Genomic DNA, 70,525 nt, shown 5'->3' with positions numbered 1-70,525 from the left:
AAGAAATAGTTCCTCTCCAAAAAAGATTACTAACTTAGGCCACCAGCATCCTCTGCTACAAGACATCTAACTTCAGCCCTACCATTAGTTTAGGGTTCTCTTAGAGATTCTACCTTCTGCCCTCCCCATGGGTCAGGTTTCTCTATCACTCTTCTCATTTCCCCTTCTGTGACACCCTATTTGTTCAATGTGGCCTCTATTCTTCTGACCAACTCCTCTTACTCCTCAAAAGGAATTTTGGAGATTAGTTGCTGTCTCTTACTGTTAGAACATTAAGGTCATTTAAAATAATCCAATAGATCAGATAATTCAGAGTACTGAGTAATCTCCCAATCCTAACCTTGCAAACCACTTCCTCCAACTCTTTCAAACTTCTTTTCAATGATTTTATAATGTCTATGTTTTTATGTTCTGGACCAACTCATAAAATCTAGATACCCTTTGCATCTCCACTTCTGTAATATGACAATGTGTTTTTTTCCATAAAAGTATTTTATTATTTTCCATTTACATGTAGAGATGGATTTCAACATTTATTTTTATAAGATTTCTACTTTCAAATTTTTCTATCTCCCTCCCCTCCCACCCCCCTCCTCAAGACAGCAAGTAATCTGATATAAGTTATATATGTACAATCACATTAAACATATTTCTGCGCTAGTCATGCTGTGAAAGAAGAATCAGAGCAAAAAGGAAAAACCTCAAAAAAAGAAAAACAACAACAAAAACAATAGAAATAGTATGGTTCAATCTGCATATAGATTCCACAGTGGTTTTTTTTTTCTTTCTGGATTTGGAGATCATTTTCCATCATGGAAACTATCTATGACAATGTATTTTAATCAAATAAGAACCTATCGGTTTGACAGACTGATCAAAAATGGTAGTACTCAACAAACCCATAATGCTTAAGTATTAAACATGAAATATCATATGCTACAATAAGGCAGTGCTGCGAGTGATACTTAGCAAAAAAAACCCTAGTAAAGCAAGTATGCAAATTGGTAATAATATGATAGCAAGAGCAACTTAATTCATAAACCAACAATTGGTAACTAGATACACATCTAATAAATCAAAAGCTACTGTGTATACATATTTTCATCAGAGCAATGCAACAATTAGTAGCACTGAAAATAGATACTTTGCATTTATAAGCAATTTATAAATGCATTTGATTGCTTGTTAGAAGACCACCAAATGAGGTACTTAAAAGGAAAAATGGAATATAAAGTAGCAAAACCAAAATTAAAGACAGAAACTGTCTCGAAAATTTCTGAGTCCAAGGAAGAAAATAAACAGCGAAGTTTTGAAGCCGTGGAAAATAGGTTTATTGAGAGAGGGTAACCTGTCTCACAATAAAGTTGGTCAGTCCGGAGTAGGACCTGAAAGACCCCGAGTTCTACAGGTCTCTAGAGGACTTTTATATCCCTATGTGGCTTAAATGCATATATACCTTACTATTTTAAGACATTAACACCTCCCATTTTATCTCTGTCACAAGGTCAAATGGTACAGTTCATTACATTCAGTTGAGATTCTGAAATTCTTACAGATGTTCCTTTAACTGTTAATGGACAGGGAGATCTTTGGTTTTTTTGGACATAAAGGTTAGTTATGTCTTTTCAGCTGATTGGTTGAACATCTAGGACATCAGCTTGAGGAGTCAATGTTCATATACATGACAATGTGTCCTGGTCAGGCATGATCTCAAATGACCTGATTGGTCTGCTTCAGCTTGAGGAATACTATCTTTAGAAATTGTGGTTAGGGACAGCTAGGTGGCGCAGTGGATAAAGCACCGGCCCTGCATTCAGGAGTACCTGAGTTCAAATCCGGCCTCAGACAGTTGACACTTACTAGCTGTGTGACCCTGGGCAAGTCACTTAACCCCCATTGCCCCACAAAAAAAAATTCTAAATTAGAAGTAATAGGTAAGGACAACCAAGTTTGTACAGGTAACCATCGAAGGTATCAGGAAAAAAAGATAAGCGGTTTTCCGTTAAGAGGTAGGAGGGTATATGCTTTCCCAACAGAGAGGTTGGAGAAGCAGCTAGATGTCATTAACCCAGGGAAATTTCTCTCACTGGCCCACTCACTGTCGACCTTGGGTGTTCCCCTTCTCGCTGAACCCCTCCCCTACGAGCAGTACAGGATGAACCGACCCGTCCCCAGTATGGGGACTCTGGGGATCTCATCCTCCTTTTCCCGGCCCGCTCCGCGCTCTGCGGACCAGACCCTTCAGAAGACAGGTCCAGCAGCTGCTCCTGCCTTTGAAGGCTTTCTGCGGCTTCCCACCAAATCCGAACCTGGAGAGCCCTTCTGTGCAACTTCCTTCCTCCTCCTGCCCCAGCTGTGGCCCCACCAACCGCCACTCCCTGTACCACAGTGGCTGGACAGAAGAAACATTCGGAGAGAGACCAGCTCTATTTAACTAATAAGGGGGAGAAGAAGAAGCACTCAGTACAGATCACTGAAAGGTCGAGAAGGGCAATGCGCATGTGCAATGTTCCTCACCCACCCAGCCCCACAAAAAACTACAGTTCGCGGACGACTTTTCCAAAGGAGGCACTCAATGGACGGATCCATAAAGACTTAGCCACATTTCTTTCTTTCTTTTTTTTTTTGGTGGGGCAATGAGGGTTAAGTGACTTGCCCAGGGTCACACAGCCAGTAAGTGTCAAGTATCTGAGGCTGGATTTGAACTCAGGTCCTCCTGAATTCGGGGCCAATGCTTTGTCCACTGCGCCACCTAGCTGCCCCTTAGCCACATTTCCTAATGGAATCAGTAGGAGTCCAGGATACAAGTCACGCCTTTCTAAGATTGACTCCACCCCATTCCCCTAACAACCAATCCGAGATCGGAGGCCGGGAGTTTACGGTAGACCCTTAAGTGTTCCGAGGTATGTGTATTAACAAGACGTGGCTGCATCCCACACGTCATCTGTCCGCGACCGGGGTGGTCTAGGCCGCGCCATCTTCGAACTTGGACTTCCGGTCGGGCTTCGGTGGTTGGTGAGTGTACGGCATCAGCCTCCGCGCGGCCCGAGGACAGCGCCTTTTGCTCCCCGCCTCCCCCTGGTAGCGGCGGAATGACGGCTCCCCTCCCTTGCTCCGCTTGCCAGGAATAACACCAGCCTTCCCCTCACCCTTCTCCCCACCTCCGCGGGCGCCGCCGCTCCCGCCCCCTGGTCCTTCAGTAATAACGCCGCCGCGGCGCGCGCATCCCCACCCTTCGCCCCGGGCGGCGCGTGCCCGGCCCTAGGGAGCCGCACCGTGCGGCCCTTGACCCCTGACCCATGACGTGTCTCCTCTCCCGTGGCCCGCGGGGGTCCGGTCAGGTCAGAGCGGTGCCTAGCGGGCCTGGCTCCTCCCTTGGTGCTTACCAGAACTAACGGGGCCCTGGGATCCATCACTTCCAACCCGCCCTTTTGACAAATGGGGTGACCGAAATCAGAGAAGGGACAAGACGTCACCCGATCTTAGATTGAGGCCTTCGAGGGCCCCAGGAAGTCATCTAGTCCAACTTCTTCGTTTTATAGAGGAGGAAAATAAGGCTCAGAAAGGGGAAGTGACTTTTTCCGGGACCCATAGCAAGTTTGCTGCTGGCCTGGCCTCTAACTTAACTTTCCTCAGTTTTAAGATGGGGTACTTTATAGTCCCAGTGTTCCCCATCAAATTCAACAAATCTGTCGGGCGTTTATGGAATGCCTGTGATGTAATAATAATAGCTGGCATGCATGTAGCGCGGAGAGCAATTTATAGATATTATTCTCACAATAACCTTGGGGAGTAGGTCCCCCCTTTTTACAGATGAATAAACTGGTTAGGTAACTTGGGGAGTCCGGTGAGGCTGATTCCAGGGCCCACGTTATATCCAATATACCACCAGCTGCATGGTGCTTGATACAAAGACAAAATAATTATGATAGCTAGCACTAACATAGTGCTTTACAAACATCACATTTGATCCTCACATCATCCCTGGGAGGTAGGTGCTCTTACTATCTCCATTTTACTGTTGAGAAAACTGGGACAAGCAGGTTAAGTGACTTGCCCAACGTCACACAGCTACTAAACTTCTAAAACCAGATTTGAAAATGTATTCCTGAGTTCAAACCCAACATTCTATCCACCATTGCCCCCGGGTACCTTGATGAAACAGTTCTTCCTCTCAAGAAGTTTACAATCATCTTGGGGAAGAGGGTATACAGGATGTATACATAAATGTAAAATAGGTCCCCAAAAAAAGACAAACTAAGTAGGAAAGTAATCAGGAAAGATTTTTTGAAGGAAGTCACACCTGAATTTTGGAGGAAGCTAGGGTTTCCAAAAGGCAAAATGAGGAAGGAGAGTATTCCAAGTATGCTAGACAACCTGTGCAGAGGCTTGAAGGTGGTACATGAATTGGCACATTCTGGCAACAGCAGGTAGCCTAGTTTGGCTAAAATGTACAGTTTACAAGGAGAAGTAATATAGAATCAGGCTGAAAGATAACCTGGAGCCAAATTGTGATGGTCTTTCATTTTGCAGGGCAATGAGGGTTAAGTGACTTGCCCAAGGTCACACAGTAGGTGTCAAGTGTCTGAGGCTGGACTTGAACTCAGGTTCTCCTGAATCCAGGGAAGGTGCTTTATCCACTGTGCCACCTAGCTGCTCCCTGTGATGGTCTTTTCAATGCCAAACATAGAATTCATTTTTATCCCTGAAGCAATGTTGTTGTTTGTCCTTCATTCTAAAAGAGGACTGTGACATCAGGGTGATGTCATCACTTGCAGTGAACTTGATTTAAGTAAGAGAGGGGCTGTGCAAGGTTACCAACCTCACTTTCTTCTCCAGGGCAATCTGGGTCCAGTTAGCAAGAGATACATTAGACGACTGGAGATGCAGTTGGGGTTAAGTGACTTGCCTAGGGTCACACAGGTTAGTGTCTGAGGTGAGATTTAAACTCAGATCCTCCTGATTCAGGGCCAGTGCTATATCCACTGCGCCACCTAGCTGCCCTGACGCAGTAGGGAAACCATAGAAGCTACTTAAACTAGGGAAGGTAATATTACACAATCGAATTTGTGCTTTATGGAATATCAGTTTGTGACTGTGGAGTATGGATTCAAGTGGGGGGGAAAGCCGGGGCACAGGGAAACCCAGTTAGGTTTTCCCATTGTCCCAGGTGAGGTGATGAGGGCCAGAACTAGGGTGGTTGTGACATGAGTGGAGAGCTGGCTGTGAGGGAGATGTCTATTTTGTATATATTTTTGGTTTACTTATCAATGTTATAGTTTCTCACAAGAATGTGTATTTCTTGAGCACAGGGACTGTCTCACTTTTGTCTTTGAATCCCCAGATCTTAGCACAATGCCTGGTGCATAGTAGGTGCTGTATTTCCTGGCTTGGGCCCCTTCCATGCCTGGCGGACAAGTACATGCTGAGTATAGGCACAAAAAGGTGCATGGGGTCCTCTGACACAAGTCAGTTAGTATTATAGGAATGAGCAGCCCAAATCCTTCCTCTTCACTATGAACTGGTAGCACTTTCATTCATAACCCTTAAATGCCCACATTATAGGTGGTAGTGTATTGACAAATCATAATAAAGCTAACATAAATGCTTTCCAAATCCAAGGCCTTCGTTGGCAATAGACACAGGGAGCAATGCCACACTATACCCTGCAGAATATATTCTGGAGTGAAATGTTATCTCACAAGGGTTTTCATAGCTAGATTCTAACTACTCTGTTAGTTCTTCCCTGAAAAACAGAACCTGTCCATTTCAGTCTACTGACTACGTGTGGTAAGCAAAGAAACTTGACTTGGGGTGGTGAGGAGGTGTGTAGAGGTAGAAGTTAGGGTATCAAAGCTAATAGCAGAGGCAATCAAGAAGTTGGCTCCTGTGGTTGACTTATACACATTTATATGGTATAGGTATAGCCTTGAGAGTAATGCTGATGGGATGCCCTAGGGGTCGGCTGTGTTACACTGGGAGAGGGCCAACCCCATGGCGAAACTACTGCGAGCAGAGTCTCCTAGAAAAGAAGTACCAGACCAACTTGTCCCTGAGGCCCCAACATTTGGGGGCTAAGACAACATGTGAGGATAATTCCATAATGATGCCTCCGGTCTTCTCTTGAACTTGAGTGATCCCTCCAGTAAACAAAGCACCAGATTTTCATCCAGAGCAGGAAATATCTCCAAACCAGAAGGACAAGGTATGGAGCCAGTCTCTCATTTCCTCACCTCAGGGTGAAGAACACAACTGAATTTAAGACCTTTTAAGACTTGGAAGATGGGTTGTGGTGGTTTTTTTCCTTCCTTTTTGTATCTTAGGGAATGTCTACCAAGATCAAGGCCTGAGCATGGATAGAGAGACTCTGAGACCTGGCTCCTTGCCCACAGCCTCTCCTCTTTTTCTGTAGATGTTCCTTCAGGAGTTCCAGGGATCTCTAAGATGAAGGCTCCAAGACTGGCAGGAAGAAAGGCGTTCGGACTCGAAGAGGCCCGAAGAAGGGTGGAGTGGGGGCTAAGGGCGACCACCCATCCACCTTACAGCCTGCCAACCCTCCGTCAGGGACCCTAGGACCTGCTCCTCTGGATCAATCTGCTCCTCCACCTACTACTATCCCTAAGAAGCGAGGCCGAAAGTCAAAAGCTGAGCTGCTGTTGATGAAATTGTCAAAGGGACTAGAGCAGCCTGAAAACCCACCTTCACAAAGTCCCTCTGATAACCCTGAGGCTGCACAGGGGCACGACCCCCGGCCGTCGGGCCTGCCAGAGTGTGAGAATTGTGGGGCTCCGTTGTGGGGGGGAATGATGGGGTATAGTAGGAGTAATTTGCCTGATGTAGGAACAAATAATAATAGCTAACACTTATGTAGCATTTACTATGGGCTAGAAACTATGCAAAGCACTTTACAATTATGATCTCATTTGAAATAGGCTATTTTTGGGTAACACTAGAAGACCAAAAGGAATTTGGGTACACTTCTGAGTTGGAGATGAGATCTTGGTTCTGTGTTAAGACTAAGAGTGGGAGTTTAAGGGTTGAGATTCCCTTTGTTCAGCAAGTACATGGGCTTACCTCCCTTCTTAGCTTCTTGTTCTTTATCTGTGGAGTAGGCAGTTCCTTTCTATAACTTCCATTCTAACTGCATTCCACTAATACTCTCCCATATCTTGATCTGCATGGGAACACAGTATAGACAGAACAGATTTCCCCTTAGCTCTGTTCCCATCTCTACCTTTTTCCCTTCCTCTTTTAACTTGTTTACCCTGTTGTGATCTCTGATTCTCTTCAATGGCCGCTGACCTAATTCTATTCCACAGGGCCCTTCTGTATCTTCAGGAATTAGCTGAAGAGCTCTCATCAGCATTACCTGCCCCAGTATCTTGTCCTGAGAACACTGAGATGGGTAACCCACCTAAACGGGGCCAGAGCCGTCGGCGAGCAGCCTGGCATGGAGAAGAGGAAGAAGATGCAGACTTTGTACTTCAGGCTGAGATAGAAGAAGGGGAGGAAGAAAGCGAAGGCCCGAGTGAGAGCTCATCTGACTTGGAGCTTACAGCACTTCGGGGGAGTGGCCTTCGTGGGGCTGGCCTCAGGGGTAACCTGAAAGGGCAACAGGAGGACTAAAGGGGATCAGAGTTGTTGTTGTCAGGATGCCCCAGGGGCCAGCAGGGTACCAGAAGGACGCTTTTACAAAAAATAATGAGGTTAAGTTAAAAAGCAAGGAGGTAGGACAAATAAATGACTGGGTGGTTGGCAGACAGGAAACTGGGTGGGCCCAATGGGAAAAAGATTTTACTAGGAAAGTTAAGGCATATGAAATATCTCCTTTTATCTTTCAGAAACAGAAACAACAATGCCGGGGACTGGCTCCCAATGGCTTCCCAATTCTATCATGGCCTCCTGTTTGGAAAAGCCCTCAACCTCACCAAGACCCTGTGAGACCTTGGGGATGGCAAGGGGGGCAGCACGTAGTTAAGGGGGTATTTTAGAATGGGAAGTTGAGAGATTTAAAATAGCCATGGTCCACGAAGAAGTGAAGAAAAGCTAACACTTCGTGAGGTTATAATGACAACAGTGACTGAAAGGCGAAGGCTCTGGACCTTGGTTCTTACCCTTTCTTCTCTTGGTAACTCTTTCTCTGTCCTCTTAGTCGAGAATCGAGCCCATTCACACTGGGAGTTTCCTGAATGGATCCCTTCAGCCTCGAAGTGGCACTTACTATCTGAAAGGTAAGCCTAAGTAGTGTCCTTTAAGCTAAGGAAGTCACAGGAATAAAAGGAAATGCTAGAAAACTCCAGAGGTAAAATGGGAGCTCTCAAAGATATGGGGAGATAATGAAGGCTCATTGTTCCTTTTATCTCCCTCTAGTGAAGCAGCTTCATATTTGCCTCAGGAGCTGAGGTCTCCTCTTTTCTCTGTGCAGCGGGAAGGTCTTCCTGAGGACAGCACTCTCTATAGGATAAATAGGTGAGAAGGGTTAGCTTTAGTCAGCTTCCATTTCTGCCCGTGGGGTGAGGACCGAAAAATAGCAAATAGATGACAATTTGTTCTCCTTTTCCACACCAGGGAAGGACTAGTCATTCTATTCCTAGGGGGCGTGTGGGTCCTGTGACCACAGAGGTCATATGTGGTTCCAAGGTTATAGGAGAGTGTGGTGGCTCAACACAAGTTAGGGTTTGTTCTTCTCTGTGCCTGGAACAACCAAACACTGAGTGCCTTGTAGTTCAGAGCTCTAGGAGCCAGGCCAGATCATCTAGGGCCATGGTAAGCTCAAGATTCATTATTGATGATGGGTTAGAACATGATTAGAATTGGGAAGTAGGAGAAATAAGGTGTTGGATGAATATGTGCATGTGCTTTAATTTTTTATTCTGTTAGACTTTCCTCATTTCCTAACTAATAACCCCAGTTTTATTGTTTGAATCAGAACTAACTTAGATCTCTCTCTTCCCTAACCCTTGCAATCCAGTTATGTCTTACCTAAGAACTCAAACTTATCTTCTTCTATAGGTTTAGTTCACTAGCGCCACATCCAGAGCGATGGGATGTGTCCTTCTTCACAGGGGGACCACTCTGGGCACTAGAATGGTGCCCAGTACCTGAAGGTGCTGTTGCTTCCCAGTATGTGCACTGTTCTGCAGCCCCAGCATGAATGAAACCCCATTCACTGAGCCGGCCTTATGAAGGCCCGGGCTTCTACAGCTTTGGAACCTTGGGACACTGCAGCAAGAAAGCTGGTGAGGTGGGGCTGGGAACCCTGCAAGAGGAGAGCAGGACTGGAATGGGGATAGACTGGATAGGGGGGACTGGGAAAGCTCCAGAAAACTCTGTTAGAAAGACTGGGGGAAGAAACCCTCCCATAAAAGACAAGTTTTGCTTCATTGAACGTGGTATATTGGCAAGAATACTTACTATTCATCTCCCTATTTCATCTTCTCCTTCCAGTCCAAACAATAAGGCCTTCCTTGCCTATGGGATTGCTTGTGATCATGGGTGCATCTGGGACCTCAAGTTCTGCCCTAGTGGAGCGCTGGGAGTTGCCCCAGCACTTCAAGAAAGGTACATTCTGAATTGGGGGGAGAAATGAGGATAGAATTTAGACTCCAAGTTTAGATCCAGAGGAGTCTAATTTAGATGTCTCCTGGAGGAGCCCTGAGAGGTCCCAGGGTTGGGTGGTAGTAGGCAGTAGAAGTGAAAGGGCAGCTTGTTTGAGAGAGTCTGGGTATCTGGATTCTTGGGGAGGGCCAACCAAGAAATAGATACTTTCTAAGAGGGCAATAAAGGCAGAAATGGTTATGGTAGGAGTCTGAAGATTTGGCTTTGCTCTGGCCTTATCCAATAGGCTCCTTTCCTGCCCCGACGGGTCTCCTGGCTCTGGCCTGTTCAGATGGGGAAGGTGCTACTGCTTAGTCTGCCCCACCCTGAGGAACTTCTGGCCCTTCAGCCTCAAGGTAAGGGCAATACTAAGTTTTTCAGGGCCCTCAGGGAGGTACCAGTCAAAGCACAGGGAACCATGGTTCTTGGTAAGGACTCACATACCCCCATTCTTCTTTATAACACTGTTCATCCAGCCTACACATACTGATGGATAGATAGATCTCTTGCTGTATATATGTTAACTGTCTTGGTAATCTGGCTGCACATGCTGTGTAAAATTGTAATCCTCTGTCCTACTTTCACATAGTCTTTCCTTCTCTCACTTCATGGCTAATCAGTTATATAAAGCGTCTTACTGAGAAAAGACAGCCTCAGAGTGACTTTCCTCTGTCATATACTGGCTTGTGTGACCCTGGACAAGTGTCACTTCTCAATGTCTCACTTAGCCCAGACTAAAATGGCAAAACAGTTGTCTGCATTGGTGGAAAGAGCCCTTACTAGTAATTCCCTAAGCTGAGGGGAATCATGGGTCTGGACCTAAAACAAACAAACAAAAAAGATTCTGTCAGGGTTGCTGCTGCTGATGGGATGCACTAGGCTCCTGTCCCACATTTTCTCTAGTTGTCCTGTTCCCCCTCAAACCTTGTGTACCCTTCTTCCTGTTCCTCTTTTGACATTTTACCCTCCTGTGAAAGGAGGTATAGGAAGGTAGAGGGAAGAAAGGGTGCCTAGGTCTCAGCTGAAGCAGCTACAAGAGAATAAGGGGGTAAAAAAATAGAAGCCATAGGTTATGGAAGGACTCCAAGGAGGCCCGTGTCTCTCATTCATTACTGTGTCCATCTCTTTCCTCACAGATGCCCTCAAGCCTCCTATCTATAAGGTGAGTAGGGAAAAAATCTGTTTCTTTCTAGCTGATACTCCATCTGACCTTTAACCTTCTTCAAATTGGTCTTCTTGCCAGCTGCTGCCTATTTTTTATATAACCTTCTTGCCCTCTTGACTAAAGCCTGCCCTGAGCCTCTTCTGAAATAGATGTTACTAAGTCCCACTCTTCTTTAACCTTACAGGTACAGTGTGTGGCCTCTCTTCAGGTGGGCTCAGTACAAGCAGGGGAACCCTCTGGAAATGTGGTCAGTGTTTTACCCCTTGCCTGGAGTGCCAACTCAGCCCCATCAGCATCTGGCAGCTGGGTTCTATGATGGTAAGTGGGCACAGAAGCAACTTTAAAAAAAAAATTAAATTCTATTTTATTTTCATATCTGCATTTTCCAACTCGAATTCCACCTTTTCCACCCCACCTCCCTGGCCAAAAAAAATTGTCCAAAAAACTATGTTTCAGTCTGTACTATGAGTCCATCCCCTCTCTTTTGGAAGGTGGGTAATATGTTTCATCTTGAGGCCTCTGGAATTGTGATTGGTCATTGGATTTGTCAACATTCCTAAGTCTTTCGAAGTTGTTTGTCTTTATAGTAATGGTGTTATTGTATAAATTATTCTCCTGGTTCTGCTCCCTTTATTCTGCATCAGTTCATCTGAGTCTTTCCGTATTTCTCTGAAACCATCCCCTTCATAATTTCTTATAACACAATAGTATTTTATCACATAAATATGGCATAACTTGTTCAGCCATTCCCAACTTGACAAGTACTCCATTAGTTTAAAATTCTCTGCCATCACAAAAAAAGAACTGCCATAACTCTTTTCGTACATATGGATCCTTTTCTGCTTTCTTTGATCTCTTTGGGGACAGTACTGCTAGGTAGTACTGCTAGCTACCAGTAGAGTGTATATACAGTTTAATAGCTTTTGGATCATAACTCCAAAAATTTTTTCCCGAATGGCTGGACTTTCACAGCTCCATCAACAATGCATGAATATACCTGTTTTCCCACAGCACTTCTAGCATTTGTCATTTTCCTTCTTTGCCAGCTTTGCCAGTTTGCTGGGTGTGTGGTAGAAGTTCAGAGTGGAACTGTGTTTTTGAGGATACAGGGCAGGTTGAATAGATGGTAGCTTTGGTGGGAAAGTTAAAAGTGGCTACTCAAGCTGTGTCACTTGTTCCTTTCTGACAGTGTTTGAAGCTAAGGGAAAGTGCCCAAGGGCCCTGGGATAGGAGACATTAGTGAAGGATGAGGTCATGGCCTGTTGTGTTCATAACTAGTATTTGTCTTTACCTTAGGCACAATAGCAATCTGGAACCTGCCTACTACATCACTGTTGCAGCGTGTTCGACTCCCAGATGGCTCCTTGAAACTCTATCCATTTCACTGCCTTCCAGCCCATGATCAGGCCGTGCGTTGCCTTCAGTGGTGCAAAGCAAATAGGTACAGAACAGGGGGAGCAAAGGAGATAAATGACAATCAATGGGATAGGTCAATACTTATGGGGCCTGTTGAGTAATGTCCTGTTTTTCAATCTTTTCATAGTAACTTTCTAGTCTCTGCTGGAAGTGACCGGAAGATAAAATTCTGGGACTTACGAAGACCCTATGAGCCTATCAACTGTATCAAACGTTTCTTAAGCACAGAGTTGGCATGGCTGCTCCCTTACAGTGGAGTTACTGTGGCCCAGGACAACTGCTATGCCTCGTATGTAGGGCAGGGAAAAAAGGAGTTGGGATTAGAGGGGCTGGGTCCAGTGGGTGGGGATGCCAGGGGTGCTGGGTGTTTTGGCCAGATGTGAGTGAGAGTCTGAGGACTGAATCTGATCTCAGGCTACATAAGGACTGACACCCGTCTCTCTCTCTCTCTCTCTCTCTCTCTCTCTCTCTCTCTCTCTCTCTCTCTCTCTCTCTCTAAGTTATGGGCTTTGTGGGATTCACTACATTGATGCTGGTTTCCTTGGTTTCAAGGCCTATTTCACAGCCCCTCGAAAAGGCACTGTCTGGGTGAGTTTTTCCTTATCCCTTTATTACTCTAAGTGGGGGTTCTTAACCTGGGGTCCATGACCTTGCTTTTAAAAATATTTTTGTAACTGTATTTAATTGATTTCCTTTATAAATACTGTGTATTTTTATTTTATGCATTTAAAAATATTATTCTGGATAGTTTTTCACTAAAACCTAAAAAGGGGCCCATGGCACAAAAAAAGTTTTAAGAATTCTTGCTCTTGAAAACAAGCAGCAGTCTGTGAGATGAAAGACGAGTATGTTGTATATGTAATACTCATTTAACCACTTAGGAAGACAAGGCTCTGATACCTATGTATTGTTGTAGAGTCTGTCGGGCTCAGACTGGCTTGGGGCAGTAGCTGCAGGGGATATGTCAGGGGAGCTCATTGCTGCTGTGCTGCCTGACATGGCCCTCAACCCGATGAATGTCAAACGTCCAGCTGAGCGCAGATTTGTGAGTATCTCAGTATCTGATAGAAATGCCATCCACTGGTTCCCCCAGACCATCCACCTTTCCAGCTTGTCTGAATAAATAATGTAAGCTTTCTTCCAGCTGGGGTTGGTTCAGTGGGAAAAGCACTGCATTTGGAGTTTAAAGCACTGGTTTAGTATTTGTGTGGCCCTGGGCAAGTCATTTATCTTTGGCATGATGTAGTAGGAATGTGCTGGATTGGGAGGCAGAAGACCTGGATTTGAATCCCAGCTTATTGTTGGGGCAAATCACTTAAGCTTTCTGGGCTTCATTTTCCTCAAGTGAGGGTCCAGCTCAAACCTATGACCTAAATGTATTTTTTTTCTCCATCTGCATTTTCTTGATCACTACACCTTTCCTACTCCAACCTAGAGTCTTACTAGAACTAGTATTTGGTTTTTTTCCTTTTTCCCCTCATCCTGTCTTGATAGCCCATATACAAGGCAGATCTGCTGCCCTACTGGGAGGGTTCTGAAAACCAAGATCACCATGCTGCCTCACCTTTGGTCCCTGGACCTCCCAAGGCCAGAACTTATGCTGAAACAGTTGAACATCACTACCTGGTCTTCAGAGACACAGACCTGGTATGTTGGGACCAGTGGGTAACCAAAGAATCAGGGAGAAGAAGGGATTTCTGTGTTGTAGGGAATAACTATGAGGCCCAAGAAGGCCCTTGGTATAAAGGCAGTAGCCTAAGACTTAAGTTGACACTGCTTCACTACAGCGTGGATTCCAAGATTTGCTTCAAAGGGAACCAGTGCTTCGAATGCAAGAAGGAGAGGGACGCTCTCAGCTGTGTCTGGATAGGCTACAGTTGGAGGCTGTTCACAAGGTATGTTCATAGGATCATCATTTTATAGATGAAGGAATTAGGAGATCATTTAATCCAAACTCCTCATTTTACAGATGAGAAAACAAACCAGGCTCAAAGGGGATTTCTCCTTTCCTCTCTCCCACCTCCTGCCACTCTTTTCTCTTTCTCACTCAACTTCACATGTACATTCTTCTGTCCAGTCCTCTGATTTCTTCTTATCTTATTCTTAGGGCCTATAGTCAGGATCAAGGACAAGTTAAGTGTTTTATATTAAATCTCCTGAATACTTTGGCCCATGGTGGTCTGTTCTATACTAATTTAGAAGCCTGTGTACATCATCTTTGTCTCTCACAGGTACGTTTCAGCCCAAACTTGGACTCTTATGGTTGGTTGGTTTCTGGAGGCCAGTTCAGGACTGGTGAGGGTACATTGTGTTCGTGGCCTTACCTCCCCTTGGGCCACCGGATGCAGCTTGAGAGCAGAGCCCCACTTCAACGCAATGTTCCAGCCACCCTCCCCACCTCAGGGGCCCAGCTTTCCCCCAACCAACTACCACCTGCTGCCCAACCCATAGGTTTGTTGAACATGGAGCCATGGGGATTCAGGATTCCTTGGTCCTGATGCTACTTAGTAGCTATATGACATTTAACAGCTCTGAGGCCAACAAAATGGAAACTTCCCCAAATTGCGAATCTACCCAAGTCTCACATCTTCAGAATGGTACAGTAGAATTTATAGTCAGAGGACCTCGGTTGGAATCCTGGTTCATCCAGTTATGGGCCTCAGTTTGCTCATCTATAAAATGAAGGAGTCGGATCAGACCATGTGTTCCTTCCAGCCCTAAATCTACAATCCTGTTAGGCTGTGAGGTACTGAATCCTCAGGACTCTACAGACTGATCCTGTTTCTCCATAATCATTGCCCCCCCCTGCTGGCAGGGGGTGTCCAGATGTAACTCTAGTCTCCTCAGCAAACGCCATAGAAGCAGCCCTATGCCAGGACATTGGGGTTGGGGGTCAAACTGCTCATATTGAGCCTGTTGTACTTGGAGGCAGAACTGAGTAAAGGTGCTGAGTGTTTTGGACACCATTTTGTGTGCTTGTGTTTTGGGAAGAAAGGAGTGGAGCAGCTACAGTAAGACTGCCAGGGGTCCTCCCCACAGCTGAACCTGCACCCAGAGCTGTGAGGAATGCAGTTCAAATATTTTATTGCACTGGAGCTTCTTTAGTGTCAAACCAATAGGACAAGCACATGGTTGGAAGACTCAGAAAGACCAAAACATTGCCACACATACTTTAGCTACATTGTATGGACTGTGGAATCCCCAGGGCTCAATTACAGAGGGTTACATAGAGATGAGGATACCCTATCCACCTTCAGAAATGCCAACATCCATGACCACAATTATACTCATAGCACAGAAACAGACAAATGACCCAAGGGGGCACCAAAAATATTAGAATTTCCTCAGGGGAGAAGGAGTAATAGAGATTCATCTGATCTGTTCTTTTCAACTATATGTTGGTTTCTTGGCTGGTTTTTCTTCTGCCTCCCTGCCACCATTTTGGTTGTGCCCAAAGAATTAAGAAAATGCAGGAGAAGAAAGTTTAAAGGTTCTTATGCCAAAGAATGGGAAGAAAATGTCACTACTTAATCTGGAGGCTAATATCTTGTGGAGACATCCATGGGGGCTTTTCTTTGCATGGCTTTTCTAACCAATCCTCTCTGAATACCCAAATTCCCAGCAAGCTAACCTATACCTTAATGTTCTTTCCAAAGGGAATTAGAACCCAGAGTCCCTCGAAATGGTCCCTTTTCTCTCCCTTTGCTGAAGGAAAGATAAAATTTTCATTATCAATAATCTACTGGCTTCGAAAGGCTTAAGAATTCTGATCAAATTATTGACCAATCATGACTTCAGAAAAATGATTTCATGTTTCCCGCCTCTTGGCAGATTCATGATAGATTAGAGCTGCATAGTGAAAAATACATTTTGGGGGCAGCTAGGTGGCACAGTGGATAAAGCACCAGCCCTGATTCAGGAGGACCTGAGTTCAAATCTGGCCTCAGACACTTGACACTTACTAGCTGTGTGACCTTGGGCAAGTCACTTAACCCTCATTGCCCCACCAAAAAAAGAAAAATACATTTTTACATATGGGCGACGTGTGAAATTTTCACCTGATGATTCTTATTTGTTACAAGGAAAGGCTTCCGTGGGATGGGAAGTTGTTAGTGATGTGGTGGAAAAAAAAAAGAAAGAAAACAGTAAGAAAAATATCTGCTGGCCCCCAGGTCATGCTTCTTTCTCAAGGAGTTTAATATCTGGCTCACCATTTTCCTCTACTCTCCATCTCCTATGCTAATACTAGGGGACCTAAACATACATGTTGGTACTCTATCCAACACCCTAACCAACCAAATCCTATTAACTCCTTCCCCTCAGCCACATGCAGGGATGGATGGTCACACCTTAGACCTCACCATGACCTACAAGTGTTTCATTTTGAGTGAAAATGAACATCCCTCCATAACCTTTCATTCCTTCTCTCCCTGTACACTTTACTTCTAACCCTAGTCAGTCTCATGACCTCCAATCCAATCTCCCTCCCTTACTACCTTCTCAGTCTATTATCCTTGTTTTGACTTCACTTCTCTCTCCTTTTTCAAATCTTAATCCTATAGTTAACTAGTTGAATTCCACATCGTCCTCTAGTTTTTAGTCCCTTGCTCCTTTTTTCCCAGCCCTGCTCATGTTTTGTTAAAACCCAATCCTGGATTACTTCTACCATTCACTGCTTCAGCTCATCTGCTGCTGAATAGAGCTAGAGAAATCGCACAATTGAGCTGCCTAGATCTACTACAAATTTACATAAACTCAACTGGGCCTTCATTGCAGTCGTGCTTTTGTGACTCTTTAATTGATTATCCCACTCCCTAGAACTTGTTTCCTTTTCTTCTCTCCTCAAACTTCCCATATTTTTCTCCTTATCTGCAACTCTGCTGAAGGCTTTAACTTATATTTTACTGAAAAAAAAGGGCAGTTTGCTGCAAGTTCTTCCCTTCATCTCAAAATTCCTTGTCATCCCTCATTCCCCACTCTCTTTTCCTTTAGTCTGATAATAAGCGGCTTTTCTCAATAATGCCAGCCCCTCTACATATACATGATTTCAGAATTCCTTCATTTTGTTCAGCAGACTGCCCCCTCAATCATTGTATAATCTTTTTTTTAAATGTATAAGGTATTTTATTTTTTCATTGTATAATCTTTAATCTCTCCTTCTCTACTGGTTTCTTCCTCTTGCCAAGGAATATATATGCCCATGTCTCACTTATCCTTAAAAAACCTTTACTAAACCCCTACTTTTGCCTCAAATTATCATATCATATATCTCTCTACCCTTTTCAGCCATATTCTATAACCACTGCTTCCACCTCCTCTCAAACCCTCGTGCAATCTGACTTTCAACTTATCACGACTACAACTGCTCTTTTCAAAGATACTAAAGCTGTCTAAAATGCCAGTTCTATGGCCTTTTTCAGTCCTCATCCCACACATATCTCCAGTATCTGACACTGTTACACTTCTCTTCCTAGATACCACCCTCTTTGGGTTTTTGACACTAGTTTGTCCTGGTTCTGCCTGACCACTTCTCAAACTCCTTCACTAATTCATCATACCCCGCCTCCCCACCAAGTCGTGGGTGTTTAATGGGAGCCTACCCATGGGAGAGAAGAAAACGATTTTTTGTTTTCTCCACTTCCTCATCTGAGCAGCTCTTAATTCTCGAGAGGCTGGGATGGAACTAGTCCTAGGAAACCTACTGGCTTGGCTGCAGTAAAGCAGCTGGGAAACTTGTTGCAGAAACCAGTCTACAGGTTACAGTTATCTCCCACACAAACCACTCCTCTCCAGTCTTCCTCCTGGCTTCCCAGATAGCTTTTCCCTTGAAGGGAGCTTTTTGTTCAGCTATGTCTGACTTTGTGGCCCCATTTGTGGTTTTCTTGGCAAAGATAACTGGAGTGGTTTGTGATTTCCTTCTCCAGCTCATTTTACAGATGAAGAATTGAGGCAACCAGGGTTAAGTGACACAGCTAGAAAGCATCTGAGGCCAGATATGAACTCAGGAAGATGTCTTCCTGGATTCAGGCCTGGTACTCGACTGCATCACCTAGCTGCCCTAGGAGAGCTTTACCTGAAGTAAGAAAAGGGGAATTAGGGGGAAGCTAGGTGGTGCAGTGGATAAAGCACCAGTCTTGGATTCAGGAGGACCCAAATTCAAATCCAGCCTCAGACACTTGACACTAGCTGTGTGACCCTGGGCAAATCACTTCTTAACCCTCATTGCACACCCCCCCTCCAAAAAAAAAAGAGGGATTGAATAGCTTCGTAGGACAAGAGGGTTCTTTCTTCCTTCCACCATCGTAGTTCATCTTCCCTTTGGAAAGTTGCTACCTCGAAGAAATCCAAGAGACTGCACTTGCCTCCCTGAGCGGGAGGAATAAGAGCTTAGTTTTTAGGTGGTCGGCACAGTCCTTCAAGGTCCATGAAAAGTAATTTGGACAGGTCTGCCGGATTCAAACTTGACTAGCTGGTGTGACCTATGGCAGGTCTGTTGCCCCTCTCTGGACCTAGGTTTCTTCTGCAAAATGAGGCTAAGGTTAACACCCCTAGTGATTTAGGACACGTTCATTCCCCACCGTGGCCTCATTTAGGTCTGAATTCGACCAGATGGCCTCTGACCTGATCCATTTCTGGGAGAGCCAAAACTGTCCTCCCCAGGCGATGCCCATCACGAAGGATACTTACGGGGCAGGTGCCCTCGACCCATCCCACTCCTCTAGAGGAGCAAAACACCGGGGGCTCCAGGGCGGAGCTTTCCCCCAAACGGATGGGGCGGGCCTTGCATCGGAAGTTGTGCGGGTGAGCAGGAAGCAGACTCCCGGAGAGCGGCTTTAACCGAGGTGAGTCTTTTGGTGCTGCGTTCCTCCGTTTCTCGGTGACGCGCCACGCGTACCCATGCGCATGACGTCCATCCCCATTGACCGCGAGGACGGTGAGTGTCAGTTTCCCTCCAGCCTCGATTCCTTTTCCCCTTATTTCCTCTGGAGGCTTTCTGTCCCGATAAAAGCTCTCGAGGCAGGCAGCCCAGCAGCGGGCTGCTCGGGGACCGAATCCCGCCTCTGCCTCGCTGTGTGACTTTAGGCAAATCGTTCAACCTCACTGGATCTCAGTTTCCCCATCTGTAAAGTGGAAGGGTTCGATTCCGTGAAATTTGTGGTTCCATCAGCCCCAAAGTCCAGTCCCATTTTAAGGGCCCTCCTAGCTCTAAGAGTTAAGGGGCTTATTCCCTCCCGCAGGAATCTGGAGAGAAGGTGTCAGTTTCAAGTCTGGTCCCATCACTAAATGGGCAGGCAGGCCCCTCACTTTCTCGTCTTCCAAAGCCTAGAAGGCACACATTATGCATGTTTACTGATTGACCCCTTCCCGAGTGATCACATCCCCCAGGCCCCAGCAGACCCTGGGAGGCACAGCTGTTTTCCCTGCCCTCAGGCTCCCAGGAGGACCCTCCTCTAGCGCATGTGAGGATTCCAGAAGAGGAGGATTTCGTGGTGGGGGCTCAGGAGCCTGTGGTCACAAAGGAGGAGGGTGTGGAGGTGATGACACAGAAAGCATCTTGCTTCCATAAAAAGAATACTGGATTTGGAGTCAGGACCCAAGCTCAAATTCCAGCTCTCCAGCTTGCTGGCTGGGCAAGTCACTCTCTGGGCCTTTACTTTCTCATCCATAAAATGAAAGGGAGGGGCAGCTAGGTGTAGAAGTGGATAGAACACTGGCCCTGAAGTCAGGAGGACCTGAGTTCAAATCCGACCTCAGACACTTAACACTTACTAGCTATGTGACCCTGAGCAAGTCACTTAACCTCAATTGCCTCACAAAAAAAGAAAATGAAAGGGAGACCCATTTCAATGCTAAAGCTATGTTCCCATAACCCACTGTCCCCACAGGAGGCATGATTCTCTGGCGGGCATACCAGAAAGTACTGGCCACTCACCCATGGAAGGTACAGATTATCACAGCTGGTGAGTATTTCCCTGCTACTGGAAGGGACTACAGTAGGCTGTGTCCTTGGGGAGGAAACTGTACCTCCCTCAGATCCTATTTACCAACCAGCATAGGAGCAAGCATCAACAGGATAGGTTCTCCTTACTCCTACCCACCAGGAGGAGGTGCTTCTACAAGTAGAATAAAACCAAGATGCTTGAGTTCCCTTTATGCTTCATTCTCACCATAACCCCATCTTGGTGCCAAGGCTGTCCTTAATGGATTGAAGGGCAGTAGTACCTGTTAGTCCCCAGTCCCTGCTCCTTCCTTCCTCTGGGAATAGATTCTCTTTCCCTTTATACTTTTCTTATCAAGATTCAGGCTGGGGTGTCCTCAAGGGAGGTGAGGGTACAAAGAAAAGCCATTCATGAGATGTGATTTGAAGAGGACTGAAACATCAGCCCACTCAAGAAAACCTCCCACTCAGACCTGCTGTGGGGGCCTGAGATTTCCTGTAGAGTCAGACATTTGTGTGAAGAGACAAATATATGACCTGGAAAAGGGCAATATAGTAAGTAACCCATTAGAGTCTAATACCTTCCTTTAATGGATGAGCAATCCTTGGAGATAGGGCATAGAGTTCTGAAAGGACCACGTACAAGTAAGTTTTGTTGGTTGAAGGGACCTTGACCAGAGTTCCAGACCACAGGAGGGTGCCTTGGGGTAGGGTTCTGGGCAATCCAAGACAGCATAAAGACAATGAGCCTAGATAGGGTCAGAGTATTGTTGAAAGAGGGGAGTAGGAGTCAGTGCTCAAGACTTTTTTCCTATTTACTACCACACCAACCCCCGAGTCTAAAATAAGTGGCTCTGAGTAGCTCAGTTCCTTCCATCTTCCCCGCCCCCCCACCCCCACCAGACTCCCCTGGGTCCTTACCTAGCCCACTGTGTCTGACCACCCCACGTCCTGTCCTCAGTGTGCCCGCCAAGGCAGTGACTCACCTGGGCTGCGTGTGTGGTGACTCATGCTGCACTGTGTGGCCATGATGGGAACTGACACGCTGGGCTCTGTGCCCAGCCAGCTTCTACATTTGTCCAGAGTTGGCAGCTGCCCGGAGGAAGGTCCCAGGGTGGACTTGGGGAGAAAAGAGGGATGACCCCTTTGCCTTTTCTTCTCACTCCCTGGGCGTGAGCCTAGAAAGTCTCTTCCGACCGTGGATGAGAAGCTTGAGATTTGTTTTGGGAAGAAAGTTTGAGAATCCCACCATGATGAAAGTGTAGTAGAGTGAGTAGACCGTCCTTGGGGGCTCCCAGTTCCTGGATATCTGACCAGGGTAGGATTGAGGACCAAAGCTCTCTCCAAGTCATGTTCTTGGCAGAAGCCAGTTGAGTTCCAGGACCTGTCTTGAGGGTTTTGTTCTGGGTCAGGGTACAAACCAGACCAAAGTTATACCTAGACTCACTAGATCCCTTCAGAAAGTCCTTCTGGCTTCCATAGGCTAACCCCACATTTTGGGAATAGTGTTCAAAGTGGACCAAACTACAGACACAAGAGAAGAGGGCTCAGCCTTCTGTGCCTTTTTCTGGACATTAATGACCTAGAACCCATTTATGTTATTATTATTAATAATAATAAAAGGTGACATTTGCATGATGCTTGTGTGGTTTGCAGAACATTTTACGCATATTCTCTCATTTGATCCTCTCAAGAAAACTGTGAGGTAGTTATTCTTGGCATTATTAGCCTTATTTTGTAAATGAGAAAACCACAGCTGAGAGATTTAGTGACTTGATCCAAGTTAAACGGTTATGAAATGTCAGAAGTAGGATTTGAATTCAGGTTTCTTCTAACTCCATCCCTATTGTTCTCATCATACCACATTCTTCCTGACCCACTGTGCTGTCACATAGAACTCCACCCCTGGCTAGTGTCTGGTCCAGTTCCACAAGCTCTTTTTATAGCACTGGGCTTGACTTTTGCCATGGCTGAGGATAGTTTTGTTCTGATCAGGCCCCAGGGGGGTTTGAGTCTGGACCAGGAGAGCCTGGGGGGGGTGGGGGGAAGTGTCTGCTTCTAGATCAGCTGTTATTATATCATCCCTAACCTTGTAGATCCTGTAGAAACTGAGTCAGCCTTGTCCTTTCCTTTTGCAGAGGCTGTGTCAGACACTGGTCCCAGGCATTCTGGGACTGCTATAGATAAGTGTTAAATTCCCCTGGGGACACTGGAACTAACTCACTTTCTCCAGGGAGGGAAGCAAATGTTGTGGGAAGAGACTCCAAAGAACCTTGTTCTAATCTCAGGTCTTTCATTTACTGGCTAGGTAAAAGCCTCCACTTCTCTGAATGCCCCTTTCTTCATGTGTAAAACGAGAGGCCCAGCTGTTCTAACATTCCTTCCACTTTTACATTCTGTGATTCTTTGGTCTAGGCTGTGTGATAGTAGGAAGAGTATAGAATTCAGACTCAGAGAGCACCTGGACTCCTAGCATGTCCAATCTCAGAGTTGGAAGGGGCCCCAGAGTTTACTTACTCCAATACCTGAACACTCATCTCCTCCACAGTATGGCTAACAAGTCAGCCCCCAGTTCAGATCCCAGGCATTGCTACTTATTGCCTGTGTGCCCTTGGGCAAGGCGCTTCTGTAAACGAAGGGGGCTGTAAAACTTTAAGGGCTGGGGCAGCTAGATGGCGCAGTGGATAGAGCACCGGCCCTGGAGTCAGGAGTACCTGAGTTCAAATCCGGCCTCAGACACTTAACACTTACTAGCTGTGTGACCCTGGGCAAGTCACTTAACCCCAATTGCCTCACTAAAACAAACAAACAAACAAACAAACAAACAAACAAAAAAAAACTTTAAGGGCCCTTTCATGTCTGTGCTAGGATTCTAGGAACCCTTCCAACTCCCCCCTCCCACCCCCCCACCCCCGCCCTCCCCCAGGACTGATCCAGACCCAAATCCCAGGATTCAGCTTCTGCTGGTCTAGACTTAGACACCATAAACTGCAAAGCTCTATGTTTTCCACTGCCTCAGAACGCCTTCTTTTCTGTTCAGAAGGGCAACAGGTGGCTGGGGCAGGAGGCTGTAGCCCCCAGGGCTCTAAGGGGGGACTTCTTCCTGGAGGCCGGAAGCTAAGCCCCATCTTGTTCCTTTCTTCCCCTCCCCAGTCACTGCTGTCTTATGGTTCCAGCTCATCCTGGGCTTCTTGCCAGACCAAGCCCCCACCTTGACACTGTTTAATCTTCTGAGAGGCCCCTGGGGAGGAGAGGGGGGAGCTGGGTGAGTTGGCAGCACCGGAGGCTCTGTCCCACTGAGGGCTCCTGCTTTTCAAGGACACATTTCCTATTATCAGTCCTTTGAGGAGCTGTCTCCAGCTTCCTTTCTTTTTCTCATTTACCTCTCTTTATGCTCCCCTCCCAACCCAGTATTAACATTTCACTTTTCTGCCTCCAGACTCCCTTTTGACTCCTGGTTTGTGGTCGATGTTGGGGGGGGCAAGGAGGGCCCTCACCCTTTCCAGGATCTCTTGGCTCACTTCGGGGGTGAGGGGGTGGGGGCGACAGACTTGGGACTGCTTGCTGCAGGGGGTCTTGGATGCACCAGTGCCCTAGGACTGGTTCTCCTTTTTCCTCTCTCTCTTCTTCCCCACTCCCATACTGGCTCTGCTGTGGAGTGACAGCATCCAAACCTGGCCCCAGCCCAGAAAGATGACGTCATTGCCTGCACCAGCTATCTGCCCAGTGGGCTTGGTGCCCAGCGGTGCTTAGGGGCTTCACAGCCTAGCTGCCCTGTTGCTTTATGAAGAGTCATCAAGTTGGATGCTCAGATGGATGGTGCCACCCTCCTCCTCTCCACTCCCTAGACCTCTAGAAAGAGCATCAGGCTGGGTTAGGCTGGCTAGAATGGTCCCAGCACTGCACCCAAACACATACATCCTGAAGGACCTCCAGGAGGAGGGGGCAGTTTAGGAGTTTGGGTCTGTTCAGTTCAAGTCAGCTTACATTTGTAAAATAGTTCTGCCTTCAAGGAGCTTGCTGGGGTCAGAGAACATGTGCCCAGGTCAGTGCATACATATTAGAATAGGGACCAGAACCTGTGTTGTCATTGCAGCATGGAACAGCATTGGAGAAGATCAGCACTTTCTCCTATAACCTATGGGTTCAGGGAATTGCTGAGAACAGAAAGGTTGAGTGATTTGTCACCCAGGCAGTCTCTGTGACAAATGGAACTCAATCACAGGTTCAAGGCCAGTTCTCTGTTCACTACAACATGCTGCCTCTAATTACACATGCAAAGTATATGCAAAAGAAATACGAAGTCATTTCTAGGAGAGTACTAACAACTGAGGGGGATTAGAATAGGCCCCCTCTAGGAAGTGGCACGTGATCTGTGCCTTGAAGGAACCTGGGGTGGAGGACAAGAAGGCATGGGGACAACCTGTATAAAGACGTGGGGGTCAGGGAGGGATATTGTAAACAGGGAAGAATCTATTGGCCATTTGGGCTTGAAACAGTGGGAAATGGAGAATGATATGAGATAGCTTTGGAAAGACATGTTGGAGCCAGGTTACAGAGTACTTTAAATGTCACACTGAGTTTGTATTTTATTTTGAAGGTGATAGGGAGCCACTACAGGGAATGGTGGGGTTAGATCTGTATTTCAGGAATATCAATTTGACAGTTATATAGAGTTTTGGGAGGGGAGCTGATGGGGGACTGGGCCAAACCTTGGAGCCATGGCATATGGGTTCCTGAGTTTCCCCTTCCTCCCAGCCCAAAGCGATGCTCAGGCCCCTACACCAGGTCCCTAAGGACAGCTGGGCTGAGATAAAGTCCTTGCTTACCTCATCCTCTGTACATTCCTGCCCTTCAGTTGCCACCAAACCAATTCAAATTGGGAACCAGTGGTTCAGAAGCCTATTCCACACTTCCACATGAAAAGGAAGCCCTGGGCCCACTTCAGTCTGGAGCAGAACAAATTTATCAGGCCAGAGAAGATGATTTATCTAGACTTTATATCTCCCCATCACCAGTGCCTCACAGGTTCTCTATAGTTGATATTCAGTAAATATTTGTTAAGTTGTCTTTGGTAAAAACTGTCCTGGGTGGGCAGGCTTCCTGGACAAAACACCATCTCCCACCTTGGCATCTTGTAGGCCCATTATTTACCAAGAAAATGAGGCTGAAGGGCAGGGTAGGGGCCTGAATTCTGAATTAATGTTTCTCTCCAAACCTGATGCCCTTTCCACATGACCTGGCGGTGTGCACAGGCTTCCTGGTGCTGTATACATACTAAGCACAGTGAGTGACAAGTGCTGAAGACCAGAAACCAAGAGACTTGAGTTCTGGCCCCAACTCTCCCCTTAACGTGCTGTGTGACCTTTTGGGTAAATCACTCTGTTGCCTCAGTTTCCTTACCTGCCCCCCCCAAAGAGATCTGTCTATATCTCATAGGGTCAAGTGAGATGGAGGTAAAATTTTTAATTTTATTTTTGTTTTTTAGTGAGGCAATTGGGGTTAAGTGACTTGCCCAGGGTCACACAGCTAGTAAGTGTTAAGTGTCTGAGGCCGGATTTGAACTCAGGTACTCCTGACTCCAGGGCCGGTGCTTTATCCACTGTGCCACCTAGCTGCCCCAAGGTAAAAATTTTTGAAAAGGACGAGTCCTATATCGCAAGGTGGTATTATTCTAGGTCAAAGTCTCTGGTGTTTAGGTGGGCCTGCAGGAGCTCAGCAGAATCACTCAGACACCACTGCAGGTGACAGACGATGGGGGTGATGTTGCTGCCTGCCAGCCCTCCTAGGTTCTGGGAAATTGAGCTCTGCCAGAGCCTCTTGGAGCCTTTTACTTGCCCTCAATGGTCTCTCATTTGAAGGCAGCACATGGCCCTGCCTCCTCGTCTTCCCTCCCCAGTCACTTGCCTCTTAATAGGTTCTACTTTCTCTCTTGTTCCTTTTTTTATTTTATTTTATTTTAATTTTTTTGTTCCTTTTTTAAAAGATTACTTTTTCAATGAACAGGTTTTTCCTTTGATCCCATTTCCCCTCCTCATTAAAAGAAAAAAAAAACAAAACACCAACACTCGTAACAAATATGTATAGCTAAAACCAAATTCCTGCATTGGCTACATCCCCCCCCCCCAAAAAAAAAAAGTCTTCTTTTGCATCCTGAGCCCATCACCTCTCTGTCAGCTGGGTGATGAGTACTCTTCTTTCTTTCCTGTATATTCATAGCTATGGTCACTCCCTCTGAGTGGATTCGGGAAGAAAAAGGCACATGATAGAATGGAAGGTTGAGGACCAGTGCAGCAGAGATCAACAAGCTTCTAGGGCCCATGCTCTGCCTGTACCGTCAACCACTGGACTAATTAGACTCTTCTGCTTCCATTCTTGGGTCTGATAGAGACCCAGTTTGTGTGTATGCGTGGGGGCATTGTTGGGGGGCAGGGAATAGAGCTCCTCTAAGGAAAACTGGTCATTTAATTCACTTTCCTCTTGCTATGGGGAGAATAACTCCACCCTCTTGGAACTTATATGAATGAGGCAGTGGCCAGGCTGCCTGCGATGGGCTCCCCTGGAAGAGGGCCTGGGGCTGCTTCATGGGTAAGAGTGCCAACAGGGCTGACTAACCTCTTCTAGCTCCTAGCCTCACCCAATTGGCTGTTGGCTACCGCCTGTTCATTTCTCAGGGCACGACGTGGGAGTTGGGAAAAGAGCTGAGCACACGGGGTGTGTGAGCCAGAAGGGTGATCGTGCAGCCAGCATGGACGTCAGAGCCAGCCAGGATACACATTGGGGTGGACGGATGTGTTTGCCCAGTTCTAATTGAGGGCACAGGGACACTGTTGAGGGGATCCAGGCGGGTGCTTTCATTACTCAGCAAGACACAAAAGAAACCTGGAGATTATGCTGGTCATTTTACACAGAGGCCTCTGTATATGTTTGTGTACTCAAATGCGTGCGCGTGCACACACACTAGAGCCCATCACGGCCCACACACTCATTGGGCATTCAGTCAATATTAATGATGTCTGTCTCCGGACCTGTGTGAGGGTATCTATGACTGCATGGGGCTGTGCATCAGGGGGCTCCACAGGGACCCTTTTAGCTCTGGCTTTTGTTGCTACTTCTGGATTCTCCCTTCAAGGCCTCTGAGGAAACATGTTTCTTTCCAAACCCAGCTGCGGCTGTGAAGTGAGGAGACAGACATTGGTTGTTTGTGGCTGTCTGCAAGCCAGAGGGAGACAAGGTCTGTTCTTTCTAGCTCTCTCACCAACTCAGCTGCCCTTTTTGTAGCACCAGAGTGTTTCTGGAAATGACCGGTTCATTCTGTTCCCCACAGATCCTAGGTCACAGATCTAGCACTGATTGGATCTTAAAGTCCTTCGTATTTAACCTCCTCGTTTTTAAAGCTAAGAAAATTGTGGTATGGAGGAATTGAGTGACTTTCCAGAGGTCATTCAGGTAGCAAATGTCAGAGGTGAGATTTGAAGCAGGTCCATTTATTCCAGAGCCAGCGTTCTTTGCATTGTGCCATGGTAACTGGAAAGGAAGGATTTTGCTTAGAGCCGGGAATCAGACTCAGAATCCCTGGTCCTAGTCATGCCCTATCTATAGCCTCATGTCCTAGCTGCATTTGAGCTTCTCTCTCATATCTGCAGCTGATTGGTCCCTTGCTTACTCTCAGGATCACCTCAGAGTTCTTGAAACAGAAAGGATTTCCTGCTCTGTTTGGAGGATCTTGATGGGAGCTGCTTACAGTCTCCTCATCTTAAGGATTAATTGGCAAAGACATAGCTAACTTTGTGACAATCCTTGGAGGTAGGGAAAGCTGCCAGGAACTGAGACAGACCCTCAGTCTGGAGAAGTTTTTTAAAAATAGGATACCTCCCTGCCCAGACCTGTGGATGAAGGAGGTGAAGGCAGTGATTGACAGAACCTTATGTTTTTGTTTTGGCTTTTTTTGTGAGGCAATTGGGGTCAAGTGACTTTCCCAGGGTTACACAGCTAGTAAGTGTCAATCGTCTGAGGCCAGATCTGAACTCAGGCACTCCCGACTCCAGGGCCAGTGCTCCATCCACTGCGCCATCTAGCTGCCCCGAGGCTTATGCTTAATAGGTTTTACCCCATCTTTTAGAAAACTTTGCCATCCCTTAGATTCCTGATGAGGCAACCTGACAATATTTTCTACCCTCAGGGTCCCTGATGGGCATAGGTGACATCATCTCTCAGCAGCTGATAGAGAAACGGGGTTTAGAGAAGCACCACGTCCGCAGGACCCTGACCATGGCTTTTTTAGGCTGTGGCTTTGTGGTGAGTCACACTTGTAGCTGGCTGGATGGTGATTTGGATGGTGGGCCCAGCTCTCCATCTTCCCTTGGACTCTTCAGGCTCTTGATCCCCATCTCTTTATACCTATAATCCCCAGTCTCCCTCTCCTTGTTCTCAGCTGTTTCCCCTTTGATGTGATTTTGTACCTTTTGAAGAACACAATATTACTAATGACTAGCTAAAGTTTCCTCTTTTTTGCTTCTCCTTCTGGCCTGAGTTTGCCTTCAGGGCCCTGTGATAGGTGGTTGGTACAGAGTTTTGGACCGACTCATCCCTGGCAACACCAAGATGGATGCACTGAAGAAAATGGCAGTGGATCAGGTGAGCAGAGGGGAAGTAAGGATGGGAAGAACAACAGTGGATCGGGGGCAGCTAGGTGGCACAGTGGATAAAGCACCAGCCCTGGCTGAGTTCAAATCCCGCCTCAGACACTTGACACTAGCTGAGTGACCCTGGGCAAGTCACTTAACCCTCATTGCCCCGCAAAACAAAACAAAACAGTGGATCCGAAGGGGTTGTGATTATATGAAGAAAGAATATATTTCTTGACAGATAAGCATTAGGACCCTAACATATCTTCTTCCTACTCTCTTTTTTCTCTTAGGGGGCCTTTGCCCCATGTTTTTTGGGGTGTTTGCTTCCATTGATTGGTACACTTGATGGACTGTCAGTCAAGGACAACTGGGCCAGATTGCAACGGGTGAGCATGGAGGCCAAACTGGATTGAGTCTGAGGATTATGCTGGGCCTATGGATGGATCTATGGGCTCCCCAGTGGAATATAGTATAATTCAAGCAAATAGGAATGTTGCAAGTTCAGAGCCTTAACAGGTAGTTTTAAGCCAGTGATAGGGAAAAAGGCAGTTGTTGCATAAGACAGAGGGCGTGCTCCTTGAAAAGCAGTCAATTATTAAGTGCCTTCAGTGTGTAGAGAACTATGGTTGGTCCTGGGGGAGAGTCACAGGTAATTAAGACTGGTCCCTGCTCTCATGAAGTTCATGGAAGAGAGTGGAAAAGGGTATGGTACAAGAGGAGGGAGTGTAGTACTTAACCTTTTCCTTACTTGTTTCTTCAGGATTACCCTGATGCCCTCATCACCAACTACTATGTAAGAGACAAACCAGTCATTCTCCTTAAAGCTGTGGAAAATCTGTGTGCTTTGGGCCTTCCCTGGATTGGATCTTGGTTGGGGATGACTTGGGACCTGAGCAGGTTACCTCTTGGATTAGATTCACATGTCCAGGGGTTAGGATGGATCTGGTGAAGGCTCCTTGAATGGGGGCCGGAAAATACTGTTCCCAGATAAGACCATGGTATAACTTCTTCCTTATGGTTTTGTTTGTTTGTTTGTTTTTGCAGATCTGGCCTCCTGTGCAGTTGGCCAACTTCTACCTTATTCCCCTTGCCTACAGGTAGGGAAAAAAACGATCTCTACTCTCTCAGGATGTTTTAGGTGCAAAAATACAAGTCTGAAAGCTACTTGATGTTCATTCCATCCTTAAACCCTTCAACCCTCCAAACCAAAATCTTTTTTTTTTTTTTTTTGGTGGGGCAATGGGGGTTAAGTGACTTGCCCAGGGTCACACAGCTAGTAAGTGTCAAGTGTCTGAGGCTGGATTTGAACTCAGGTACTCCTGAATCCAGGGCCAGCGCTTTATCCACTGCGCCATCTAGCTGCCCCCAAAATCTTCTGCCCACCAACCAGGACTCTTCATATTCCTCTGTGCTTTAGTCAGAACCTTTCACCCCTCACAGAATCCTCTTTAGTCTGTCATCTGAACCTCATACAGAATTCCAAAAAGGATTCCACTTCAACAGCCCCTTTTCCCATCTCATCTGAATCCTTTCCTTCTGATGCTGTTGCTGGAGGGGTAGAGTCCAAGTTGCTGCAGCCCAAGTTAGGAAGACAGGTAGGTCAGGAGGCCAGGTAGGATACGTCAGTTCAGTCAAAGAGAAGACATTTTACTATCCTTCAGGAAAACTGATGGATATTATACTGTTTGGTTGTGAAGCTTCAGGAAGGTTATAAAGCAACCAGAGAAAGGCAAATAAAATAATTTGGGGACCAGGGGGCTAGGGAGGTGATTTTATAATTGGGTCTTGGATCTGGAAAGGGATAAACTAAGAGGAGACAAACTAAATGCATAAAAACTATATGCATTGGTGAAGATGGACTTTCCCAAATCCTGAAATGTTGGGGTGAGGGGAAACCCTTTGAAATGCCAGTATGGCAAACATATAACTAATAACAGGAAATACCACATCATGAAGCAGGTAATAAACTTAAGGAACTTACTACTCCAAGAGTTGTTACAGGCAGGAAATAGAAACATCCAGAAAGCATTTGGATACGTGTCTGAATGACAGCCACAAATGCTTCCTGAGAGAAGCTGAGCTATTCTCTACCTTTAAACATAATTGTGGGGAGGATAACCATTATCCCCCTCCTCCATCCAGCCCTTGGGGCCTCTGCTGGCTCCAGATATTGACTTGGGTAAATCATGCTTCTGACCCAGTACAGTGATTTCTATTTTAAGGGGGCAAGGAGTAGAGGAGGACTTGGGTGGTAAGATGAGATTCTAAATCCTGCCAGTTTCCTGTGGAATAAAATTTACCTCTTCTGCTTTTTTCTCTTCCTCTTCTACAGCTTTCTTTCCCCCTATTGATCTTTACCTTTGTCTTCCTCATCTCTGTACCCACCACCTTCCTCCTGTTTTCAATCACGATTTTCCTCTTCCTCAGGTTGGCTTTTGTCCAGTGTGTTGCTGTTACCTGGAACACCTACCTATCCTGGAAGTCACATCGGTCCTGAGTACTCTTCTCCTCATGCCCCCGAACCTAGGAGCTATACCTCTTGACCCTGGGATGGGTTCAGATGTCTTCAGAGCAGTCCCATACAGTTTTCAGGATGCCAAGCCATTGGACAGAAAGCCCTTCTGGGATGGAACACTGAGACGAATCAGTCTTCCCTATAAAATGTAAATAAGGACAACCTTGCAGGTAGTTTTAGAAAATGAAAACTGGTGTATCTTGCTTTTTTTGCTGCCACTATGTACAGTCTTTTTCAAATTCCCTGCTCAACTCTTCCTAACCCATCCCCCTTGGAATTTGGCTAGACCCTTAATTCACCCTAGACCTTCACAGACACCTTTACCTCAAATAAATGGTAGTGATAATTAATGTGGTTTGTGGCTCTAGACACACGATGCCGTTCCAACAGAAACTTAAAGACCTGTGATGCTGTTCGGTATTCCACTTCAATCTTTCCTCCTCCCTGACCCAGGGAAGAATTCAGTCAGGCTGAAGCCAGAGCTCTGCACCTATCTCTATCTTTCCCCCTTCTTTCCTGGCTTAAGAATAAAAGAATCAGATAGACCACTGGGTAATTAACTCTTTGCATAACTATCAATTGCCCAGGGTAAGGGAGTGAACAGAATGTGCCCTTTTCAGTCTGGGAATTTCCTGGGGACCAGAGACTGTTTGCTTTTAAATCCTCAATCAAAAGACCCTGGACTTTTAAATTTCAGGATCTAGAGAGATGTACAAATGGTAGGGAACCTTTAGGAAAAGAGAATTAGTTCTTTAGATTAATTTGGTCCCTATTGCCCATGAGAACAGCCTTTGGACCCAGTCTCTGGCTGCAGACCTGGGAGCGAGGCTATCAGGGTTGTGTGCCAACTGTAGAGTTCCCCTTCCCTCCTCTCAATCTAGAATTCGGATTCCTCTTCTGCTGAAACGGATTGGAAGAGAGCTAGCTATAGTCAGAACCACGGACAGCTCCACAATTTTGCTGTTGGTCTTGCTTAGGCTTTCCCTTCTCAGCAAGGAAAAATTTCCCCTAGAAGTTGAGGTTTCCCCCAGGGAAGGAAAGGGAAAATGCTGTAGAGTGAATTGAAAACGGTGCGAGGTCCTCCTGGGTCCTTCGGTTCAAGCCTGGATTGCCTACGTCCAGGTCCATCTGGAACTGATGTTATCCATAACGACTCTAAGTACCATCCTCGGCGCTTGCCCCTAGGGGTAGCAGGCGGTATTCCATTCTGGGGGTCTTGTCCCTGGGGGGAGTCCAGCTCCTCACCCTGCCGGTCTTAGAGCTGCGGTCCTGTCAGTTCATCTACAATCAGTGCATGTCCTTCGCTGACGTCAATCGGAGCTGCCCCGTCCCTATATAAATCTGGCAGCAGCCCCGGGACACTCCCCGCGTTCCCCAGGCACTGGCAACCGGCCCCGTGCTCCCAGATTCCGGTTCGGTTGGGACAGTGACCGAAGCTCTGCTACCCCCCCCGCGGCAACACCCTCGGAGAAACCCGTGAGTGGCTCGTTCTGAGCGCACCCGCGCCCCTAGCTCAGCGCCCTCCCAGACCAGTCCTTTCTTTCTTGCTCCCCCAGCTGTTTTGCTGGGTAGCCTAGTTCTCCTTCCACTGAGTCCCACCAGCACAGGCCCGGGCGGGCTGGGAGGTGGGATGGCTCCACCGCGGGAGAGTCCCAGACCACCTATAGCCAACCGAAGAAAAAACGGTGGCTGGGGTGTGCGCCTGGCTTCAGCTGCTGTCGGGGCACGTGGTGGACTTGGTCGGGCAGGGCACGTGGTGTCCGAGGTTGGAGTGGGAGGGAATGTATTGGGGTAGAAGTGGCCGAAGGCCTGGGGCAGCCTTGGAACCGCTGCCTCGTCCTCCCCCCGACCCCCCCCCCAGTCCATCTTCCACGCATCCTACCCCTTGTATGTGTGCCTCCCAGGGACCCGCAGCGGCGACACCAACACCATGAGGCGGCCAGGACGTACGGCTCTGTTGGCGGCACTGCTGCTTCTCTTAGTCCAGCTGCGCCCGGGAAGTGGCGGCCCGGGGACTCTGGAGGCGGTGTCCCCCAGCGACAAGGGTCTAGACCGGAGTTTGCGGTGGAGTCCCAGGAACCAGGCCGGGGGAGCCCGTGCCCTCCTCCTACTCCTGACCGAACGTTTCCCACGTTTGGCCGCTGGGACGGGCACCCTGTCTGCGCCCCTGGGCTATCGGCCCAAGCCCAAACGGGACGAACCTTCTCTCTCGATCGACCTGACCTTCCACCTGCTGCGGACCCTGCTGGAGCTGGCACGGACGCAGAGCCAGAGGGAGCGCGCTGAGCAGAACCGGCTCATCTTCGACTCGGTGGGCAAGTGAGCCCGGGCTAGCCAGCTCCGTTCCGCCGTCTGGGACTCAAGAGGCGGCTTCGGGGGCCAGTACTGGAAGCCCCCGGAACTGTACGGGGCGCGGCCAGGTTCGGCTTCCTACTGCGGACCGTGTTTCTGTTTTCTAATAAAAGCGATGAAGAGTCGGTGTCTCCCGCTTTAGTGCGGGGGCGGGGGGCAGGGGCAGGGGCGGAGGGGGAGACCGCGTTGAGACCCTAGGCCGGGATACTCTGCAGAGCCAGACCCAATCCCTTTCTGTGGAACCCCACCCGACTAGCCTAGAGTGAGGGGAAGAGGATCCTTCTCCGGACTCTCAGAAGACAGTTACAAATCTACTTTCCCCTCCCCAGATCTCCCTGAAAGCTGAACACTCAGGGATTTCGGGGCTGCCGTTCGATCTACAAACCCCTCTGCTTCCCTCCTAGTGCTCCCCAAGCCAAATCTGAGTAGCTATTGACCCGCCGCCCCCTACCCTTGTCTCCGGCTAGGGTTTGACCTCGGTAAGAGCTTTCTTCTTCCCTGGGTGAAGGACCCCAATTTAATCAGGGACAGTGAGGGGGCGGGACTGCAGTTAACCGCTGGGAATGGGGAGAGCAAAAGAGAGAGACAGAGACAGAGAGACGGAGACAGGGAGAGAGAGCGAGACAGAGATACAGAAAGAGACAGAGACAGAGAGGCACAGAGAGAGAGAGAGACAGACAGACAGACACACACACAGATTGATTGATTGATTGATTGATTGATTGATTGATTGGGGGCCTGGACATGGGGCCACGGGGCTATGAGGCTACGGGGACAGAAGGAGAAAATTCAGAACACAGAAGGCAATCACATCCTTTATTGAGCCTCAGGGCAGCGGAGACTCGTTCTCTCCCAGTGTCTTCTGAGTTATTCTTATATGCCTGCAGGGATCTTGGGGATTTTCTTAAGGCAGAGTCAGTGCAGACCTGTTCCAAGGAAAAGACTCAGTGGGTGGACACATTACAGAGGTGCTGAGAGGACCCCAGAGGGTGCATGCAGCCCCACTTAGACCAGAAGCTATTGAGCCTCCCTCTGGTTCAGTCCTTGAACAGCACTTCCTACAACCAACCTTTTGGAAAAGGCAGGAAGAGGGAAAGGATAGGGCAGACATTACTCTTCAGAAACTCTGGGCTCTGGAGGGAATATAGGAGCCCAAGAGAGGCACTTGAGTACCTGGGTAATACCTTAGCTGCTCTGGGTCCCTTAACTCTGTGGCTGCTGGGAATCAGGTGAGAGGAGCCAATCCACCTTCTGCTCTAGCCCTAACCCCCTACTTATTTTCACTGGATCAGTCTTTTGAAAGGCGTCTCTACAGCTTGCTAGGGCTCACTTACCCTCTGAAGCTTCCAGTCTCTCTTCCTCAGCTCCAGCACTCCCATCCTCTCCTTCCAGCACCAATTCCTCTTCTTCTTCTTCCCCAGAACCCCCTGGGTCAAATATAAAAATCTGATTACATAGGTTTGGACCCCATTGTCCTGAACCCTGAGCTCCTTCATGTCCCTTCATTAGCCAACTGCGCAATATGATGCAGGAGGTGCAGGACCATCTCTGGCTATAGTCAGAGAACCTGGGTTCAAATACTATTTCTGAAGCTTACTTCTTGGGCAACCTTGGGCAATTCACTTCACCTTGCTGGGACTCAGTTTCCTTTCCTGTAAAATGAGGGAGAGCTTTGGACTAGATGACCTTTAAGGTCACTTCTAGTTCTAGAGTTATCATCCTATGATTCTGGTTCTGCTATCTGTGTGACTTTGGATGAGTCACATCTCTGGGCTTCAATTTCCTGAACTGAAACTAAGGGATTGGGAATAGATGACCTGGAAGATCCCTTCCCTCTCTAAATCTATGATCATATTGCAGAAAATTCTCTCTAATTCACCCTCCCTTTCCCTGTCCTTTGGTCCAAGCATGTCAGTCTGCCAGCCTCTCCCCAGATCTCTCACCAGTCTGGAAGTCAATTGTCCGGAGCATCTCAGCCACATGTTCCACGCTCACTGAGAACTGTTCCATGCTTTCATAGCCTGGTTCTGGCCGCCCAGCCAACTCCACCTTTGCCATGTCCCCAACCCTACAACAGTGGGCTCAACTCAACCCTGAAATGCCTCTAAGGAGCCTTCCTTTATCTAGACCCCCAAACCTTCCTTGATTTTTCAGCCCAGGCCTAAAGATGGTCCCCCACCCCTTCCTGCTTAAGGAGTACAGTTCTTTTAGACATGGATCATCACATACATATATACCCTCTTCCCCTTTGATCATTTTCCCCAGCCCAGCTAAAGGTGAAGTCCAACACATCAGACTTACTTTTTAATCAGCTCCTTGGCCTGCTACAGGGGGGGAGAAAGGGAGAATACAAGTGAGGCTACCACAGCCAGCTCCACCCCAGCCTAACCCATACATATCTCTGAGGAGTGTCCCCACCCTACTCCCTCTCCAGCAGTCATTAAAGCCTTCTGGTTCTGTGGTTGCCCCACCTGGAGGTAGAGAGCCATCTGTGGCTCTTCCATGGACTGAATGGCAGACTCCACAAGCTTGGATGAGGCTTCCAAGTGGTCTCCATATTGACGGATGAGCCCTCGAACCCGCTGAAGCTTCTGCTCCTGCTCCCGAGCAAGGGCCTGAAGCAGTTCTGCTTTCCTCTCTTCCAGCACAGCACACAATGTCTCAAACCTCTGTCCCAGTAGTTGCTTCTGCCTGCGGCTGTTGTCCTGAGGTTGGGATGGAGATGTTGGGAGGAAGGTCCTTCAGAGGGCCAAGAGTCTCAGGCACCCAGGAAAAGCCCAGAGTCACTCCTAGAACCTGTGCTGGTAGGGTCCCTTCATGAGTCAGCTACTACAGATGGGCACAGAGCTGAGAGGTGTCACATACCCACAAGCACACCCCACACAGGACTTGTTTGGTCCCATCTAACAGTCTCACCTCCAAAGGAGGGAGGAAGGAAGGAAAGGTTGGGAGACCAGAAGATGTTCTGATCTGATGGGAAAGGCACAACTATACAATTCTTCAATAACCACAGGGATTCCTGATCCTAAACCCTGTGTCTTGTATGGAAGTCCCTCTCTGCACAGGGTTTTAGGCACCCTGTTTTCCTTGGGCCCTGACTGCTATAGCAGCAGTTCCCCACCCCTCCTAGACCCACTTCTATAGGAGGCCCCTGTCCATCACTTCCCCTGGAGATGCCCCACACTTACTTCAATAGTCTGGCACACTTCTTCCATCTGAGTAATGACTGCCTGGACCCGGTCATTTCCAGCCACCAGCATGGCAATACCATCGCTCAGCTCACTCTGCCACATGTGTCAAACACAAAGTGATTCTATGTTTAGGTATCTTTTCACTTCTATGCACTCCCTCTCCTTTCAAACACATAACCAGGATGGAGTGCAACTGAAGAGGTTATGGATTTCTTGCCTAGGGAGGGTATCCTTAAGAAACTATTTCAGAAAATCTAACCCTAGGGAAGCTGAGTCTTCATAGGCTAGAAAGGGTGGATCTCAGGGATTCTGAATCAAATGTGTGTGGGTTGTGGGGAGTGGGGTAGATGATGAGTTCCAAAGGACCTCACAGTTTGGATAAGATATAGATTTCAAGACCCAAGTCTTTCTTCCCACGATTGAGGTCGTTACCTTCTGACGTTTGTAGATATTGGGCAGTGGTGCCACCTCACAGTCCTTGTGAGCACCAAACACCTTGCAGAGGGAGCAGGTGGGCACCTCACAGCTTAGGCAATAGATGTTAATCTTTTCCTCCTCATGCTCCTCACACATTAGGTGCTGCTCTGCCTTAGAATGCAGGGGCCTATATTTTCAGATGAAGAAATCAAAGCTATCTATTGCCATATGAAAAAATGTTCTAAATCACTGTTGATTCAAGAAATGCAAATTAAGACAACTCTGAGGTACCACCTCACACCTATCAGATTGGCTAATATGACAAAAAGGGAAAATAATAAATGTTGAAGAAACTGTGGAAAAATTGGAACAATAATGGAAAAGGACACACATGTACAAAAATATTTATAGCTGCTCTTTTAGTGGTGGCAAAGAATTGGAAATTGAGGGGGATGCCCATCAATTGGGGAATGGCTAAACAAGTTGTGGTATATGAATGTAATGGAGTACTATTGTGCTGTAACAAAATGATAAGCAGGCAGATTTCAGAAAAACCTGGAAAGGGGGCAGCTAGGTGGCACAGTGGATAAAGCACTGACACTGGATTCAGGAAGGCCTGAGTTCAAATCTGGCCTCAGACACTTGACACTTACTAGCTGTGTGACCTTAGGCAAGTCACTTAACCTTCATTGCCCTGCAAACAAAAACAAAAACAAAAAACCTGGAAAGACTTACATGAATTGATGCTGAATGAAATGAGTAGAACCAGGAGAACATTGTACACAGTATCAACAACATTGTGTGATGATCAACTGTGATAGACTTGGCTCTTTTCAGCAGTGCAATGATCCAAGACAATTTCAAAGAACTCATGATGGAAAATGCTCTCCACATCCAGAAAAAAGAACTGTGGAATTTGGATGTAGATTGAACCATACTGTTTCTACTTTTTTTGTTTGTTTTTTTCTTCTTTGAGGTTTTCCCCTTTTGTTCTGATTCTTCTTTCACAATATGACTAATGCAAAAATATGTTTAATATGATTGTATATATATAACCTATATTAGATTGTTTGCTGTCTTGGGGGAGGGGGGAGGTAAGGGAGGGAGGGAGGAAAATTTGGAACTAAAAATCTTAAAGAAACAAATGTTGAAAACTATCTCTATGTGTAACTGGAAAAGAATAAAATACTTTTATAATTAAAAAAAAATAATGCAGAGGCCTGGATGGTAGTAGCACAGGGATCATTAGGAGGCAAGCAAGGTTAGGAAAGACATGTCTGAGCAGACTTTTTTTTTTTTAGTGAGGCAATTGGGGTTAAGTGACTTGCCTAGGGTCACACAGCTAGTAAGTGTTAAGTGTCTGAAGCTGGATTTGAACTCAGGTACTCCTGACTCCAGGGCTGGTGCTCTATCCACTGCGCCACATAGCTGCCCCATGAGCAGACTTCTTTAGAGAAAAGTGGAGGCTGCATTTAGCAGCCAAAAAATTCCTGCCAAAACTATCCAGGACAGAAGGTGGGAGCTGGGCTGCATATCTTAGGCCCTTGTCTAATCTCAAACACTTTCCTTCAGGGGAAAAGACAATTACAGGACAATGGCCATCCCAAGGTCTACAAGGAGTCGAGTAAATTGGTAGGAGGGATAGGGACTAGATCTGTGATTTCATGGATTTAGGGAACTCTGGCATGAGGAAACTCCCTCTATCTGGTGTTCCAATTTTCCCATATCTTTAGAGGTTATTCTTTTTGTTTCTTTGCAGGACAATGAGGGTTAAGTGACTTGCCCAAGGTCACACAGCTAGTAAGTGTCAAGTGTCTGAGGCTGGATTGGAACTGAGGTCCTCCTGAATCCAGGCTGGTGCTTTATCCACTGTGCCACCTAGCTGCCCCCTGAAATCCCACATTCTGAAGGAAGCCTTCCCCAACCCTCATAATTCCAATGCCTTCCTTCTATTAATTATTTCCTATTAATACTTTATATAGCTTGCTTTGTATATATTTGTTTGCATATTGTCTCCTCCATCATATTGTAATCTCCTTGAATGCAGGGACTGTCTTTTGCCTCTTTTTGTCTCTTCAGAACTTAGTACAATGCCTGGCACATTGTAGATGCTTAATAAATGTTTATGGAATGAATGGATGAATGAATGTTTGTGGTTAACCTCCCATTAGAGCAGATTTTATGAAATCTGTACCAGGTCTTAGTTACATGTTCTATTTTTCCTAAGATCCAACACAAATGTCAGCATACAGTAAGTTCTTTATAAATGCTAAATATGAATCTATAGAATAGCAAGAGGGACAATCAGGACTCACCGTGAAGACTCCTGCTTGTAAATGTCAATGATATTCTCCACCAGTAGGTTGCGCTGCAGTCCATAGACACCATGTCTATCCAGAACAACCTCATGCCTACAGGATGGGCAGCGGAACCGTCCCCCAGAGGACACTGTGGTAGAACCCCGGGATTGCCACAGAGGATTTGAGGCCTACAAGGGGAGGAAAGGAATTATGAGCAGTGAGGATCAATGGAGGTTGAGGCAGTATAGATACATAATTAGACCAAAGTTAAACATGGTAGGGTTTGGGGAGTAGAGATGGTCCTAGCATCCCAGAAAATCAGGGCTAGAAGAGACAAGAAAGTGAGGAAGAGATTTTCACAAACCATTCATTTATTCCTTCAGTCATCATGTTTTAAGTGCCCACTGTCTTCCAAGCACTGTGCTAGATGGTAGAAGAGATATAGAGACATTGAAGCCATGGTCTCTGTCCCCTTGGAATTTATAATCAACCCATGAGTGATTGAACAGTTGTGAAAGATAGGAATTCTAAACATAAGCTCTGTTAGATAGTAATGTGTGAGAAAGAATTCATTTGCACCCTTACCCTATTCTGCTCAGTATCAATCAATTGAATACTTTACATAAATCATATGGGGATAATTAGATAATATAGGTTCTTATAGTAGGCCTTTATAATGGGCCTCAAAGTTTAATGTAGTGTTCACTACTTGTTTACCAATTATGTGGATCACTTGCACAACCACAAGAATGCTGATAAAGGTATCTCCATGTTGTTTTGCTCAAATTCCATGTCCAAACCCAGCATGGATGAGATGCCTTGATGCTTTGGAAAGTCCCTCAACTTATTTTTGTACCTCTGGATCATTCTCTCTTGTCCTACATGAGCAGGCAACTACCTTATGACCACTTAGTCAGTAGAGACACCCCATGCTTTACCTAACCTGTGACCCTGCCCCCCCACCATATCATTTTTGGTCCTCTAAAGCAAGGTCTGTCTACCAATGAGATTCTACATTTTATCATACCTCTAGCATATTTACATATTAAACCCTATAAAAACAAGATCCTGGGGACCAGGGACATCTCAGACCACGAAGAAGGTCTGGAGTCCATTTCATTAGAGGGGACCATAGATCAGTGGTTTTTCTTGAAGATTGGGAAATTATAACCCACACAATGAAATCATGAATGTATATTCCACACATAAAGATTAGGATTATATCCTCTGTTTAATGTGATTGTATATATAATATGTCAGATTGCTTTCTGTCTTGGGAAGGGGGGAGGGAAGGAGGGAGGGAGAAAAATTTGGAACTCAAAATCTTATAAAGACAAATGTTGAAAACTATCTTACATGTAACTAGAAAATAATAAAATAATTTTATGATTAAAAAAAAAGATTCTGAGATGGAGAGGACCTTCCTCATCATCCAGTGATGAACAGACTGAGACTGGCCACACCCAAGGCCAGGACTCACACTTGGTCCCTGGGACTTCATGTCCTTCTCATTCTTTCCACTGCCTCATGCTATCTTCTATCACTTATAATTTCTTTTTTTTTCTTTTCCTTTTTTAAATTCTGCAATTAATAAAAACCAAATAAAATGTGGAAAAAAAAGAATATATATCCTCTAATGACCAATCTCCTAAAAAAACCCAGGACAGGTAGATCACAAAGCATGTTCCTACACTTTCCCCCATCAGTCAGCCAGAACCAGGTACCATTTTGTCTCTATGGTGAGGGCATGTTCTTCTTTAGCTCTAATGAAGGGGGCAAGAAGAGGTAATTTCTCTTTTGCTGTCCCCAGCTAGCCAATCTAGGCCTATTCCCAGGGGGAATAAGGAGTCATTGAATTGATAATAGGCTGAGTTAGAGAGCTGGGTATGGCATGTCTCCCTGAGCTACATAGCCTGAAGTGGTTAGATAAGTCCCTTCTCACACTGGATGGAGGTTATAACAACAACAACTATTGCATTTTTAGCACTTTAAGGTTTGCAACCCGCTTTACATGAGAAAGGAAAGTTGAAGAAGGGAGGCAGGAGGCCTGAATGGAGAGTACAATTGTTCCTGAACTCAAACTTTTTGTATAGAAGGAGGATTTTGAATTTTCCAGGTAGTATTTCCTGATTACCCATCTCCCCACCTAGCTAGTTTCTTCCTTCTGAGATGACATAGATAGATAGACAGACAGACAGACAGACAGATAGATAGATAGATAAGATGGATGGATGGATGGATAGGTAGGTAGGTAGATCTATATCTACCCAAAATCTCTCTTCTCTAAAGGCAATTTACAAACAATTATGTTGTATAGATTATATATAGTTATGTCTTCTATATAATCACATATGGTATAATATGTATTAATATATTCTTTTTTTTTTTTTTTTTTTTTTTTTAGTGAGGCAATTGGGGTTAAGCGACTTGCCCAGGGTCACACAGCTAGTAAGTGTTAAGTGTCTGAGGCCGGATTTGAACTCAGGTACTCCTGACTCCAGGGCTGGTGCTCTATCCACTACATCACCTAGCTTCCCCTAATATATTCTTATTCAGTGTATTTACAGTCTGGGAGGGAATATGTTTCAGTATCGGTTCATGGATGCCCCTGAGTCCTATGTATCTTATTTATTTGGGGGGCAGGTTGTTGTTGTTGGGTATACATATATATGTATATTGTATACAAGGTTTGTACATTGTCTCCCCAATTAAATTGTGAGCTCCTTGAGGACAGGGACCAGGTTTTGCCTTTCTTTGTATCCTGAGAGTTTAGCATAGTGCCTGGCACATAGTAAGCACTTAATAAAGCTTGTTGACTGATGGCCATCATCCTGTAATCTTGCCTTCTATCTAGAGAAGGGCTAGATTTTCTGGGCAACACCAGCTTTGGAGTTGTGTCACAGATAACCCCACTTCTGAGAGTTCCTGAGTTCTTGTGTTTGAGCACCAGTGTCCTGGAGAGAGATCTCTTTCACAATGTACTTTTTGAACAAAGAAGAGGATCACCTTGCATCTGGAGGTCTGGTGTCATGTTGAGGGCAGGGGAAAACGACAGCTGGAGCTTGCCAACTCTTCCTGCTATGATCTGTAATGAGATGCTCAGTGAGGGCAGGCCCAGGTGAAGAAGTTCTTGTTCAATGTATTTACCTTCTGGGACAGAGGATATTTTAGTATGTGTTCATAGATACCTGTGGGTCCTTTGCTTCTTATTTATTGGGGCAGGAGGGGGTGAGTGGGTGGTGGTGGGCAATAAAGGTTGTCACATACATATCCAATGCCCACACTATACACTGAATATTTGGTTTGTGTGTGTGTGTGTGTGTGTGTGTTTGGTGAGGCAATTGGGGTTAAGTGACTTGCCCAGGGTCACACAGCTAGTAAGTGTCAAGTGTCTGAGGCCAGATTTGAACTCAGGTCCTCCTGACTCCAGGGCCAGTGCTCTATCCACTGCGCCACCTAGCTGCCCCTACATTGAATATTTGTGCAGGAGCTGGGGACCCTGTTAGTCACATTTGGAGAAACTAAGAAGTGAGCTATATTTTGAATATTTCTCTGGAGTGTAACTTTGGGGTGGGAGTAGCATCCAGAGTTGGACCTGGCCTGTGTGAGCCCTGAGTTTTGGGGAGCCCTGGGTCACCGCATAAATATACATTTAGTCTGAGACCCTCAACAATCTTGAAAAAATTAAATAATACAGTTCATTATTATCACTATTTTACTCATATGGAAATGGAGATTCAAGAGAAGTTAAGTAATTTTCTCAAGGTCACACAGAGAGTACATAGCAGAGGCAAGGTCCAAATGCAGACCTTCCTGGCTCCATATCCAACATTCTAGTCTCTCTTTCATGATGCCAATAATATTAATAAGAGCCAGACCAATGGAAAGGACTTGTACCAGTCAACTGAGTAGTTCTGAGAAATAAATTCAGGAAACAGAAAAGGCAGGGGAAATTCTAAGAATTGGCCTGATGGGGAAATAGGGAGAAGAATGACTGCAGAAACCTGTGGAGGAAGATGGGACAGATATTTGCTTATATCTGCTAAAGGGTGTATTGGCCATGTTCATGCTACACAAATATCATGTTGGACCTGTTACAAAGTAAACCTGTTGATTTTTAAAAGTTCCTCTCACTCCTGGCTTTATCTCGAGGGATATATTTGATGCTAGGTTAGGCAGAGTAGTAGTGCTCTGGTAGGAAAAGGGTCACTCATGTGGGATATTTGCTTTAAATTCAATACCTCAAAAGAAGAGAGAAAATTGATTCCAGAGACTGGCTCCAGAGGGAGGCTTTTAGAGAAGATGTTTACTTTGGAAAGGGAGAACCACACACTGTTGTTCAGTCATTTCAGACTATTCATGATCCCACTTGGGGTTTTCTTGGCCAAGATACTAGGAGTGGTTTGCCATTTTCTTCTCCAGATCATTTTACAGATGGGGAACTGAGGCAAACAGGGTTAAGTGACTTGCCCAGGGTCACACAGGAAGTGTCTGAGGCCAGATTTGAACTCAGGAAGATGAATCCATTCTATCCACTTCATCACACAGTAGGTGATATTTACTTCAGACCATTTAAATTTCTCTGAACCACAGAATCTCAGAGTTATAACTTAGGTACCTTGTAGCCCAGCCTAGGCCATTTATCTTTCCGTATCATGATGACTGGGTAGTCATCCAGTGAAGACCTTTAACAAAGGGAACCCACTACCTCTAGAGGCAAACCATTCCACTTTTGGAAAGCTTTAATTGTTAGGAAGTTTTCTGTTACATCCACCCTAAAATTGCCTCTCAGGAACCTCCATGCCATGGTCCTAGATCTGTCCTCTGGGGCCAAACAAGCAGCACAAGCCTCTGCAAGAGACTACAAGCTAACTGTGAGTCATCAGGGTGATATAGTAGCCAGGAAACTGATGCAATCTTAGGCTGCATTAAGAGACATGTAGCTTCCAGAACTAGGGAGGCAGCAGTCCCTCTCTATTCTGCTCTACACCAGGCCAATCTGGAGGCTTGAGTCCGGTATAGGCACTATATTTTAGAAAGCACATTGATCAGTCAGAGTATTCATTTAGAGGAAGGCAATCAGAATGGTAAAAGGCCTCAAGTTCAAGTCATATGGGAATTGGTTGAAGAAACTAAGAATGTTTAGACTGAAGAAGAGGAGACTCATGGGAGTCATTATAGCTATCTACAAGTACTAGAAGGATTGTCATATGGAGTAAGGTTTAGCCAGAAAACAGTAGGTAGAAGTCTTGCCTTCTAGCCAGAGTTATTTCCTAGGAAGGAAGAGCATGATTACTCTTGACTATACTCTTTTTTTTTTTTTTTGAGGCAATTGGGGTTAAGTGACTTGCCCAGGGCCACACAGCTAGTAAGTGTCAAGTGTCGGAGGCCGGATTTGAACTCAGGTACTCCTGACTCCAGGGCTGGTGCTCTATCCACTACATCACCTAGCTGCCCCTTGAGGCAAGTCCTAAGGTAGATGGATTCCAAGCAATCTCCCTTACCTTCTGGGTTGACACTGTTTAAGGAAACTCCACTACCTAGGAGCAGGGATTCAGAAACATTGTCCATGAACTCTCCTCTGAAGCCACATGGGCAATATATGTCTACCTTTGCCACGTGCTTCTTCAACAAATTTTCATACTGTCCCAGCTTCTACAATTTCTGGGGACTAGGGAGGTCTATTCCAGGGTAACTGCCCTCTGCTCAGCAAGCTGTGAATAACTATGTGTAACTCCTGTGAGCTTTTGTCCAAGGCAACCTCTCCAGTTCTTGGAGGGAGGAGATTGCCCATGCACACTACACCATTCCCTCCAGGACACAGTCCTGCTGCTCTTTGGTCTATACTGAGGGAATTAAGAGGCTCAGGAGAGCAATTGGTTAATTGTGAAAGATAGGTGAAACACAATGACTTCATCTTGTGACTTAATTCTGAAACTTAGTTCCCTTTCTATTTGATTATGGGGCTAATCCAAATTCTGTCTTGTGAGAAAACTTTATTCAGTTGTAGGAACTGGGAGAAAACCTTACTGCATCATTTGAACCTAGCCCTATATACCTAGGAAAATGGGCCACCTCTCCCACCATCCCTTAACTAAGGACCTAGCTTATGTTGACTAGAAACACAATCAGATCCAAAGACTGATGCAAGGAGTTTCTCACAGTTGAACATCTTCAGCAGCCTATATGTCTTCTCTGAAAATTGGTCCCATACTGATTATTGTTTCCATGTTGTTTTGATTGTTTACGGACTCGGGAAGAGTGGGATAGATACCTTTTTTTCTGAATTCAGGGAGTTTTACCTGTTAACTCTCTGCCTCCAACTTGGAAAGTCCCTAATATTTCCTCTAATTAGAAATCAGATTACCTAATGTTGTATTCTTTCACTTTAATTAATTGACCTTATTTTTATTGTTTTTAATTCATAAAGGTCTGTATTCAGAGTTCAGGCCTAAGCTGAGATCTGTTCTTGATTTATTAGGCAATTGGCTAATTATCAGGCAACTGATTAAATTAGGCATTGCTTCATAAATTAATGTGATTGGAAGACTGAACCTTTGTTTTCTCAGTCATTTCATCTTTCACCCACCACAATACTCGAACAGAGAAAATAGGCAGGGGGAGGGGGGAGGGTACAGAAGGGAGGAAATGAGATTGGTCTGTTGTCTCTTTTTTATAGGCTGGCACAAAGGAGTCATTCCTTCAACCAGAGTTGGCTTTCTGAAGTGCCATCCACCCAATCATCTACAATAAATGTCAAACTCACTGCCTCCACCTGCAAGCGCACCTCAAAACTCTCCAGTAAGAACTAGATTAAGATGTAATTTGGAAAAATTGAACAAAAGAAAAATACAATGTTGTTGTTATTCAGTCATGTCCAATTCTTTGTTATCTCATGGACATGCCCATTGGGTTTTCTTGGCAAAGATACAGGAGTGGTCTGCCATCTCCTCCAGTACATCCTCATTTTACAGTTGAACAACTGAGGCAAATAGGGTTAAGTGACTTGCCCAAGGTCACACAGCTAGTAAGTGTCTGAGGCCAGATTTGAACTCAGATCTTCTTAATTACAAGATGAGTGCTTTATCCACTGTGCCACCTAGTTGCCTCATAAAAAATATAATACAACAAAGATAATGTTGATTTATGGCTTTCTCAGTCACCATGCAACATCTCTATTTGAGTTTGACATCACTGATCTATAAGGTAGTCCCAGACACTGGAACCCAAGGAGCTATCCCTGTCCTCTCAACAAAGTGCCAAAAAGACAAGCTCACATTCTTTAGGGGGAGGTGATTGGAGGAACTCTCAAATTGATCAAAAAACTTTCCTGATAAACCTCCCCCTTACTTAGATAAATAACTTAACTTACCCCTATAGAAAGGAAAGCTCTAATAATTGAGATGTATGCATATAGGAATAAGGAGGCCGGGACTAATAGCTAGCAATTAATCTACCCTTCAGAGGGACCTTGAGAACTGTCAGCATGGAGCTTAGGGGACACCTCTTACCAGCCCAATTTAAACTACATCTTAGAGATTGAATCGGCATGTCTCCTCCTCCACTTACCTTGTGGTAATGGTGAACACATGTATGGTCAGGGTATTTGGGTGTGGAGTAGTAGTGATCTGGCTCCTCATCTCTCCTACCTCCTCATAATGAACCTGCCTTTCCAATGCTTCTAGTGTGGTAGGCATTACTGATACAGCTGAAGCCCTTGACATAGATTCCCACCCATAGCCTCACTTTACCCCAGTTCTTAGCAATTTCTGGATGGAGCAATAAGATATATAAAGAACAAGTGTCACTGACTACATATACACACATACAAGATATAGTTTTATCATCTATCTATATGTCTGTCTATATGTCTATGTGTGTATACATATATATGCACTTGAGTACCATTGTTCATGTATTCTGAAGAACAAATTGGGCAAAAGCTGAATCCTAAAGGTAGGAGAGGTGTTGGGAAAACATGGAAGAAAATAATTTCTTATACTTTAATTGTGAAAGGACCAGGTAGCATCAAGAATAATAAAGACATTCCATATTTTATTAAGATAAGCAAACAGAAACAAAGTTTCTCTGTCAGGAATTCATACACTAGTGTCTCAGGGAAGATTATTTATGAAAAATGAGTCAATGATGGAAAGAGACCAGCTGCCTCGTTAACCGATACTTGGAATGACTAACATATTTTCCTTGCCATTCAACATATTTATATTAAATACTCTATATCTTGAGGCTGCCTTTGATATAATGTTACTTGGTGCTAATTCTACACCTCACTCATTGCTCTAACTCTATTCCTTTGGGATTATCCTACAATCATAGATTTAGCTCGGGAAGCAACTTCAAAGATCACTTAGTCCAACAGTCTCATTTTACGTATTAGGAAACTAGGGGCCAAGAGAAGGGAGGTGTCTTGCCCAAGGTCATATGGGCAGTAAGTGACAGACCCAGAATTGGAACTTGGCTTCTGTGATTCCAAGTTCACTGTTCTGTCCATTAGTCTAGGTGTTCTTAGTTACTAGGGTGGAGACTATCCTCATTAAATTTCAAATAATAGTGGAGTTCTATTTGCCTAACCAAGGAATTTTCCGAAGTTTAGGATCCAATCAAAAGAAGGGAGTGGAGCATGGGAGAGAAACATTTAATTTATAACACCTTAACATAAAGAGTGCATCCAGAGGGACAGCTAGGTGGCACAGTGGATAAAGCACCGGTCTTGGATTCAGGAAGACCTGAGTTCAAATCCGGTCTCAGACACTTGACACTAGCTGTGTGACCTTGGGCAAGTCACTTAACCCTCATTGCCCCACCAAAAAAAAAAAAAAAAGAGTACATCCAAAATCTTTTCTCTGGAAAGTAAGACTAGCTGGGGTAACACAAAAGCCTTGGAAGAGAGACTGAAAAGGAAAGCAGGGGCACTGTGGTGGCTTACTTTACTACATTGCCCTGGCTTGACCAATGTCCATAGAAAGAGAAGCCCATTGAGACAGAGTTATCAGGTAAGGAATCCATCTTTTCCAAGTAGCATGGACATGGTCCAGCAAAAGGGGCATAGGATTTGTAGTGAAAAGATGAGAGTAAAAATCTCAGCTCTATCACTGCCTTACCCTGTGTGATCTTGGGCAATATTTAACCTCTTTGGGACTTAGTTTTCTCATCTATAAATGGGGTGGGTTTGGACTAAATGATTTCTACAATTCCCTTCCAGCTCTAAGTTTATGATCTCATCTCAATTTTTCCATCCCTACCAAGAGCTCTCTTCCTTCACCCTCCATCTTAGGGCAGAACTCAGTAATCTCACATCTAATTACTCTGTTACCAACTTCTCCCCAGCAAATAGTCTGTCCAGCCTTTAATAAATAACATCTATCCCCTCCACTGGCACTCAATTTTTTCTTCATTTTGTTCTCCTTTCAGGTGTCATTGTTTGTCCTTTGTTCTCCAAGAGGACCATGACATTGGGGTGATGTCATGACTTGCACTAAATTGGCTTTAAGTGAGGGAGGGTCATGCAAGGTCAACAACCTCACTCTCTCCTCCAGAGTCATCTGGGTCCAGTGGCAAGATATATATCAGGATGACTGGAGATGGCCCTGGATGTTTAAGGCAATTGGAGTTAAATGATTTGCCCAGGGTCACACAGCTAGTGAGTGTCTGAGGTGAGATTTCAACTTAGGTCCTCCCAACTTCAGGGACAGTGCTCTATCCATTGTGCCACCTAGCTGCTTCCCCCTTTCAGGTGAATAGATTGGTGTACCCTTGATCCTTAGACCAAGGTAAAGTGTAGTACGGTAAGATGGATAGAATGCCACAATTGGGATTGGATCTGGGTTCAAAATTCAGACTCTTATTAGCTATGTGATAGTCAAATCATTTATCTTGCTTTTCCTCCAATGGGCATAATAACTGTAGCATTTACCTTATAAGGAATAAAGAGATAATGAAGCATTTTGCAAATCTTAAAGCATTAAGTACATGTTAGCTAGTAGTTGTAGTAGCAGTTTGGGTTCTCTTTTTGGCATTCTTTCTCCTTAGCCCTCTTTCCATTTTCCTCAGTTGTACTGCTTCCTGACACCCAATGGCTTCTCAGAGTAATGAACCAGCCCTTCCCCAATCCAAATGGCCATGATAAACTAGTCTATGAAGTCTGAGATGGAGAAATTTGGGAGAAGTAGAGGAAAAGTGAAAGGGGATCCACTTAAACTGAAGGATGGAAAATTAGTGAGGGAAAGCACCCAAGGAGAACGCAGCTAGTAATGCTGGATTGGTGTTGTTGTTGTTGTTCAGTCATTTCAGTCATGTCTGACTCTTCATGACCCCATTTTGGGGGTTTCTTGGCAAAGACACTGGAATGGTTTGCCATTTCCATCTCTAACTCATTTTCACAGATTAGGAACTGAGGCAAATGGTTAAATGTCTTTCCCAGTGTCTGCCTAGGGACTAGAGAGTGTCTGAGACCAGATTTAAACTCATGAAGATGAGTCTTCCTGATTCCAAGCCCAATGCTCTAACCACTGCTATGCCTAGCTGCCCTAAAGTTACAGCAGTAAGAACAGTAAATAAAAGAAATTAGCTAAACCCAGTAAGAATTTATCGAGTTATGGGAAAATAATCTGGATGTAGCCATCAAATTATTAAAAGGGAAATAAGAGGAACAAAAGGGAGCAAAACAGTGATAAAGGGGTACAAAATACCAGTAAGAATGGAGAATAGGGTGAATTTTGCAGTGATTTACATTGTGTGTGATATTTGTATTTCAGCCAAGACCAAGAAGCTGTTACTTAATGTTTAAAATGGAACTTAACTTCCCTTCTAGAAAAGATCAAAAGCATGGTGAAATTCTACATTCTAAAGAGTCAGAGGAAAATCTAGATGTTTCTTAGGAAGTTGAAGGGTGGAATATCACAAAAGAGAAAGGAAAGAAGGATTATTGAATAATTTATAGGTAAGGAACAAATTTGAAGCTCTCTCTGTCTCTGTCTCTGTCTTTCTCTTTGTCTCTGTCTGTCTGTCTATCTGTCTGTCTCTCTGAGGAGGAGGCAGGGTTGTTAGATGCTCTGAGAAAGAATCAATCAACTGGCAAGCATTTATGTACCAGGTATTCGGACTATAGAGACCAAAATGGAAACAGTTCTAGGTGGGGAGCTTACAATCTAACCAGGAGAGACAACCAGTATATATCTATATCTAATCTATATCCATATCCTTATTCATATATCCATATGCATCTCTCTCTCTCTCTCTCTCTCTCTCTCTCTCTCTCTCTCTCTCTCTCTCTCTCTCTCTCTCTCTCTCTAGCTATCTATCCTGGTTGTCTCTATATTTATAGGTGTATACAAAATGCATAGAGCTGGCAGAGGCATAGAAAGCTATCTCACCCAATACCCTCATTTTATAATGGGGACTCAGGGAGTTTCAATAACTCATTCAAGGTCACACAGGTAGTAATTATCAGAGGCAGAATTTTCAAACCCAGATTCTCTAAGTCCAGAGATGTACTCTTTTCTCTGTATGTCACAGGTACAAGCTATCTGAAGAGGGAAAGTATTAGCAGCTGGCGTAGATCAGGAAAGGTCACGTTTGAGCTGAGGCTTGGCAGAAATGGAGCATTCTAAGGGGCAGAGATGAGGAGCAAGTGCAATCTAGGCGTGGGTGACAGCCTGTGAAAGGCACAGAGAAGTAGGTATAATAGAGTGTTAAAACAGAAAGGTCAATTTGGCTGGATAATATTGTGGGTGCACATGCATGCATGCAGGTTTGTATGAATGGAAGTCTGAAAAGGTAGGTTGGGGAAGCAGGTTGCTTGTTGAGGTGAGTTCACAGGTATTTGATCATAGTTTCAGAGCCAGAAATGAACATAGAGGTCACTCAGTAAGGGTCAAAGGAAAAGAAGAATGATGCTGTTTAGTGACTCCCTACTGAGGGAAACTGAGGCAGCCGATTCATTGGCCCAATAACATGATACACAGTTCAAAGGATTGACAGTCTGACACACTGGAGCATAATCCTGTTTGGCTTGCTGCCATGCACTTTGTTGAAGGATACATAGAGATGGAAGGAAGTTCGTCTCTAGATGGCCTTGAGCAGTCTTAGCTACTTTGTTCCTACTGGCCCCAGGGATGTCCTGATCCCCAGGGAAGTGGTGGCTAATATCTAAAGTTTGGTATATTAAAAAGACTGAAACTTCTGTTAGAATTGACTGCCATCCTCTCATATGGGGAGGGATGTGGGACTTAAATAGATTCTTTAGGCAAAAGATCATGTGCAGAAGAAATTTGACTCAAGCTAGGCCCAGCCAAGGTGATGATTATATCCACAGAATGTGTTATCCACCCTGGAGATCGGGGACTGGGCATATTCTCAGGACCAGAGTTATGTTTGGGGAAACAATGAAGGCTTCCAGATTGGTCCTGCTTCCACAACATATGTGATTTTCCTGTCTTATATTTAAGATGTAATGGAGAAGCTCAAGACTTATCAAAATGAAAAACAACTATACACTTTTGGTAATTTATGTTGGCAAAAATGATGCTGCTAGAAGGAACTTAGAAAATAGTACCTCATTTTACAAAGTCTTTGGAAAGAAACTGAAGACTGCCCCTCTGCAAAGAATGCAGAGGAGAAAAGATGATTTGGGAGGTGAAAAGTTGGTTAAGAAAATGGTGTTTGAGAATGGGTTTTGGATTTATGGACTCTGACCTCAAATTTATGAATGACACATCCTAGCCAGAAGGGCAGCATGTCCCAATTTTTGAAAAAAGAAAGAAAATGAAATAGCCATTGATTAAAGAAATGCAAATTGAAACAACTCTGAGGTACTACTTCACACTTATCAGATTGGATATTATGACAGAAAAGGAAAATGACAAATGTTGGGGAAGATGTGGGAAAACTGGGACATGAATACATTATTGGTGGAGTTGTGAATTGATCCAACCATTCTGGAGAGCAATTTAGAACTGTGCCCAAAGGACAATCAAACTGTGCATACCTTTTGATCTAGCAATACCACTACTAGATCTGTAGCCCAAAGAGATCACAAAAAAGGGAAAAGGACCTATATATACAAAAATATTTATAGCCACTCTTTTTGTGGTGGCAAAGAATTGGAAATTGAGGGAATGTCCATCAGTTGGGAAATGGCTGAACAAGTTGTGGTATAGAAATGTAATGGAATACTATTGTGCTATAAAAAATGATGAGCAGGCTCTCAGCTCCTCTCCCAAGCTTGGTGCCAGGATCCACTGCTTCAGTTGCATCCTTGAAACAAGATAGTGAAGGTCGGAGTCAATGGATTTGGCCATATTAGATGCCTGGTGACCAGGTCTGCATTCGATTCCAGGCAGAGTAGATATTATGGCCATCAATGACCCTTTCATTGACCTCAACTACATGGTTTATATGTCCTGATCCCACCCATGGCAAGTTCAAGGGCACTGTCAAAGCTGAAAATGGAAAGCTGGTGATCAATAGAAAAGCCATTACCATCTTCTAGGATCAGGACTCCACCAATATGAAATGGGGAGATGCTAGAGCTGAGTAGGTTGTAGAGTCCACTGGTTTCTTTACCACCATGGAAAAGGCTGGGGCTCACTTGAAGGGTGGAGTGAAGTGTGTCATTTTTCTTCCCCTTCTGCTGATGCCCCAGTGTTCATGATGGGAGTGAACCATGAGAAATATGATAATTCCCTTAAGATTGTCAGTAACACCTCCTGCACTACCAACTCCTTGGCCCCCCTTGGCCAAGGTCATTATGACAACTTTGGCATCATGGAAGGACTCATGACTACATGCATTACTGCTACCAGAAACAGTAAATGGCCCCTCTGGAAAGTTGTGGTTTATGATGGGCGTGGTGCTGCTCAGAATATCATCCTGCTTCCACTGGTGCTGCTAAGGCTGTAGGCAAGGTCATACTTGAATTGAATGGGAAAGCTCACAGGCATGGCTTTCCATGTTCCTACTCCCAGTGTGTCTGTTGAGATCCTGACCTGCTGCCTGGAGAAAACCTGCCCAATATGATGATATCAAGAAAGTGGTGAAGCAAGCATCAGAGAGCCCCTTGAAGGGCATCTTGGGCTACACAGAGGACCAGGTTGTATCCCTGTGACTTTAACAGCAACACCCACTCTTCTACCTTTGATGCTGGTACACCTGGATTGCCCTTGATGACCATTTTGTCAAGTCCATTTCATGGTATGACAATGATATGACATACAGCAACCATGTAGTAGACCACATCGGTCTATATGGCCTCAAGGAGTAAAGTGGAAAGCCATGGATCTTCATTCCAGGTAAAAAAGGAGTTCCACCACTGGGGAGCCCACATCCCTAACGGGATATTCCTGTACTGGGGATCCCATGTCCCATTCACATTGTTATCCTAAAACACCCCAGTAGTAGTGGGGAGAAGCCTAGAGTCTATATTGTGTACCATCAATAAAACTCACCCTACTCAGTGCAAAAATAATGATGAGCAGGTAGATTCAGAAAAAAACTGGAAGGACTTACATTAACTGATGCTGAGTGAGTGAAGTGAGCAGAAACTTGAGAAATGTGTTTAAGATTATTGTACATGTATAACCTATATCAGATTGCTTGCCATCTTGGGGAGGGGAAAGGGAAGGGAAAGAGAAAAATTTGGAACTCAAAACCTTATAAAAATGTTAAAAAAAAAAAAAGAAAGTAGAAGCTGCAAACTCTAGGCTAGTGAACTTGACTTCAAATCTTAGGAAAATTCTAGAATGCATTAGTAAAGAGATTGTTACTGAACATCTAGACAAGAAAGCAAGGATCACAAAGAACCATAATGATTTAATCAAGAACAGAGCAAAAACTTCTTTGTCATAAGAGATGCTTCTCTCCAAGGAAGGAAAAAGGAGGAAGAGTACAGTGGAAAATTTAGGCTATATAAAAACTAAAGATATCAATGAAAAATAATTTAAATGAAGAATGAGTCATGACACACTAACCTTAATTCCTTATTTTACAGAATTACTAAACTAGTTAGTCTGGGAAATGCTATAACTATAATATATGCATGCATGCGTATGCATGCATATATCTCAGAGTGCTTAATGAAGTATCTCTTGCTATTTTTTTAAATATGGAGAAATGTAGGTGTGAGGATAGTATAATTAGTTGGGTTTGGACTTCATTGAATCATCCCATTCTAGTGGTCATTAATGGTTCCAAATCAACTTGAAAAGAAATCTCCAAGGGAGAGTCCTAGGGATGTGTACTTGTGCCAGTGTTATTCAACATTTTTATCAGCTATTCATAAAAAGTCATAAATAATAACCTTACCAGATTTACAAATGCAAGAAGCAACAACTATTAAGTTGCAAGGAACAAAAATAATAATACAAAGCAAGGAGGAATAGGTAATATATTGAATGTCAAGATTCAAAAAGATACTAAAAACATTTAAAAAATTGAGCTAAATCTTATGATTAAATTTAATAATCAGAAATGTATATACTTTCATGTGGACTTGGGAAATTGATTTTGTAAGTATAATATAGGAGAAATATGTTTAGAGAGCAGTTTGAAGATGAATTGGGCTGTGTTGGGGATGGTGATAATGAATTTACTCAACGTGGAAAGTTTTCAAACAAAGATATTGTTTTTGGGATTCTTTCTCAGGTATATATGTTGAAGAAGGTCACTACTTAGGTCCCTTCCAACTCTGATAGTTTGTGATTCTATAATGCATTAATATGCTTTCCATCATAGGCAACATCCTCATACTTTAGTAGGGGACTTTAATGTCTAAACCCAAAAGAGTGATTCTAATGGTAAGATTTTTAGGTCACATGTTGGAGGGATTGTGGAAAGATAGGCACACTAACACATTGTTGGTGGAGCTATGAATTAGAACAACCATTCTAGAAAGCAATTTGGTATTATGCAAATAAAGTGACTAAAATGTTTACCCAGAGACTCTATTATATACCCTCAAGGGAGTCATCTTGTGAAAGAAAATTGCTATATACAAGAAATATTTATGGAAGCACATTTTTGTGGTAGAAAAAACCTGGAAACAAAGTAGATGCCTATTGATTAGAGAATAGTTAAACAAATTGTAGCATGTGAACATAATGGAATATTATTGTGCTCTAAGAAATTACAAATACGATGACTATAGAGAAGCATGGAAAGATTTATATGAACTGATGTCAAAGTAAAGTAAACAGAGCCAAGAAAATAATATGCAAAATGACTGCAATAATGTAGATGGTAAGGAAAAAAATCCTATAAAACAATCAAAAGTGAACATTGCAAAATTACAAAGAACAAGAAGAGATATGAGAAGATACACTACTATCACCAAAACCACAGAGATTCTTCAGTGTGGAACATTGCATACATTTTTAAATTTTCTTAATATTTTGATAGATTTTACTAATTTTTTCTCTCTTTCTTTCTTTTAAAAATATGCTTTGTTATATGGGAGGACTCTCTGGGAGGGAGATATAGTGGGAGATTTGGGTGATTGTAAAAACAAAAAAAATGCAAATAAAAATTATTTTAAAAATGGAAGTGTGTGTTATGAAATTACAAAGAACAAGCATTACCCCTAAAGAAGAGACATGAGAAGACAGCTCTCCACACTCTCTTGTTGGAGGTAGGATTCATGAGTGTAGAACACTATATATCATTGTCAGTGTATTTTGGTATATAGATAGGTTTTGCTGATTTTTTTTCCTCTTTTTCCTCTTTAATTTTTTTTTTTGTTATATAGGATGGCTCTTTGAGGGGGAGGGGGAAAGATATTGGGGAAAACTTAGGTGATATTAAAACAAAAAATCAGTAACTATTTTAAAATAATATTTTATTTTCCCCCAATTACATGTAAAAACAAATTTTAACATTAAAAAAAATTTTAGTTCCAAATTCTTTCCCCCTTCTTCCCCTCCCCCCTACCTGAGATAGTAAGCAATTAGATATAGGTTATACATGTGCAATCATGTAAAATATATTTCTATATTAGTCATTTGTAGAAGAAAATTCTAGCAGAAGAAAAGTAGGAAGGAGAGAAAATGAAAAATAGTATGCTTCAGACTTTATCAGTTCTTTCTCTGGAGATGAATAGCATTTTTCATCATGAATCCTTTGGGATTGTCTTGGATAATTGTTTTGCTGAGAATGCTAAGTCATTCATAGTTGTTCATTGTACTGTATTGTTCTCCTGGTTCTGTTCTTTTCACTATGCATCAGTTCATGTAAGTCTTTCCAAGTTTTTCTGAAATCATCTTGTTCATCATTCCTTATAGCACAATAGAGTAACTATTTTTTAAAAGAAAACTTGAGGCCCCATCATGACAAGCCAGCAAAGAAAATATTTTGAAACTGGTAGGAGAATCATTTTTAGACAAAAGGGATCTTTCAAGACTCCCTTCATTAAGCCTTTTGTATAACTGCCTACTCTACCAGTGTTTAAAACTGGCCCTGTATCTAATCAACCCACTGTCATTTTTGTGCCTTCTTCCAGGCACTGTTCCTTCTCCCATTCTGTATTCCTGCTTTGCCTTTCTACAAATCCTTTATGAAATATTCACAGGGTAATTGAAATAAGAAACCAATTATCTCCAATTCTGCCCTGCCTAAAAATGCAACTCCCATTCCTCTCCCTCATTTAACGCCCCCACCCCATCTGCCATAAGGCCTTTATTTTCTCTATGATGTTAAGATTATTTCATTTATTTCTCTATAATGTTAACATTATTTATCTCTTTTGTATTGCATTAACTTTTAAAGTTGGCTCTATGTTATGATTATGACCTTTCTCAAATACACCTCCATAATTAGCTATATTAAGGCTAACCACCTGCAGTATATAGTGAAGTATCTTGGAGACCATAATCTATTTGTTCCCATTAACACAGCCTAAAAGAAGAATTCAATGATAATGTTTTTCCTGAGTCCCTTATTTCCTTAACCTTGTTACTTCTAGATGGGGAATTTCTTAGGTAGCATGATCCCAGAAACTAGCTTTCTAGTAAAGGAGGAAGATTTCTTGGACAGTACCAGTCTTGGAAATTGTCTAGAGGATGACCCAAGCTTGAAGATTTGGAACATGTGACCTGAAGAGAGAAGCTTCTGATCAGTTGGCCTCTTGGAGATAGAAGATGCTTACCTGTGTTGACTCCTGCAGTAGGAGAAGCATTAAGGCATTTAAAGTCATCATATGAGCAGTAGAAGACCTGTACTTTGCTCCCTACTGCTAATAACATGATTTTTTTTGAAAAGTGCAGATTTGATAGGAAGGGGTTTGAATGCTCAGCAGCCCCAAAGTGTGACTGTCTGCTTTTGGAGGAAGTCAACCATTGGGTGGCATTATGAATATTGGGAGTATTACAAGGCCCTGTAAGAGAAAAGATTTCACTGAAATATAAATGTGTTGCCCTACCAACAACCTCAAGTTTAGTTTCTTTCAAAGGGAAGCTTATAGGTGGCTATGAATGTTTTATGTGCTTTATAAATGTTTATGAGCTCCTATGAGTTCTCTGCATCTTTAGCATTTTCTATTGGGTATAATAAAGGCTGTCCTCTACCTGATATGAATTTTTTACCTTCAGTACTTGTACAGGATTTGGGGACCCTGTATATCCACAATTGTGAGAATCTATACCAAGAACTATATTCATAGATTGTCACAGAGTAAACCGTGGATAGAGGAAGCTAGCCAAAGAGAAAACGAACTTTTGGAGGCAACCTCTGAGATTAGATCCAGTCTATGGGCACCCTATGGGAGAGGAGAAGGACTAGTGCTGTTATAGGTTACAATCATTATTGTAGTACTCCACACAGAATAAACACAGTTGCTCTATTGAACCATTTCTTAAATGGTTAATTACGTTTATTGTTTTCTGATTATCAAACTAGCCTTATACTTCTGGTATTCATCCAACCTGGTCATAGTTTAAAATCTTTGTGATGTGTTGATATAGTTTTCTTGCAAACTTTATCTAAAATGTTTGCATCGATATTTATTAGAAATATTCTATAGTCTATCTATTCCCATATGAAAAAATGCTCTAAATCTCTAATGATTAGAGAGATGCAAATTAAAACAACTCTGAGGTACCACCTGACACCTATCAGATTGGCTAAAATGACAAAAAAAGAAGATAATAAATGTTGGAGAGGCTGTGGGAAAATTGGAACACTAATGCATTGTTGGTGGAGCTGTGAGCTGATCCAACCATTCTGGAGAGCAATTTGGAATTATGCCCAAAGGGCAATAAAGCTGTGCATACCCTTTGACCCAGCAATTCCACTTTTAGGTCTTTTGCCCAAAGAGATCATGGAAGGGGGAAAGGGACCCACATGTACAAAAATATTTATAGCTTGCTCTTTACGTGGTAGCAAGGAATTGGAAGTTGAGGGGTGCCCATCAATTGGGGAATGGCTGGACAAGTTGTGGTATATGAATACAATGGAATACTATTGTGCTGTAAGAAATGATGAGCAGGAAGAGTTCAGAGAAACCTGGAGGGTCCTACGTGAGCTGATGATGAGTGAGATGAGCAGAACCAGAAGAACATTGTACACAGTATCATCAACAATTGAGTGTTGAACCTACTGTGATGGACTATATTCTTCTCACCAATGCAATGGTACAGAAGAGTTTCCAGGGAACTCATGATAGAAGAGGATCTCCAAATCAAGAAAAAAAAAAGAAAGAAAGAACTGTGGAGTATAGATGCTGATTTGAACAATATTATTTCTTTTGTTTTGGGTGCTGTTGTTTTTTTTTTTCTATTTTGAAGTTTTTGCATCACTGCTCTGATTTTTTCTCTTGTAACAGGATTAATGCAGAAATAGGATTAATGTTATTATGTGTATATATATGTGTGTGTATATATCTATATCTATATGTATAGAGATATATAGACATAACCTATATCAGATTACCTGCTGTCTAGGGGAGGGGGGAGGGAGGGGAGGGAGGGAGAAAAATCTGAAATTGTAAAGCTTGTATAAACAAAAGTTGAGAACTATCTTTACATGTAATGGAAAAAATAAAATACCTTATACATTAAAAAAAATAAATAAATCAGATGAAAATAGTCAAGGAAAAAAAAAAAGAAATATTCTATAGTTTTCTTTCTCTGTTTTGATTCTCCCTGATTTAGGTATCAGAATCATATTGGTATCATAGAAGGAATTTTGTAGGGTCCCTTCTTTTCCTATTTTTAAAAACAGCTTTTACAGTTTTGGAATTAATTTCTCTTTTGATGTTTGATAGAATTCACTTGTAAATACATCTGTTCCTATTTGCAGAGTTGAGGGGTGGGGGAGGGAAGCTTATTTATGGCTTGGAATGAACCATTTCTTATCCAGAATATTTTCTGCCCTCCCTAAAGATCCTAGGTAAGTTCTACCAAAATGGAGCACAGAATTAATTAGTATTTATTAGACACCTACTGTAAACCAGGTACCATACTAAGTGATGGAGATACAAATACAAAAAGTATTCTCTTTCCTGCCTTCAGTGAGCTTACAAAACGACACTTTAAGTTAGGTTCTGGGGAAATCAAAGTTCACCTCTCAAAACCTGACTTGGCTCAGAAAATAGAGTGATATTCAAGCAGTGAGGCAGCTAGGTGGCACAGTAGATAGAGTGACGCACCTGGAGTCCAGAAAACACATCTCCCTCAGTTCAAATCTGGCCTCAGATCCTTACTAGCTATGTGACCCTCGGCAAGTCACTTAACCTCGTTTACCTCAGTTTCCTCATCTGTAAAATGAGTTGGACAAGGAAATAACAAACTACTCCAGTATCTTTTCCAAGAAAAACCCAAATTGGGTCACGTCAGATGTGACTGAAGTGACTGAATAACAACAAAAAATTCAGTAAGTTTAGAGCTCCCAACTACTCCAATAGAACACATAGAGATTAATTTTTGAGGAAGTCTGAAGAAGACCTTGGAGACTCTCTCTCTTTGAATAATGGTTGATTGAGGAACTAGGTACAACTATGGAATCATACAAATATGGTGGAACAGACTTGACGATGCTATTGACTCATACTGAGTTCACAATCCATCAAAACCCAGTTTGTTGGGGGGGGTGGGACAGGAGAGGGGAAATGTCTTTTTCCTAATTAAAATACAATTAATAAAATAGCTCTAGACAATCACATAATAAATAATTTCAATATTTGATCACATTATTAATTGCATATTTAAAAACAAAGCTCCCCCCCCACAAGGATGGAGAACCTAAGTAAGGAGGTCAATGTTACTCTCCCCAAACTTCCCTTTTTGTAACAAAAATAGAATCATGCCTTCCCCTCCTCCCTCCCCCTCCCCTGCAATGAAATTTCCACCTCTGCATACCCTTTGCCAAAGAGGCAGGCACATCATCTTCTCCCCAAAATAGCATATACCCTTCCTAGAAACACAGCCTCTTAGGTTCTGTTCTTACCCAGATTACTGGTCTGTTGAATTATAGCAGCTTTCAGAGGCTAAATAACCAAGTGGCTCCCGTGAACAAGATCATGTGCATAAAAAGACTGAAATTCTGTTCCTTAGCACCCTAAATCTAAAAGAGACCATTTACAAATACAGAAACATAGACAGTTGTTGGAGTCAAATATACACATGCACCAACAGCTTTCCTCTCCAAGCTCAAAATTCTTGGCAGTTAAGTAGGTGGAAGTGTGGGGAAAGCGAGGGAGAGAGAGAAGGAGGGCAAGCTTGGGGAGGGTTGGATAAAAGCTGTTGGATTTCGGGTCCTATTCTGTTTTGATTCAGACAGAAGGATATTTCCTGTTCTCTATGGTTAATTTGATCCCTTAGGATTGCAACTTGAGAAAGGTCTGCTGATGGAATGTCAGCCTTGGAAGGGGCCTCCAGAACCATGCAGTCCTACTCCTCGTTCTTCAAGAATATTGTCTAGAATATTGTCAAGCATAATCCTTCATTGTCATGAAGACCCCTAGTAAGGGGAAACTCAGTCCCTCTTACGGCAGTCCATTCTGGTTTTAGAAGGTTCTAATTGCTGGAATAACTTTCATCTTGAAATCTTGAAATGTTGAAATAACTTCTTACATCTAGTCTAATTGTACCTCTCAGCAATTTCCACCTATTGTTCTCCAGGTTATAATTCTGCCTCTCCAGTCTTCTATACCATGACTCAGTCGACTTCCCATCCTAGAAGATCTCTTTATCATGCCAGCCCCCTTCAGTTGTACTTCTGACTCTCTGGACTTCTGTCATTCTGCCCTCAAGCAAGTTCCATCTCTTCCCAGCCCTTCTAACTCCCTTTTACATGTTGTCTTCCCTTATTAGAATGTAAGTTCTGGGGCAGCTAGGTGGCACAATGGATAAAGCATAGGCCCTGGATTCAGGAGGACCTGAGTTCAAATCCAGCCTCAGACACTTGACACTTACTAGCTGTGTGACCCTGGACAAGTCACTTAACCCTCATTGCCCCGCCAAAAAAAGAAAAGACTGTAAATTCCTCAGGAAGTTTTCAGAGGAAGAAATCCAAGCTACCAATATGCATATTTTAAAAGCTTTAAATCACTAATAATTAGAAGAATGACAATTAAAACAGCTCTTAGATACAACCTCACACACATCAGATTGACTAATTTGACAAAAAAGGGAAAATGACAAATACTGGAGAGCTGTGACAAAACAGGTATATTATTATACTGTTGGTGGAGCTATGAACTGGTCTCACCATTCTGGAAAGCAATTTGGAACCATTCCCCAAAAGCTATATAGTAGTGATACCACTACTAGGTCTGAACTCCAAAGAGATCAAAGAAAGAGGAAATGGACCCATATGGACCTGCACTAGGATTGGCATTCCAGAGTCAGGAGTGGTTGCAGTCATGAAGCTATGTACTGAGCAACAAGCATGTTCAGCTGATCCAACCATTCTGGAGAGTAATTTGGAACTATGCCCAAAGGGCTATGGGACTGTGCATACTAGGTCGGTATCCCAAAGATATCATAGAAAAGGGAAAAGGACCCACATGTACAAAAATATTTATAGCAGCTCTCTTTGTGATGGCAAAGATTTGGAAATTGAGGGGATTCCCATCAATTGGGGAATGACTGAATAAGTTGTAGTATATGAATGTAATGGAATACTATTGTGCTGTAAGAAATGATGAACAGACAGATTTCAGAGAAACCTGAAGGGACTTACATGAACTGATGCTGAGTGAAGTGAACAGAACCAGGAGAACATTGTACACAGTAACAGCAACATTGTGTGATGATCAACTGTGATAGACTTGGGGGCAGCTAGGTGGCACAGTGGATAAAGCACCAGCCCTGGATTCAGGAGTACCTGAGTTCAAATCCGGCCTCAGACACTTGACACTTACTACCTGTGTGACCCTGGGCAAGTCACTTAACCCCAATTGCCCTGCCCCCCTCCAAAAAAAAAACTATGATAGACTTGGCTCTTCCCAGCAGTGCAATGATGCAAGACAATTCCAAAGAAATCATGATGGAAATGTTCTCCACATCCAGAAAAAAAGAACTGTGGATTCTGAATGCACATTGAACCACACTGTTTCTACTTTTTTGTGGTTGTTTTTTCTTTTTTGCGGTTTTTTCTTTTGTTCTGATTCTTCTTTCACAACATGACTAATGCAGAAATATGTTTAATGTGATTGTACATAAATAACCTATATCAGATTCCTTTCCGTCTTGGGGAGGGGGGAGGTAAGGGAGGGAGGGAGAAAAATTTGGAACTAAAAATCTTATGAAAACAAATGTTGAAAACTATTTTTACATGTAACTGGGAAATAATAAAATACTTTTATGATTTAAAAACAACAACAAAACAAAGACAGGAAGAAAGAAGGAAAGAAAGAAAGAAGGAAAGAAAGAAAGAAAGAAGAAAGAAAGAAAGAAAGAAAGAAAGAAAGAAAGAAAGAAAGAAAGAAAGAAAGAAAGAAAGAAAGAAAGAAAGAAAGAAAGAAAGAAGCATGTTCAGAAGCAAGAAGCAGCTGTATGGCTCTGACCCTAAGTCTCCAGCTTAGTCTGAAACTTGAAGAGGAATCACCAGGGAAGGAATTGCATAGGAGCTTGTAGTTCTGCCCCTCTGTACCAGAAGAGTTTTTCATTTGCCCTAATAGGAGAATCTAACAGCTGTCTCCTGAAATCAAAACTAGGGCAAGACCACAAATGAGCTGCTCAGACCCAAATCCAGATCAGGAACTTGCAGACCATAGACTAAGAAGGCAGAGAACAGATTTACCCTAGATCAGATGATTTTGGGACCACTGAAAGCTTACACGTTTCTAACTTGTGCTGACCTTGAGATCATGCAATAATATAACACTCAATATCCCCAATAAAGCAATAGCAACAATCTAGATGACACAAGGTCAGCTCAAGCATTTCTTCCAGAAGAGTGCAGAATAACTAACAAAGTCTAAAGTCTGGAAGTAGGCTGGAAGAATGAACAGACTAAAAAAAAAAAAAAGAATCTCATCATAAAAAGTTATTATGGTGACAAGGACACTCAATACAAAAGTCCAGAGGAAGAGAATAATTTCAAAACATCTACAAGCAAAGACTCAATGTAAAGCACAATGTGGGCACAAATTCAACTAGAATTCCTGGAAGAAATAAAGCAAGAGGGTTTTTTTAAGAGTTTCAAATGTTTTTAAAATGAAATGAGAATGCTAAAGGAAAAAAATGGAAGATAAATGAGAGCTATGCAAGAAAGAATTGGAAAAGGAATGAACAGGTTGGAACAAGAGTTACAAAACCCTGTTCAAGCAGCAAAATTCTTGAAAATTAGACTGGATCATATAAAAGAAAATGACTCTATAAGATGAGAAATATTAAAATAAAGTCAGGGGGCAGCTAGATGGCACAGTGGATAGAGCACCGGCCCTGGAGTCAGGAGTACCTGAGTTCAAATCCAGCCTCAGACACTTAACACTTACTAGCTGTGTGACCCTGGGCAAGTCACTTAACCCCAATTGCCTCACTAAGAAAAATAAATAAATAAAGTCAGAAGATTTAAAAAAAGAAGGAGGCATAAGATATCTCATAGTAAAAACAACTCACCTGGAAAACATGTCAAGGAGAGAGAATTTATGAATCATTATACTACCTAAAAGTCATGACCAACAAAAGATCCAAGACATTATATTCCTAGAGATCACAAAAGAAAACTGCCCACATCTCTTAGAAGCAGAGGATAAAATGGATATAACAAGAATATACTGGAAAAAAAAAGAATATACTGGTCAATTCCTGAAAGAAACCCCCAAATGAAAATTCCCAGGAATATTATAGCCAAAATCCAGAGCTTTCAAATCAAAGAAAAAATACTGAAACCAACCGGAAAGAAACAATTCAGGTACCAAGGAGCCAGAGTCATGATCACAAAAGACTTAGCAGCCATCATTGTAAAGGAGCAGAGAGCTTATAAATACTCAGAAATATTTAGAAATTCCAGAAGACAAATAATATAATCCACTTGCAATGTGGACTTACCAAGAATAACAATAACTTATTCAATGAAACTTAGTATAATCCTGCAAGGGTGGGGAGGGGTGGGTATTTAATGCAAAAGGCCTTTAAAGCGTTCCTGATGGAAAGACAAGAGCTGCATAGAAATTTGAAATACAAATATATGAATCAAGAGAAGTGCCAAAAGGTAAACATGAGTAAGCAATCATAAGGGACTATAAAAAGATAACCTATTTACATAATAATATGAGATGATACAAATGCACCCTCAGTACCCTATCATTATCAGTGACCCAAGATGGCATCTAATTAGACAGAGAGACTGGGAGTGGTTCTGTTATGTTTTGATGATCTTAAAAGAAGAACAAGGGGGAAGCCAGGTAGTGCAGTGGATAAAGCACTGGCCTTGGATTCAGGAGGACCTGAGTTCAAATCCAGCCTCAGACACTTGACACTTACTAGCTGTTTGACCCTGGGCAAGTCACTTAACCCTCATTGCCCTGCAAAAAAAAAAAAAGAAGAACAAAAAGGGGGAGGAGGTAAAAGAAAGGGAAGGTAGAGAAAAGATGGGGAAAATCTCACATCAGAGTGTACAAGTAGACATCTATACAAACAAGATGGAAGGGGTGGGAAGAGCAGGTGACACTTGATCCTCACTTTTTTCTGAACTGGTCAAAGGAGGGGAAAATACAGATACACAGTTGGGTACAGAAATGCTTTTCACTCATCAGGGAAACAAGAAGGAAAGGGGAAAATGGAGAGGGAGGAATAAAAGAGAGGATAAATTAATGAAGGGAGTAGTCTTAAGCAGAACAAACTAACTAAAGATGTACAGAAATATAGCTCTTTTTGCAATGAGAGTGTCCATCAACTGAGGAATAACTAAACAAATTGTGGTATATTAACATGATGGAATTTGTGCTATAAGAAATGATAAAGAAGATGGTTTCAGAGTGTGGTAAAATAATGGAATTTGGCAGATGCCCAGGGGTCCAACTTGATTGACTTACTAGTGTTTGAATTGGGTGTGAATGAGAAACTACTAAGTACCCACTTAAGATGATTAGATTTTGAGACACACCTGGCCTACCCTGTTAAACCTAGTCTAACTTGGCCAACCCTGAGAAGGTGTGTCCTCAGAGGCTGTGGACTGCATCATCAACAGGGAACCAGTCTCAGCCACACAACTTGAAGGACCTCCCCTTTGGGGGAGGGAGAAAAAAGTAGAAAAAGGGACCCCCCCCCAACAGGAAGTAGCTCTCTCTCTGGCCTTGGAGGAGCTTTCGGAGTGGATTGGAGACCGAATGCATAGAAATTATGGACCCCTGTTGATGAGTTAATAAAATCCAGCTCTTTGAATTAGCTGAGTTGGAAGTAAGTTTGGGGATTGTAGAGGCCTTTGCTAGAGTTAGGGGGATTATCCATTTTTTTTTCTCTATTCCCTTGTCCTTGACTTTATTAATTTCACCTTTGCTGTGGATTTTATTCCCATTAATAAAACTTAATTTGTTGGTGGAAAAGAGGCTGTTAAGCTCCTTTCTTATTGGCCTGGGAGAAATAACTAAAAAAGGCAGTTCGGAGGGGAGGAAACTTTGGACCTAGAGGTCCCTCATTATTTTCTGAACCCCAATATTACAGTGTGCTACCCAATTAACTCTCCTCATATTAAATTAGGCCCCAACAAGAGAAACCTAGAAAGAACTGTATGAACTGTATGTAGATGTAGGGTGAAGTGCCTTTTTAACATCTCAACTGGATATCTCATTGGCAACTCAAACTCAACATGTCAAATACAGAACTCATGATTTTCTCCTTCTAAAACCTCTCTTCTTTCCAATTTTTCTAATACTGTCAAGGGAACCATCATGTTTTGTTACTCAAACGGGTAACCTTGGTGTCATCCTTGACTCCTCACTCTCAGTCACTCTACCTAACCAATCTGTTTCCAAGCATTGTCTATTCTTCCCTCACCATATTCTTTTATCTCTACTCAGAGCCACATTCCTGGCAACAGCCCTCATTGTTCTATGCTTGGACTATTGCAATTGTCTTCTAGGTGGTATCCCTACCTCTAGTCTTTCCCTAGTCCAATTCATTCTTCACTCTACCAAAATGATTTTTTTTAAGGTGTGTGTTTGATCACATCATTCTTTTTCTTTTTTCTTTTTTCCGGGGCAATGAGGGTTAAGTGACTTGCCCAGGGTCACACAGCTAGTAAGTGTCAAGTGTCTGAGGCCAGATTTGAATGCAGGTCCTCCTGAATCCAGGGCTGGTGCTTTATTCACTGTGCCACCTAGGTGCCCCACATAATTCTTTTACTTGACAAATTCCAGGATCACATATGAAATCCCCTGTTTGGCTTTAAAGTCTTTTACAACCTGGCCCCTTCCTATCTTTCCAAAATCTTGTTTTATTCTCCTCCATATAAATTCTTTCCCAGTCTCCTCCACTGCTAATACCTTCCCTCTGAAATATCTTCCATTTATATTATACATGTTTTGTGCATTAGTTATTAGTACATTTTATTTGAATATTGTCATCACCTCCCCCATTACAATGTAAGCCCCATGAGGCCAAGGATTGTGTTTTTGCCTGTCTTGTACCCCCCAGCACTTAACACAATGCCTGACACATGGTAAACCCTTAATAAATGCTTGTTGACTGAGCAAAGCATGACTATTAAATCGCCTTTATTCCTGGAAGCTGTGTCTCCCAGGTTAGCCCTGTTGGCTATTATATCAATGTTGACTTGAGCTTATAATACACTAAGATCCCAAGAACTTTTTTTTCAAATTGCTGTCTGCTTCCTCTATCTTATACTTGTGAAGTTATTTTTTAAAACCCAAGTGTAAAGTCACCTTACTAGATTCAACTCAACAGTATAGCCTGTGCATATCTTTCTTGATCTTGACTCTCATCCAATGTGTTGGCCATGCAACCAGCAAATTTGATTCGGAAGCCACTTGGGTTTTTATCCAACTCATTGATATGTATGTTAAACATCACAAATTCAAGAACAGATCCCTGTAGTACTCTACTAAAGTTATTCTTTTATGTTAATGGCACACCATTAATGACCGTTTGTGGGGACCAGCCTTTCAAGCCTCCAGCCACCTAGCCTACATTTTCCCATCTTGTTTGCAAGGACTACATGACAGATTTTGTCAAATGATTTCCTAAAAGCACACCTTTAATCTACCAGTCCAGTAATCCTGCCAAAATAGTGACACTGAGTTATATAGACTGGGGGCTAGAGGAGGGGCTTTGTGGGGAAAAGGAGGCAAATCTGAGCCAGAAGATGAGTTAGGAATACCTCAATCTTTCGCACTCTGATTCTGGAGGAGCTCCCATTGGTTCTTGCTCAGTCATGCTCTGGCTTGGGCCTTATTCTAGACACAGAGACTGTCAATCTACAGATAATCCCAGCAAAAACATCTAGCCATGGCTTAGCAGCTGGAAAGGTCCAAGAGCTGGATGAAATTTCTCTGGCATGACCTGTTCTCAATGTTGCTTCCTTTTCTATGTGCGTACTATCTATCTGTCCATTTGTTAAAACCTCCAGGATTTTTTTAAGGCATTGATCAAACTAGAGCTTACAGCATCCACTCTCTTCTCTTTTGTGAAGATCGGGACCTTGCCTGTCCGGGCCTTTATCTGGAATCTCTCCACTCTCTATGATGTTCCAAGTTTCAAAGATTATTAACAGTAGTTCAATAATACATGCCCTCTAAACTTAAATATTCATAGCAGCATTTTTATGGCAGCAATAACAGGGGAACAAAGTGGATCCCCATCCATTAAATATTGACTAAAGAAATTATGACATGTGAATATTATGAAATAATGCTTCAGTATGAATAGCAATGCATATGAGTATTTTAGAGAAACATGAGAAAATGTGAACATCCAGTGAAATAAGCAGAACTAAGGAAGCAACATACACAGCAAGAACAATGCAATGGAAAGAACAATAAAAGTGAATGTGATGTTCTTATAATGAACCCGCCCTGAAATGAAGATGAGAATAAGAAAATGTACTTCCTTTCTTTGGAAAGGTGAGAGACCATAGGGAAAAAATGCCCTCTGGTTACCTTTGATTTACCTATCAAGGTAATTATTGTTTTGTTTTTATTGGTTTTGCTAAGCTGTTAAAAATGTTTTAGATACAAAAGAAGGCTCCCTGGGTCAGGGAGGGAGATATGTCTGGAAATAAATATGATACAAAAACAAAAACCATCAATAAAACTCTTCCACACACACAAAATAAACTTCCTTTCCCTTCTATCTCCCATCTCCCCACAAAAAAATTACTCCATTCAGGGCCAAGGGTAGATCCCTGGTACTCTCCAATAGAAACAGACTTCACTTCCTCAGTCCATTCAACCAATTTGCAGTCCACTTAACCATATTATCATCCAACCCACAAATCTTTGTGCGCTATTTCCATTCTCAAGCACTTCACCTCTTTCCTAAAGCTTCTGTCCATCTAAAACAGTGTGCCACAGTTAAGTGGCACTTGTGGCTCCAATTTTCAGCCCCAACTCTGATCATCAATAAAGGGTCCCCTCTTCTTTTCCCCACCACCAGCACCAGACTTTGAGCCTACCTGGAAGACATCATTGGCACACTTGCGGCATAGGTTGTGCTGGCAAGGTAGGATCACCACTGGCTTGGAGAACATCTCCAGGCAGATGGGGCAGATGAGTTGCTTCTCCAGGTTATCCATGCTGTGTGCATCCCCCAGCAGCGGCTTGAAACCCACTGCGAAGTTCATCCCCTCGGTGGTTGTGCCCACCCCTTTTTGGCCTTTTTTCCAACTTTGGCTTACTCTCTCAGCTGTGAGTCTGTCTTCAGCTGTTGGCCCTCTCCTTTTTACTAGAGTCTGCCTAGATTTTCCTTAAAATTGTTTCTGTCTCCCCCGCTCTGTCCCTTAATCAAGCCACTTTGTGACCCCTAAGTGGCCAATTGATTTTCTTTCTTTCTCTGGATAGCTGTTTTTTACTCTCTTTACTTTTCTATTCTGAGTGCCTGGGCAGATGAAGGAAGTTTTGTCTTGCCCTCACGCCTGGGATGGCTCTTCCCTCACTCCTGGGATAGTCTTATCTCCTGCTCCCCGAATGGCCGACTGTTGCTTACAATTTAGAAGCTGCTGTTTGTTCCTTAATCCTTAGGCAGGATACTAATTTTAACTTGGGGTTGGGGGAGACTAGGGGCATTTCAGTGACGCAATCTCTCACATTCCAATTCCCGATTTAGCTTGTGTAAGGCGAGCCACAGCTGTCACCAAACAAGTGACCCTGAGTCACATAGACTGGGGGCTGGAGGAGGGGCAAGAGCCTTTGTGGGAATAGGGGGCAAACCTGAGCCAGAAAAAGAAATAGGGATACTTCAATTTCTCACACTGATTCTAGAAGGGCTCCCATTGGTTCTTGCTCAGTCGTGCTCTAGCTTGGGCCTCATTCTAGACATGGAGACTGTGAATCTACAAATAATACCACAAAGGCATCTAGCCATGGCTCAGCAGC

At 43.7% G+C, this 70,525-nt stretch overlaps 4 protein-coding genes across 9 annotated transcripts; 3 read left to right on the top strand and 1 right to left on the bottom strand.

Annotated features, from left to right (window-relative positions):
* Positions 1–5,945: 5,945 nt before the first annotated feature.
* GTF3C2 (general transcription factor IIIC subunit 2) lies at positions 5,946–15,144 on the top strand (the record flags this gene model as incomplete). Its single annotated transcript, XM_043980993.1, is given in 31 exon segments — positions 5,946–6,014; positions 6,016–6,069; positions 6,071–6,106; positions 6,109–6,205; positions 6,413–6,454; positions 6,457–6,769; positions 7,320–7,587; positions 7,589–7,597; positions 7,842–7,916; positions 7,918–7,937; positions 8,019–8,231; positions 8,371–8,469; positions 9,013–9,194; positions 9,197–9,239; positions 9,448–9,529; positions 9,532–9,561; positions 9,845–9,860; positions 9,863–9,891; positions 9,893–9,953; positions 10,734–10,759; positions 10,947–11,000; positions 11,003–11,023; positions 11,026–11,080; positions 12,059–12,203; positions 12,306–12,467; positions 12,679–12,766; positions 13,095–13,223; positions 13,673–13,825; positions 13,966–14,073; positions 14,410–14,463; positions 14,465–15,144. Coding segments are annotated over 31 exon segments (2,898 nt in total), but the record flags the coding sequence as incomplete, so codon positions are not given.
* A 3,768-nt stretch (positions 15,145–18,912) lies between these two features.
* Positions 18,913–31,876, top strand: MPV17 (mitochondrial inner membrane protein MPV17). Of its 5 annotated transcripts, none has more exons than XM_043981062.1 (8): positions 18,913–19,020; positions 20,065–20,139; positions 28,300–28,415; positions 28,662–28,754; positions 29,038–29,133; positions 29,508–29,644; positions 29,792–29,844; positions 31,175–31,852. In XM_043981062.1, exons 2-8 carry the CDS (start codon positions 20,070–20,072, stop codon positions 31,288–31,290), a joined length of 681 nt encoding a protein of 226 aa, XP_043836997.1. In that variant the 5' UTR covers positions 18,913–19,020; positions 20,065–20,069; the 3' UTR covers positions 31,291–31,852. The 5 variants fall into 5 exon arrangements, with proteins under 5 accessions (XP_043836997.1, XP_043836999.1, XP_043836998.1 ...); XM_043981064.1 differs by having other exon boundaries at positions 29,105–29,133; positions 29,508–29,540; positions 31,175–31,851; XM_043981063.1 differs by having other exon boundaries at positions 29,508–29,540; positions 31,175–31,846.
* A 208-nt stretch (positions 31,877–32,084) lies between these two features.
* Positions 32,085–33,697, top strand: UCN (urocortin). Its single transcript, XM_043989358.1, has 2 exons — positions 32,085–32,738; positions 33,167–33,697. The coding sequence occupies exon 2, from the start codon at positions 33,193–33,195 to the stop codon at positions 33,583–33,585; it is 393 nt and encodes a 130-aa protein (XP_043845293.1). The 5' UTR covers positions 32,085–32,738; positions 33,167–33,192; the 3' UTR covers positions 33,586–33,697.
* A 714-nt stretch (positions 33,698–34,411) lies between these two features.
* Positions 34,412–70,161, bottom strand: TRIM54 (tripartite motif containing 54). Of its 2 annotated transcripts, XM_043980051.1 has the most exons (9): positions 69,607–70,161; positions 39,538–39,710; positions 37,238–37,409; positions 36,803–36,898; positions 36,086–36,319; positions 35,916–35,938; positions 35,558–35,682; positions 34,949–35,041; positions 34,412–34,540 (listed from the first exon to the last, which is right to left on the bottom strand). In XM_043980051.1, the coding sequence occupies exons 1-9, from the start codon at positions 69,772–69,774 to the stop codon at positions 34,530–34,532; spliced, it is 1,095 nt and encodes a 364-aa protein (XP_043835986.1). In that variant the 5' UTR covers positions 69,775–70,161; the 3' UTR covers positions 34,412–34,529. The 2 variants fall into 2 exon arrangements, with proteins under 2 accessions (XP_043835986.1, XP_043835987.1); XM_043980052.1 differs by lacking the exon at positions 35,558–35,682.
* Positions 70,162–70,525: the final 364 nt, after the last annotated feature.

Source organism: Dromiciops gliroides, chromosome 2, assembly GCF_019393635.1.
Source record: "Dromiciops gliroides isolate mDroGli1 chromosome 2, mDroGli1.pri, whole genome shotgun sequence".
NCBI classification, from domain to species: Eukaryota; Metazoa; Chordata; class Mammalia; order Microbiotheria; family Microbiotheriidae; genus Dromiciops; species Dromiciops gliroides.
Note: the sequence above shows the minus strand (reverse complement) of the source record. Positions and strands in the feature narration are given on the sequence as shown.

Coding starts and splice junctions, on each gene's coding strand:
- MPV17 (XM_043981062.1), top strand. CDS start 20,070: ATGATTCTCTGGCGGGCATACCAGAAAGTACTGGCCACTCACCCATGG. Junction 29,134..29,507: donor ACTGGGCCAGATTGCAACGG/GTGAGCATGGAG, acceptor TTGTTTCTTCAG/GATTACCCTGATGCCCTCAT. Junction 29,645..29,791: donor ATGACTTGGGACCTGAGCAG/GTTACCTCTTGG, acceptor TTGTTTTTGCAG/ATCTGGCCTCCTGTGCAGTT.
- UCN (XM_043989358.1), top strand. CDS start 33,193: ATGAGGCGGCCAGGACGTACGGCTCTGTTGGCGGCACTGCTGCTTCTC.
- TRIM54 (XM_043980051.1), bottom strand. CDS start 69,774: ATGAACTTCGCAGTGGGTTTCAAGCCGCTGCTGGGGGATGCACACAGC. Junction 35,939..36,085: donor AGATGGCTCTCTACCTCCAG/GTGGGGCAACCA, acceptor CCCCCCCTGTAG/CAGGCCAAGGAGCTGATTAA. Junction 35,042..35,557: donor GACAATTGACTTCCAGACTG/GTGAGAGATCTG, acceptor TATTTGACCCAG/GGGGTTCTGGGGAAGAAGAA.